Consider the following 57,451-nt stretch of genomic DNA (forward strand, 5'->3'; position numbering starts at 1 on the left):
AAAATAAATACTTTCAAATTAGGGTTCCTAAAATCGTGTCACGAAATAGCCATCGTGACGCGTTTTAACCAATATCGAATGAACCTCATCCTATGCTCCAAATCGTGACACGTTTTTAACAATCGTGACACGATTTTGCTTTCTTCAAAATCTTCTATTTTTCTTGCTTTCTTTGCTGTTTAGACTTGCTTGTGAACTCAACATATCATGAAAAAAAACTCTAAAAATAGTGAATGACTGACTGTCATCAGTAGCGATGTGATACCTGAATAAGTTACGTCTGGTTGTTACTTGGTGGTTAACTTGTAATGTTTTGTAACTGTCTGAAGATCAGATTGGCAAGTTATATATGTCATAGCTTGGTGCTTGAAAAAGCGTAATAGAAAATGAGAGAGCACAGGCTCAAAAACTATATGAAAGTCTTGAACCTATGTAATTCTTTGATCGTTGAATAGAAAGCTACATCAATTGCTCTGAAATCTGAACCTCAATAATCCATGTGTTCTTATCCTCTTCTCCTTCATCTTGTGAAGTCTATTTTTTTATCTGTTGCGAATTCGATGAGAAAACACACCAATAACAAACTTGATGTGTGGAGCAAGTGATAATTAGGCAACCAAAATCAAAGTGTATGGAACAATTATAAACATATGTCAAAAGTAGAAAACAACAGCGAGAGAAAAGGAAGAGAGAACACAAAAGAATTTGTTGACCCAGTTCGGTCCAAATTGACCTCGTCTGGGGGAGAGAGCAGCCATCCGTTTCACTATATGATGAGTAACGTTACAAAAGAGATATCAATAGGTAACAAGAATAAGTTTCCTGCCTAATTCTACCCAAAGCCCCAATTGTAACACCCCGTTTCCCAAAATCAATTTAATTATAATTATGAAATCAGAGTTCCACATTAAACGGCATGTCACACTACAAAATATAAACTCTTAAATAGATTAAAACTATTTAACAACATCCTTCATTAAACTGCAGCGGAAAATTCTTTAAATTAAACTCCACTATCCAAAATAATCTTGGCATTAAGCCTCAACATGAAAATTCAACATAAAACATGGACTACATTAATTTGTTCCAAAATTTGATACATAGGTAGAAACTTAAACTATAAATCCCAACCCACGCATCAGAGTCCTAGACACATTGAGCCACCACCAACTACTCAGGATCACCTGCAAGTTACCCATAGGAAGGGCAACATTTTCAAGCAGAAGGGGTGAGATTCACAACAAAATATAGATAAAGAATATATCAATTGAATCTAACACCCTATCATAAATCATCAACATTATTATTTACATAACATCATTTTCGCATATTATTAATAATATTAATTCATACACCTCTCAACAATATATGCAACTTATCACCACTCCACTAAGACTCCTCTAAACTCCCATGCATGTGGTACCATAAATCAGGGCCGTGACCCACACCGCTGTCGAATGGTTAAAGCATTCTCAACAGGACATAAGTCCTCACCACTACACCACTTTGAGTAACTAGTACTCCACCACTTTGAACGACTAAGCATTCCAGAGCCGAAGCTCTCCCACTGTTATGTTAATGCAACTAATCCCCATAGAGTATATCTACATACCAACCAACCTAGACATATACATATATATGATTCACTAACCAACTTACACCTTTAAGGGAATTTTAATTAAATACAACATTCATTCAGTCAGCATCCATTCATCAAAACCAACCAAAACATCCAGGGAAATATATATCAGCATACAAGCCATGCAATAATTCAACCAAATACACAATCCAAACAACAACAGAAATTAACCAACCAAATACTGGGCAGCTCGCCTCGCGAGCTCATCTACTCGCTATGGCGAGCTCAGAAAAACAGGTACTCGCCATGGCGAGTTGGAGGCGAACTCGAGGCGAACAGAAATATGGTGCTCTCGGGAAAAATGACATTTTTCTCACTCAAACCTCAATTCTAAGCTCCCTAATCATCTTTTACACTTAAAACTTGCTCTAGTCCTCTTAAGAATCATCTAGGTACACGAAACTACCCAAAATACGGCTTATAACAACTTTTTCAAAATCCAGATTTTCACAAGGTTACTCGCCATGGCGAGCTGTATCACTCGTGAGGCGAGCGATGAAGTTGTTCACTCGCTATGGCGAGCAATGGCTACTCGCGAGGCGAGCGATGAACTTCAGTACGGGCAGAATGCAGGTTTTCCCCAAAAATCCCATTTTTCCTCAATTCACTCCCCAAATTAGTTTACAGATATGCAATGAAAGGTTTTATGCACCCAGAACCCATTTCTACCCTCAATTCTATGATTTCTACACTCAAAACTCCTTAATCAACAAAAACCCAATTTCTCCCAAATCCTCACATAAACCTGTTAGAACACAATCAACATTCAGAATCTATATAATTGCGGTAAACCTCACCCTTACCTTAGAATTGCAGAAAAAATACAGCAGCAAATGATTCCTAAGCTTCTCTCCCTTGCACTAGCTTTTCTCCCAAAACCAGACTGTTTTCACGTAAAAACTGTTTTCTCTATTTTTCTTTCCTTTTCTCCACTCCCAAAATGTAACCTCCCACTCCCTAATTAGCAATTAACTCCCTACTAATTATGTTAATTATTTCATAACCCCCAAAATAATAATTAATCCTATTCTTATATTATTTTAATTATTTAATAAAATAATCATATAAAAATAAATATACACTACATAAATCACCAAAAATCACATAAATGACACCACACAATTAAAAATAATTAAATAAAAATTAGAGTGTTACAACTCTCCCCAAATTACTGAATTTCGTCCTCGAAATCTTATCTCAAACAAACAACTCAGGATAAGAGTCCCTCATCTTACTTTCCAGCTCCCAAGTCAAACTTTCACCAGTTGCTCCACCCCAAACGACTCTCACCAAGGGTATTTCCTTGCCCCTCAATGCCTTTACTTTCCGATCATCGATCCTCAACGGCAAAGTCTCAACTGTGAGATTGTCCCGAACCTGCACATCATCTCTCGGAATAACATGTGAAGGATCTGCTACATACTTCCGCAGTTGTGACACGTGAAACACATCATGCAAGTTCGATAGATGTGGTGGCAAGCCAACTCTATATGCCACCGTTCCGATTCTCTCTGAAATCTGATACGAACCAATGAACTTCGGAGTCAACTTTCTCGATTTCAAAGCACGTCCTACACCCGTCATCGGAGTCACTCTTAGAAATACATGATCACCCTCTTGAAACTCAAGGGCCTTTCTCCGCTTGTCATGGTAACTCTTCTGTCGACTCTGTGACGCTTTCATCTTCTCTCTGATCATCTTGACTTTTTCTGTAGTCTCCTGAACCAAATCCGGTCCCAACACAACACTTTCTCCTGACTCAAACCAACACAACGGAGTCCTGCACCTTTGACCATACAAAGCTTCAAATGGTGCCATTCCTATACTCGAATGATAACTGTTGTTGTAGGTGAACTCTATCAATGGTAGGTGACTATCCCAAGCTCCACCCTGTTCAAGCACACACACTCTCAACAAGTCCTCCAATGATTGGATCGTCCTCTCCGACTGACCATCTGTCTGAGGATGATAAGCCGAACTCAGCCTCAACTTCGACCCCAAAGCGTCCTGTAAACTCTTCCAGAACCTAGAAGTGAACCTCGGATCCCTATCCGACACAATACTCGAAGGAACTCCATGTAGCTTCACAACACTATGTATATAAATCTCAGCCAACTGAGCTACCGGATAACTAATGTTGATAGGAATAAAATGTGCCGACTTCGTCAACCTATCAACCACAACCCAAATCGAATCATGTCCCCTCGGAGTGTTTGGTAAACTCGTCACAAAATCCATAGAAATGCTATCCCATTTCCACTCCGGTACATCCAATGGTGTCAACAATCCTGCAGGTTTCTGGTGTTCAACCTTAGACTTCTGACAAGTTAAACATGCATACACAAAATGAGCAACATCTCGCTTCAACCCAGACCACCAAAACAGCTTTTTCAAATCATGATACATCTTCGTAGCTCCCGGATGAATGCTTAAGCTACTCTTATGACTTTCCTCTAGGATTAACTTTTTCATTTCTTCATTATCAGGAATACAAATTCTACCTCTGAATCTCAACACACCCTGTTCATCAACCTTGAAGTCACTATCTTCAACGCCATTACCAGCAACCATCAGATCAACTAACTTGACATCCACTTGCTGTGCCTCTCGGATACTACTCAGAAAATCACTGTTAATCTTTAGCATCCCCAACTGTACACTTTGAGGCGACAACTCACAAACCAAACTCATGTCTCTAAACTGTTCCAATAAATCAAATTCCTTCATCATCATAGCAGACATATGGAGTGTCTTCCTACTCAATGCATCAGCGACTACATTAGTTTTTCCCGGATGGTAATTCAACCCAAAATCATAATCTTTTAACAGCTCAAGCCATCTCCTCTGCCTCATATTCAATTCCTTCTGGTCAAACAAATATTTCAAGCTCTTGTGGTCACTGAACACTTCAAATCTGGAACCATACAAGTAGTGTCTCCAAATTTTCAAAACAAAAACCACCGCAGCTAACTCCAAATCATGAGTGGGATAATTCTTTTCGTGCACCCTCAGTTGCCTAGAAGCATATGCTACCACCTTGCCATCTTGCATCAAAACACCTCCTAAACCCAGCTTAGACGCATCACAGTAAACAACGAATGGCTCTTCCGGCTTAGGTAAGATCAAAATGGGAGCAGTTGTCAATCTTTTCTTTAATTCATTGAAACTACTCTCACACCGAGCATCCCACACAAAGGACTTACCCTTACAGGTTAACTGAGTCAACGGCAATGCTAACTTTGAAAATCCTTCTATAAATCTGCGGTAATAACCAGCCAAACCCAAGAAGCTTCTGATTTCAGTCACCGACTTCGGAGTCTCCCATTGTGATACTGCATCTACTTTTGATGGATCAACCGCTATACCATCACCAGAAATAATATGACCAAGGAAACTCACTTCACTTAGCCAAAACTCACATTTCGACAGTTTGGCATACAACTTCCTTTCTTTCAAAACTTGTAACACAATTCTCAGATGTTCTGCATGCTCTTCTTCAGACTTCGAATAAATCAGAATGTCATCAATAAATACCACCACGAATTTATCCAGAAAAGCATGAAAAATTCGATTCATATACTCCATGAACACACCGGGCGCGTTAGTAACACCGAAAGGCATCACTTTGTATTCGTAATGACCGTATCGTGTCCTAAAGGCCGTCTTCTGCATATCTTCATCTTTCACCTTAATTTGATGGTAACCTGACCTCAAGTCAATCTTACTGAACACCTTTGCACCCACTAGCTGGTCCATCAAGTCATCAATCCTCGGAAGCGGATATCTATTCTTAATTGTAACTTTGTTCAATTGACGATAGTCAATGCACAACCTCATACTACCATCCTTTTTCTTCACCAACAACACAGGTGCTCCCCACGGCGAAACACTGGGTCTTACAAACTTCTTATCAAGTAAATCTTCCAACTGTTTCTTCAATTCAGCTAACTCAGAAGCTGACATACGGTACGGTGCCATCGACACCGGCATTGTTCCAGGAACAAGGTCAATTGAAAACTCCACCTCCCTCTCTGGCGGCACATCAGGAATCTCATCAGGGAACACCTCCGGAAACTCATTCACCACTGCTAGCTTGTCAATCACAGCTTGATTTTCTAACGACAGATATGCCATTAGAGAAAACATCAGAATTCCATCACGTTCTAACTGCTTCATCTGCTTTGTAGATAAAATTTCAACTCCACTCTCTTCTTCAGCAGAAGAAAAATGCACAGTCTTGTTAAAGCAATTGATATGAACTCGGTTATACTCTAACCAATTCATCCCAAAAATAACATCCATCCCCGTCAACGGTAAACACACTAAGTCTACTTCAAAATCTCTACCAAACATAGAAATTGGACACCTCAAGCAAACCAGAGAAGTAGTCACTGAACCCTTAGCTGGAGTTTCAACAACCATTTCTCCTTTCATATCAGACACAATCAAACCCAACCTATATGCACTTTCTAAAGCAATGAAACAATGAGTAGCACCAGTGTCTATAATAGCAATTAAAGGAGTACTATTAAAGAAACAAGTACCTCTGATGAGACGGTCCTCATTAGCAGTCTGTGTACCAGTCAAAGCAAAAACTTTTCCACCAACTCTAACCTTCTTCGGCTGTGTGCACTGAGTACTGATGTGGCCCTCTTCATTACAATTATAGCATACAACATCACCGCGCTTGCAATCGGCTAGCATGTGACCCTTCTGTCCACATCTGAAACACTTCTTCTCATCCTTGGTACAAACGTTACTCTTGTGACCTTTCTCGCCACACTTAAAGCACACTATCTCAGCAGGAGCATCCCTCTTACTCGGCCTCCTCTCATCATTAAGTCTCTGCTTACCCTTATCAGTCGGGGCACTATACGGTTTAGGACGATTCTGATGTCCCTTACCTCTTCGCTCACTCATCACTTTATAATGAGCTTTGGTGTCCTCCTCGTAGATTCTACAGCGACTCACCAAATCAGAGAAAATTCTAATCTGCTGGTAACCTATGGCTCTCTTGATGTCAGCTCTCAAGCCATTCTCAAACTTTATGCACTTGGAGAATTCAGCTGTCTCCGGAGCATAATGGGGATAGAACTTTGCAAGCTCCATAAATTTTGCAGCATACCCAACAACAGACATATCACCCTGCTTCAATTCCAGGAACTCAATCTCCTTCCTACCTCGGACATCTTCCGGGAAGTATCTATTCAGAAATTCTCTTCTGAACACTGCCCAGGTCACCACAGCTCCATTCTGTTCCAACACTGGTAGCAAACTTACCCACCAGTCATCTGCCTCCTCAGCCAACATGTGCGTCCCGAACCGCACCTTTTGCACTTCAGAGCACTGCATGACTCTGAAAATCCTTTCCACTTCCTTCAACCATGACTGGGCACCATCTGGATCATACCTTCCTTTGAATGCTGGGGGATGATTTCTCAAAAAGGTCTCCAGCATCCTCACTTCTCCATTACCAGCTTGCGGTTGCTGTTGAACAGCTTGAGCTACGGCCTCAAGTGCAGCAGCAATAGCAGCGTCGTTTCTACCAGCCATCTTAAGATTCTACATAATGAACAACAGTTCAGAACAACAACAACAACAACACAACAATATTAGAGTTGACACTCTATCCTAGGTGGCTCAACACGACTCTACTACTTGGCCGGACGGACCAACCTGCTCTGATACCAATTGTAACACCCCGTTTCCCAAAATCAATTTAATTATAATTATGAAATCAGAGTTCCACATTAAACGGCATGTCACACTACAAAATATAAACTCTTAAATAGATTAAAACTATTTAACAACATCCTTCATTAAACTGCAGCGGAAAATTCTTTAAATTAAACTCCACTATCCAAAATAATCTTGGCATTAAGCCTCAACATGAAAATTCAACATAAAACATGGACTACATTAATTTGTTCCAAAATTTGATACATAGGTAGAAACTTAAACTATAAATCCCAACCCACGCATCAGAGTCCTAGACACATTGAGCCACCACCAACTACTCAGGATCACCTGCAAGTTACCCATAGGAAGGGCAACATTTTCAAGCAGAAGGGGTGAGATTCACAACAAAATATAGATAAAGAATATATCAATTGAATCTAACACCCTATCATAAATCATCAACATTATTATTTACATAACATCATTTTCGCATATTATTAATAATATTAATTCATACACCTCTCAACAATATATGCAACTTATCACCACTCCACTAAGACTCCTCTAAACTCCCATGCATGTGGTACCATAAATCAGGGCCGTGACCCACACCGCTGTCGAATGGTTAAAGCATTCTCAACAGGACATAAGTCCTCACCACTACACCACTTTGAGTAACTAGTACTCCACCACTTTGAACGACTAAGCATTCCAGAGCCGAAGCTCTCCCACTGTTATGTTAATGCAACTAATCCCCATAGAGTATATCTACATACCAACCAACCTAGACATATACATATATATGATTCACTAACCAACTTACACCTTTAAGGGAATTTTAATTAAATACAACATTCATTCAGTCAGCATCCATTCATCAAAACCAACCAAAACATCCAGGGAAATATATATCAGCATACAAGCCATGCAATAATTCAACCAAATACACAATCCAAACAACAACAGAAATTAACCAACCAAATACTGGGCAGCTCGCCTCGCGAGCTCATCTACTCGCTATGGCGAGCTCAGAAAAACAGGTACTCGCCATGGCGAGTTGGAGGCGAACTCGAGGCGAACAGAAATATGGTGCTCTCGGGAAAAATGACATTTTTCTCACTCAAACCTCAATTCTAAGCTCCCTAATCATCTTTTACACTTAAAACTTGCTCTAGTCCTCTTAAGAATCATCTAGGTACACGAAACTACCCAAAATACGGCTTATAACAACTTTTTCAAAATCCAGATTTTCACAAGGTTACTCGCCATGGCGAGCTGTATCACTCGTGAGGCGAGCGATGAAGTTGTTCACTCGCTATGGCGAGCAATGGCTACTCGCGAGGCGAGCGATGAACTTCAGTACGGGCAGAATGCAGGTTTTCCCCAAAAATCCCATTTTTCCTCAATTCACTCCCCAAATTAGTTTACAGATATGCAATGAAAGGTTTTATGCACCCAGAACCCATTTCTACCCTCAATTCTATGATTTCTACACTCAAAACTCCTTAATCAACAAAAACCCAATTTCTCCCAAATCCTCACATAAACCTGTTAGAACACAATCAACATTCAGAATCTATATAATTGCGGTAAACCTCACCCTTACCTTAGAATTGCAGAAAAAATACAGCAGCAAATGATTCCTAAGCTTCTCTCCCTTGCACTAGCTTTTCTCCCAAAACCAGACTGTTTTCACGTAAAAACTGTTTTCTCTATTTTTCTTTCCTTTTCTCCACTCCCAAAATGTAACCTCCCACTCCCTAATTAGCAATTAACTCCCTACTAATTATGTTAATTATTTCATAACCCCAAAATAATAATTAATCCTATTCTTATATTATTTTAATTATTTAATAAAATAATCATATAAAAATAAATATACACTACATAAATCACCAAAAATCACATAAATGACACCACACAATTAAAAATAATTAAATAAAAATTAGAGTGTTACACCAATCTCTTCCCGTAATCAAGAGACTCAATCCAAATAATGTTTCCAAAGATGAATCAACCCTCAAACCCTAGTGTTTGTTCCCAATAGACAAACTCTATACAAACCCTAGTTTTGTTGTTGCCTTTCTAAACCCTTGTTTCAGCCCCCTCTATCTCAAGGTTTATTCTGATACAAAACCTATATTTATAGTAAAAGAATCACTCATAAATTGGAACAAAATTAGGCCCAAAAATATGTTTTATTTTGCTGACTCTGCGCAAAATCGTACTCCGATTTTGCCAGATCGTGCTCCGATTTTGTACGAATGAAAGTGCCAATTCTGCTCCAATAAATCGTGCTCCGATTTCTCCAAATCGGGCTCCGATTTTGACAGCTTCAGCAAACTTTAATTTCTCCAATTTTGAACTTTCACAACAGTATCAAACCTCACTCTCATTAGTCTTATTCAAACCAACAAGCAAGCGTATAGCAGTCTACAATTGCTGATTTCTTCGCTTGACTGTCCTGTTTTACGTAGCCATGAGTTTGGTCTGAGCCGGCAACAACGAAAAGGCCAGGAAACAAACCTTTCAACATTAGTAAAATGTATGTACAAATTGTATGGATATACTTTCCAAGTACAAATTGTATTGGGATTTTGACCAACACAACTTACACAAGTCCACTCTTACCCATCCTAACAGAAAATAGTTGCAAGAATAACTCCCACTATAGATCATATAATTATAAAATCATTATCAATCAATGTATATTTTCATTCGAAGTCAAAATCTCTCACTCACCTCATTTACATATTGACTTCCGGTACACCTTCTTGCATTCCAATATACATAGATTAGTAGGGTAAATCGACCTAAAGGCTAATGCCGTAGCCGGAAACACGCGCTATGGAGTCTCAAGGGTTGTCTCATCTATTTTTTCGCTGTTCTACTAGCCCCATATTTCCCAACAACAGGTTTTCTAACATGAATATGGATCCAATTTTATGTAGTTTAAATGGCAGAAATAATTAAATTAAAAAACATACATATTTACTTATAATTTTTTACTGGATCAAAACGAACACAAACTTTTAAAGGAACATTGAAGGAGTTGTGAGAAAGAAGTCCCATATTCCATCCGGTAACTACTAACTTCACTATATAACAAAATAAATAACATTTGCCTATAAAAAAAGGAAATAAACAACCGCACTACTCGATAATCATATACTTTATCACAAGTTGTCAAAAAGAAAATCATATACAATATAAAGAAATATAAAATAAATCATATATTATAAATTAAAAGGAAAAAAGTAAAGGTCTCACTCATGGTGTTCCACTTTTTCATTTTTCTGCAACGCGTGGAGAAAAAGTGGTTAAAGGTAAATTATGGAGATCAAGAAAGGGGTCTACACGCCTTATGAAAATGTGCTTTTATGTATAAGGGTGCTCCCACATTCTAAGAACAATAACACATACATGTCTATGGCTTCTTCTTCTTCCTCTTCCTCTCAAGCTGCTACTGTACCTCGGGAAAAATATGATGTTTTCATCAGCTTTAGAGGCGACGACACTCGCGCTGGATTCACAAGCCATCTTTACGCTGCTTTGTGCCGAAACTATATCCATACCTACATAGACAAAAAGATCGAGAAAGGAGATGAAGTTTGGGCAGAACTTGTGAAAGCAATCAAACAATCCACTCTGTATCTTGTGGTGTTCTCGGAGAACTACGCGTCATCAACATGGTGTTTGAACGAACTCGTTCAAATAATGGAGTGTAATAACAAAAATGAAGATGACAATGTTGTTGTTATTCCTGTGTTCTACCATGTTGACCCTTCACAAGTGCGGAAACAGACCGGAAGTTATGGCACTGCTCTGGCTAAACACAAGGAGCAAGGCAACGACCATGAGATGCAAAAATGGAATACTGCTCTTTTTCAAGCTGCTAATTTGTCTGGTTTTCATTTAGCCAAAAACAGGTTTTTCTAATCTTTGCATTTATTAAAATTATATTTAAAAAAAAAACCATTTTAAGTGGTATTGACTTGAGACCTGGGAGTGTGTCACTCCTCAAAGTCTCAAGTTTAATTATCCCCAATCTCATTTTAGGTGGGTTTGGAGATCAAACTAGTGAGACATCCCGATCATGGTTCTCTAATTGAATTGAAAAATTAATTAATAATAGGTTAATAGTATTTTACCCGTATAATATAGGTCACTTTTAATTTTGCCCTTTGTAATTTTATTGTTTGTTTTTGGATTTGGTCCTTGTAAAAGTAAGATTTTTCATAAATGTCCCCTAGACTATATGACTCATCAGATTCCATAACGTGACACTGACATGAATTATTTTTTAATTTTCATTTTTTATTGTCACACGTGAACTTCATTTAACACGTCATATATAATTTTTAAAAATGATTGAACTTAATATATTTCGAGAAAAAAAAATCTGAATTTTTTCTAAATTTAAATCTGAAATTAAGATTTTGAAAACTAAAATAAAATTGATATTTTTTCTTCAGATAATATAATTTTTGAAATTTTATTTTCATATTTCAATTGAAGTTTAACAAAAATTATATACAGATTTTTAAAAAATATAATATTTTACAGAATTTTTTATTTCGAAAACAAATCTAAATTTTTTTTAATTTTTAATTTTTTAATTTTGAAAATTAAATTCCAGAATTTTATCTTTTTAATTTTGAAAAAAATCCAATTTTTTTTTCTTCTAATTTTTTAAGTTTTGAAAAAAATACCAATTTTTTTTTCTCGATTTTTTAAATTGTTTTCATCTTTTTTAAAATTAAATATGATGTGTTAAATTTATTTCACGCGTGGCAGTAAAAAAAATGAAAATTAAAAAATAATTCCTTGCCAGTGCCACGTCATGGAATCTTTTGAATCATATGGCTTGGGGGGGGCATTTATGAGAATCTTACTTTTACAAGGAATGAATACAATTTTTTTTTTACAGGGGCAAAATCAAAAGTGCTCCATATTACAGAGAGTAAAACACTATTAACCCATTAATAAATATAAGTATATTGGTTTAATTCAAGCTATATATACCAATGAAAAGACGAGCACTCACTTGCCCGTCTTTCCGCTATTTTTATTACGCTAACGTTTGAAAACTATGAATGATTTTTTCTTTTTATGAAATTTTGATTTTGATTAAAACTAAAAATATTAATGTTTGTTGCTTTCAAGTTATAACAAATCAAATTAACCATGAATGACAATTTCTATGACATCAACAATATATAAAAAAATATAATCTATTTTTTTTAATGACACCAACATCAATATTTATTGCAGAAAAAGATGTTTAAGGGTATAATTGGGATAATGAAAAAGTAAGTATAAATAATTAAATATACTTATTTAGTTTATTACAATTTTTAAATAATAAAGGAAAAAATTTAGACATACATACATACATACATATATATATATATATATATATATATATATATATATATATATTACCCTTTAGGAAAACATGTCACAAAACGTGAAAGAGAAAGATTCATCGAATATCTACATTAATACAACAACAATCTATTTCTTTCGGATAGCTTTGCCACATAATACAATCATATACAACTTTAGAGATTAATATCGACAATTGTGTGTAGATGATATTTCATATCAATTTTTTTAAGATAAATATAAAAAATAGAGGCGATAAACCCGATTTCATCATAATAGAGAAAAATAGTAATAATAGATGATATTTCATACCAAATCTCATTGAATCCTTGTAAGCTCCATCACAGTTCTTAGAAGATACTTCAAGCCAATGTAGATGGTCTCATGTTGCCCATGCCTTCCCATCGAAAGAGTCTGCCCACATCTATCCCTCTCTCGAGCCATCCTAAGAATCATCTGGAATGGATCATTGGGGCGTTAATAGCTAGCCCTCTTTGTGATTATGCCCACGTGTTTTACATTTTTAATAATTAATGTTGATATTTTAATATTGAGAATTATGTTGCTTATATTTTGGTGTGATAAAAAATGTTGATTTAAGACTTAGTGAACAAGCCCACTTCGATACATGTGTATTTTGAACATGCATACAAACATAAGTGATTTGTGAGAATATTTGAATATCTTGCTAGTTTTGCCTAAGATTTTAATTTTATGATTCAGATGAAGAACTGGTTTTTACCTCTTTAGTTGGCATTCACATGATATATATTAACAGTTATACAATTTTTTGCACATGTTAGGACTCAAACTGAATCCAACTTAATTGAAGACATTACCAGAGCTGTAATAAGAAAATTAAATCAACAAAGCACAATTGATCTTACTTGTAATTTCATACCTGATGAAAACTATTGGAGCGTTCAATCTTTAATAAAATTTGACTCAACAGAAGTTCAAATCATTGGACTTTGGGGTATGGGAGGCATAGGTAAGACAACCCTTGCCACTGCTATGTTTCAAAGGGTCTCTTTCAAATATGATGGCAGTTGCTTCTTTGAGAAGGTGACAGAAGTATCAAAAAGTCATGGAATCAATTACACATGCAACAAACTTCTTTGTAAGTTACTAAAAGAAGATCTTGATATTGACACTCCCAAACTAATATCATCCATGATCAGAAGAAGACTCAAAAGCATGAAATCTTTCATTGTACTAGATGATGTACATAATTCAGAACTTCTGCAAAACTTGATTGGAGTAGGACATGGTTGGCTAGGATCTGGTAGTACAGTCATTGTGACTACTAGGGATAAACATGTGCTGATAAGTGGAGGAATTAAGACAATATATGAAGTTAAGAAGATGAACTCCCGAAATTCCCTCAGAATTTTTAGCTTGAATGCTTTTGACAAAGTCTCACCTAAGGATGGATATGTGGAGCTCTCAAAAAGAGCAATTGATTATGCCAGAGGAAACCCTTTAGCTTTGAAAGTATTGGGATCATTACTTCGTTGTAAAAGTGAAAAAGAATGGGATTGTGCATTAGATAAACTGAAAAAAATGCCAAACAACGAAATTGATTCTATATTTAGAATGAGTTTTAATGAATTGGATAAAACAGAGCAAAATATATTTTTGGATATTGCATGCTTTTTCAAAGGACAGGAAAGGAATAGCATAACAAAAATATTGAATGAGTGTGGATTCTTCGCTGATATAGGGATAAGTCATCTTTTAGACAAGGCTCTTGTAAGGGTTGACTCTGAAAATTGCATACAAATGCATGGCTTGATACAGGAAATGGGAAAACAAATTGTTCGTGAAGAATCACTTAAGAATCCCGGACAACGCAGTAGATTATGTGATCCTGAGGAAGTTTATGATGTATTGAAAAATAATAGAGTAAGAGAATGATATCACTAGTTCCCTTCATAGACATATGTTTTTTATACAGTAAATTTAAACTTACTACAAAAATACTAACATTGAGATTTTTTTCCAGGGATCTGAGAAAGTTGAAGTCATATTTTTAGATGCTACTAAATACACACATTTAATTTTAAGATCCGATGCATTTGAAAAGATGGAAAATCTAAGGTTACTTGCTGTTCAAGACCACAAAGGAGTTAAATCTATAAGCCTTCCAGACGGTCTTGGTTTATTGCCAGAAAATCTGAGATATATTCTATGGGATGGCTATCCATTGAAAACTGTCCCTCTAACCTCCTCTCTTGAAATGCTTGTGGAGCTTTCCTTGAAACAAAGCCATGTGGAAAAACTTTGGAATGGAGTAGTGGTAAGTATGATCCATGTATTTATTTTTATTTATTTTAATTTTTTTATAAAAAAGCTTAATTGAACATTTGTTTTGGATTTTGTTTTTCTTTTAATGTTTAAATATGCAAATCATCTTTGCAAATAACAAGAGTTTTGATTTGAGACATGTAATTTTTTTTTAATCTCTGCAAATATAAGTTTGTTTGTTTTTGATTCATGTTGTATTGTTTTAGTCATTGCAAAATTGATTCATATTAAAGTTGATCAGTATAATATGTAAAATATTTAATTTTAGTCCCTTAAAATAAAGAGTAACATAAATACGACAATGACCAGTTTCAATATGAACAGGTTTTGCAGGGACTAAACCAAAATACAACAAATCAAAACAAAAAATTCTATATTTGGAAGGAGTAAATTTTATTTTTTTTACAAGGATTAAAATAAAAAACTATATATTTATGGAGATTAAAATAATATTTATACATTATTTTAATTAGGTTCTTTAACATTGTTTTTACTTTAATGTTTTTTAACATTTTTGAATTTTGATGTATATCATATTTTATTTTGTTGCGATTTTTTTAATATATACTCTGAAAAAAACTTTTAAAATGTGATATTGTCTAATGAATATGAGACATAATGTAATCTAATTTTTTGATTTGACTATTTCTCAAATTAAAAAAAAAATCCTTTTATAAAAAGTAATTAATTATCTTATTTAATAATGATTTTCACTATTCATGAAATAAAATTTATAAATGTATTTCAAGCTTTGATTTATTTCTCCTTCATGGTCACATCTAAGCACTAAATTTCACAAAAAATAAACCATTTTAACCGTCAATCAATTATCTCAATTGAAATTTACTAACTTGTTCGATGAATTGTATATTATTACAGAATTTGCCCAATTTAGAGATAATTGACCTCAGTGGCTCCAAAAAGATGATAGAGTGTCCAAACGTGTCTGGTTCTCCGAATCTAAAAGATGTAATACTTAAGAGATTGTGAAAGCATGCTTGAAGTTGATTCATCAATTTTCCATCTCCAAAAGCTTGAAAGATTAATCATGAATAGATGTAAGTCACTTAAGAGCCTTTCCAGTAACACTTGTTCACCAGCCCTCAATTTTTTGAATGTTATGGATTGCATCAATCTTAAAGAGTTCTCAATCCCATTTTCTTCCGTTGATTTGAGTTTGTATTTTACAGAGTGGGATGGGAATGAACTTCCATCATCTATATTGCATACACAAAATCTTAAAGGCTTTGGCTTTCCTATTAGTGATTGTCTTGTTGATCTTCCTGTAAACTTTTGCAATGATATTTGGCTTTCAAGTCCACTGAACAGTGAACATGACTCTTTCATAACCTTAGATAAAGTACTTTCTAGTCCTGCCTTCGTCAGTGTAAAAATCTTAACCTTTTGTAATATTAATATCTTGAGTGAAATCCCAAACAGTATCTCCTTACTATCATCATTAGAGACTTTAAGACTGATTAAGATGCCCATTATAAGCTTGCCTGAAACCATCAAGTATCTTCCCCGACTCATACGGGTTAATGTTTACTATTGTGAATTGCTTCAATCTATTCCGGCACTTCAACGCTTCATTCCAAAATTGCTTTTCTGGGATTGTGAATCTCTTGAGGAAGTGTTCAGTTCAACGAGTGAACCATATGACAAACCTACTCCTGTATCAACTGTGCTCCTTAACTGCGTAGAATTGGATCCACATTCATACCAAACAGTTTTGAAAGATTCTATGGGTGGGATTGAACTTGGAGCAAGAAAAAATTCAGAAAATGAAGATGCACACGATCATATTATTTTGATACCTGCTATGCCTGGCATGGAAAATTGGTTCCATTACCCTTCTACTGAAGTTTCTGTGACTCTTGAGCTTCCTTCTAATTTGTTGGGTTTTGCCTACTACGTTGTTCTTTCTCAAGGCCATATGGGTTTTGATGTAGGATTTGGATGTGAGTGCAACTTGGAAAATAGTTCAGGTGAAAGAATATGTATAACAAGTTTCAAAAGGCTCAACATCAAAAAATGTGACTGGACTGATACTTCAATCGACATGATGTCAGATCATTTGCTCGTATGGTATGATCCTAGAAGTTGCAAGCAGATAATGGATGCAGTTGAACAAACAAAAGCCATTAGTGATGGGAACAGCACGAGTTACACTCCAAAGCTTACATTTACATTCTTTATTGATGAAACTCTATATGATGAAGTAGAGATAAAAGAGTGTGGGTTTCGCTGGATATATCAAGAAGAAACAGTTTCTTCAACAATTTCTGAATCCAATGATGAAGAAGAAACCTTGTCTTCATCGGATTTTCAATCCAATGAGCAAGAAGAAATAGTTCCTGCAACAAGTTTTGAATCAGATGATCTCGAAGAAACAATTCCTCCAAGAAAGAAATTAAAGATAGACATCGTTGGAACTCCACCGTCAAACCCAGAATATTAGATGAAACACATGATTTGAGGTAGATATAGTCTTCCTATCGCTCATTATACTGATAACTTGGGGAATAAATTTAGTTTACGGGCTCTGTTCCATTATATTTTACTGCAAAATAATTATGTTTATGAGCAGGTATTCACTTGAAGAGCTCCTGCACCACATGAACACCACTTGGTTTGGTTCCACAGAAGATGAAAGCAACAACTGAAGAGGAGAGAAAAACTGTTGAATGAATCGACCAAATAAGATCTCAATATAGCATGTTTGAATTCTGAAATCACAGGAAACTAATTTTCAGACTAATAAGTTGTTTGTGTATTTGCTTTTACTTATAGCACCGTCATTCACAAATTAATTCTGTCACAATTTCTAAAGAACGAGTCTATTATAGGATATTACACACATTTATTATGGTTTTAGAACTTTTCTCATCTAAGTTCCTTCCAACATTGTTATTTACTAGATTCAAGATTATTCTTTAATTATATTTCATTACCGTTCTTATTAAATTATCATGAATATCTTGTTTTGGGGTATTACAGCAGAGTGAACAGAATATGTAGTTTATTCATTATCAAACTAACTTTATAATAGTAGGAGGTATCAAAATTACTATTAAATGAATGACCAAGACAACTTGCATCCATAAAACACAAAATGTTTTTTTTTTTTTTCTTCCAAAAGAATAACTAAACATGAATTAAAAATCACATTAATCATAGTGCAAAACTTTGAAATTGTGTTAATCAGTACTTGCAAAAGAATGAATAAACACGAATTACTATAAATTCAAGTTTGATCATTATTGAACTGTTCTTCTATGACAGAAGTCAAGATGTTTATCGGAAAGATGCATAAGACAGTTAGCGATGGGGAAAAAAACTTTCCAAGATCTCTCAAATTTGAAATTGATGATATAGCACTTTATTCAAACCTGAACCTCCGAAATTCAAACAGAAAAGAGTTGTGGAAGGATCATAAGAAGACTCAAAAGCATAAAAGCTTTCGTTGTATTAGATGATGTACGTACTTCAGAACTTATATAGACATGAGTTTTTTGTTAGGCTTGACTAAATGAGATCTTCATGAATATAATATACACTACTTTATTTGTTCTGCCAAAAAAGAAAACTTGTTTTATTTATTTTATGTCACATACACAGACAGCTTGCTTTATTTATTTTATTTTATATTATCAACTTGTTTGTTTGATTCATTATGGCTTCATCCCTTTTGTGCTCATATCTTTCTAAATTTAAACTGCAATATATTGCAAAAGAACCCGTTTACGATATTCAGCTAGAGCCAACATTGGAAAATTATCTCTATACATTGGATAATGCAACATGCAAGTTTTCAAGGATGCCCCTGTCAGTTCCTGTCAAAAAAAAAAAAACACGCAATTAGTATGTGTTTCGTGTCACATACATATAGACAGCTTGCTTTATTTTATTTTATCAGTTGGTTTGTTTGATTCTTTATGGCTTTATCCCTTTTGTGCTCATATCTTTCTAAATTTAAACTGCAATATATTGCAAAAGAACCCGTTTACGATATTCAGCTAGAGCCAACATTGGAAAATTATCTCTATACATTGGATAATGCAACATGCAAGTTTTCAAGGATGCCCCTGTCAGTTCCTGTCAAAAAAAAAAAAACACGCAATTAGTATGTGTTTCGTGTCACATACATATAGACAGCTTGCTTTATTTTATTTTATCAGTTGGTTTGTTTGATTCTTTATGGCTTTATCCCTTTTGTGCTCATATCTTTCTAAATTTAAACTGCAATATATTGCAAAAGAACCCGTTTACGATATTCAGCTAGAGCCAACATTGGAAAATTATCTCTATACATTGGATAATGCAACATGCAAGTTTTCAAGGATGCCCCTGTCAGTTCCTGCCAAAAAAAAAAAAACACGCAATTAGTATATGTGTTTTGTGTCACATACATATAGACAGCTTGCTTTATTTTATTTTATCAGTTGGTTTGTTTGATTCTTTATGGCTTTATCCCTTTTGTGCTCATATCTTTCTAAATTTAAACTGCAATATATTGCAAAAGAACCCGTTTACGATATTCAGCTAGAGCCAACATTGGAAAATTATCTCTATACATTGGATAATGCAACATGCAAGTTTTCAACTATGCCCTTGTCAGTTCCTGCCACAAAAAACACAATAAGTATATGTGTTTCTGTCGTTTTCATATAAATTAAAACATGGTAACTTTTATTTCAAGTTTTGATCACAACATGGTAACTGTAGAGTTATCAAATAGGGTCCACTAGTATTACACTTTCATATAATCAGGTAGAAGAAGCACTGAGAAAAAACTATGGAGACCATCATAAAGTATTCCATGAGGCAAGAAAACTAAATGACTTGGTGATAAGGTTGAAAATTCATTTACAAAACTAGTGATAAAGATGGTCCTTCAAGAAAGAAATAAGATCTCGTAGAAGTATATAAGGAGTGATATTCTTCACTTTATAAGTTCGTTTTGTAAAGATAAATTAAACTCAATATAAACTTATAATAGGCTAATTTCAACTTTAGCCTTTATATATGTTTGTATTTTGACAAAGCCTTTATATGTTTGTTGAGCATATAACAATCATATTATCAGTATCACATTATTGAGTATGAACCTGTTGGGGCCAGCCGCCATCTTCTAGTTGCGAATTGATAATTAAATTTGCAGCACGATGAAGAGGAGTAGGGTCTATCTTCGCCTGCACATAAGAAATTAGCATTTATTTTGAAATTACGTCGGCTTGTTACTTGGTGGTTGACTTAATGTTTTGTAACGGTCTGAGGATTAGATTGGCAAGTTATATATGTCATAGCTTGGTGCTTGAAAAAGCATAATTGAAAATGAGAGAGCATAGACTCAAAAACTATAAGAAAGTCTTGAACCTATGTAATTCTTTGATCGTTGAAAAGAAAGCTACATCAATTGCTCTGAAATCTGAACCTATGTGAACTCTGTTTTTTGTATCAAACTTCACTCTCGTTAGTCTTATTCAAACCAACAAGCAAGCATATCAGTCTACAATTGCTGATTTCATCACTTGACTGTCCTATTTTAAGTAGCCATGAGTTTGGTTTGAGCCGGCAACAACGAAAAGGCCAGGAAGCAAACCTTTCAACATTAGAAAAATGTATATACAAATGAGAAATGATATTTGAACAACCATTTTTTGACAACTTTTGTGACAATTTTTTCTCTCATACTCACATGATTATTCTACTTTCTCTCTTTATTGCTTTGATTTTTGTGTCACCATCTAAATTTCTTTGTAAAATTTGGTTGTCCAACAAGTTATCACGGTTATACAAATAACATTGCTCTATACAAATTGTATGGATATACTTTCCAAAGTTACAAACCTTACACGGAGTTCATCGTAATAATAACTCAACGTTCTTACACAAATAATAGATGCACGAATAACTCATTATAGATTATATAATTTTAAGATCATCACCAATCAATGTATATATTTTCGTTCAAAGTCTAAATCTCTCACTCACCTCATTTACATATTGACTTCTAGTACACCTTGCATTCTAATATACAAAGATTGGTAGGAATCAACCTAAAGGCTAATGCCGAAGCCGGAAACACACGTTATGGAGACTCAAGGGTTGTCTTCCTCGATTTTTTCATTGTTCTAGTTGCCGCATATTTCCTTAACAACAGGTTTTCTAACATGAATGTGGATATAATTTTATGTAGTTAAATGGCAGTATAATAAAGGGTTAATATATGTTTACCCTATAATATTAGCCGTTTCCGGTTTATCCTGTAAAAAAAATTGTTTAAATTTCAACCTTGTAATTTGAAGATTTTTTTATTTTAAATCTTCATGGCATCAAGTTACAAAATTGAAGGTACTTTCGCCCCTATAATTTTAGAGAATTTCGGATTCCCCCTGCTATATCATTGATAGTTCAGTTTACCCTCTGCCATATTATCGATTTTGTACAGTCAAAATTCATAAAGGTACAAAACTAAAAAATTTTAAATTATACGGTTGAAATCTAAATAATTTTTTTTTACAGGAGGGTAAACCAAAAATAGCTAATATTACAAGGGGAAAAACATATATTAACCCAATAATTAAATTAAAATACAAACATATTTACATAAATAATTATGTTACTGGATAAAAAATAAAAAAATAAAAAAAACGTAAACTTTTTAAAGGAATATTGAAGGAGTTCAAAGAAAGAAGTCACATATTCCATCCGGTAACTACTAACTTTACTATATAAAAAAAATAAGAGTTTTTCTACTTGCACCCTAGTTAATCATGGTTGCATTCCAAAATGACAAGATTACCCTTTCATAAAATTTAATCTAAAACTTAGTTGAAGTAGGTCATATAAACTGAGTTTAAGTGTATATACTTAATCTCAGTTTAAGTAGGTTCATGTAAACTGAGTTTAAGTAGGTCATGTAAACTTAATTTAAGTGTACATCTAAAAGTTCAATCTTATTCAATGATTATACGTCATCTCAGTTTAAGTATGCACATGTAAACTCAGTTTAAGTAGGTTCATGTAAACTTAATTTAAGTAGGTTCATGTAAACTCAGTTTATGTAAGTTAGGTCATGTACACTCAATTTAAATTTACGTAGGTCATCTAAACTCAGTTTAAGTAGGTTCATGTAAACTCAGTTTAAGTAGGTTCATGTAAACTTAGTTTACACGAACCTACTTAAACTGAGTTTAAGTTAACCTTTCCAATGTAAATTAAAACTGTAATCGTACAGTGCATCAGTGCAGTTGAAGGAAAAAAATTGAAACTAGCAAATAGAAGAAGAAATTCACTTATTTATATCCAATTGAGTATGGATGAAAAATATTTTGATTCACTATTTAATTTTCATGGAGATTGATATTGAACATCAAATTGTTTGATCGATCGCTTTGTGGGGTGAAAGAGGGTGAAACTCACTGACAATGAATAAAATTAGGGTTTTAAGAAAATTTATATAAAAGGATAATTTTGGTATTATAAAAAACTTTTAAGAAAATTTGAGTATAACCAGAAAAACATGGGGTGTAAATAGAAAAACTTAAAAAATAAATAACATTTGCTTATTAAAAAGAAGAAATAAATTGTAAATTTACTCAAACAACCGCACTACACAAGTTGTCAAAAAGAAAAGCATATACTATATCACCTCTCTAATCATATACTATATCAAGTTGTCAAAAAGAAAAGCATATACGACCTAAAGAAATATAAAATAAATCATATATTATGAATCAAAAGGAAGAAAGTAAAGGCCTCACTCATGGTGTTACACTTTTTCATTTTTCTACAACGCGTAGTGAAAAGGGAACTATTGGAGAGAAAGTCGTTAAAGGTTAATTACAGAGATCAAGAAAGAGAGGTCCACATGCCTTAAAAAGATGTGTTTTTATGTACGAGGAGGGTACTCCCACATTCTAAGAACGTAAAATAACACATACATAGCTATGGCTTCTTCTTCTTCTTCCTCTTCCTCTCATGCTGCTACCGTACCCCTGAAAAAATATGATGTTTTCATCAGCTTTAGAGGCGATGACACTCGCGCTGGTTTCACAAGCCATCTTTACACTGCTCTATGCCAATCCTATATCAATACCTACATAGATTATAGGATCGAGAAAGGAGATGAAGTTTGGTCAGAACTTGTTAAAGCAATCAAAGAATCCACTCTGTTTCTTGTTGTGTTCTCAGAGAACTATGCATCTTCAACATGGTGTTTGAACGAACTCGTTCAAATAATGGAGTGTGGTAACAAAAATGAGGATGACAACGTTGTTGTCATTCCTGTTTTTTACCATGTTGACCCTTCACACGTGCGGAAACAAACAGGGTATTACGGCGCTGCACTGGCAAAACACAGGGAGCAAGGCAACAATGATGATAAGATGATACAAAATTGGAAGAATGTTCTTTTTCAAGCAGCTAATTTGTCTGGTTTTCATTCAACCACATACAGGTTTTTTAATCTTTGCATTAATTAAAATTAGATTTTGTCAAGGTTTCGTAATTGAACTTTTTTTTTTTTTTTTAAGTAGTTTAATGGTTAAAATTTACATCTTTTAAAATAAATAAGTGGGGTGTCTGAGATTCGAACTCCAGCATCTGAATATCAATGCATGTCCTTGCCAACTGAGTTATGGTCACGAGGACATATGTATTTTGTAATTGAACTTCATAATTAATTAATAAATGTAAGTATATTGGTTTATTTATATATATTTTCTATGATATGATTAAAATATCGACTATAAGATCTTAGAGCTACACATATCCAATATATATATATATATAGGATGTATATGACAATGACTATTTTATATAAGAATGTTTATTAACCATTAGATGAAAAATGGATGATTAAGATTAAAAAAGACATTTAAAACAACACCTGTTCCACTCCTTATATGGCTTATTCTATCATTTTTCAAGAACCCATTCAACAACACACCTTCCATCCTGCATCTTCTTCCTCACACCCAGTGGCGGAGCCAGGAATTACATAGAGCTTGGGCGAAAAATTTATCGCAAATTCACATGTGACATAATATATATAAATTCCTTCCTTCAAAAAAAAAAAAAAAATATATATATATATATATATATATATATATAGATAAATAGTCATATATAAAAATAAAAAAGGATTGTCGTATTAAATTGTTTGAAGGATTTATCGACAGTGGTGGATCTTGAGTTATTTTCTCGGGGGTACCAAAATTCTATGAAATATATATTAAGCTGTTTGAAAGATATATCAAAAATGTTAACTGCTGTTGTGGTTTAATTTACATGAGTATGGCCCAAAGGTGTGTGTTCGATTCCCTCTATGGAACTTTATATAGAAACATTACGGTACCATGGGTTCTAAGGAAGATCCGCCACTGATTATCGATCGAGCCCTGCTCACACCCCATCTGTCGTATACTCGTATCCCTTCTCCCTCATAATTGGTTCAAAATCAATCTTATGAAAATCACTTACAGGATGAAAAATGATAAAATTGAATCTAGATCCAAATTAATACGAGAGATGAAAAACCAAATTAATTCAATTTTTTCCTCTTCATTCCCAATTTTCTAAAATGTTTTGGTTCCTTCATCGTCTTTGGGTGACGTGACTTTGTGGCCATCAGCGACCATCCCTGCAACCTTGTTGGAGTTTAATTTTCCGTCCATTAAGTCGTTGATCTAAATCTCGGTGAATCTAGATCCGGTTATCCTGGCCTCACCGGAAAAATAGTCGGTAAGCTCTCAACTCTCGCCGATCTAATTGTTTCACGTCAGTAAGTTTCTCGGCATCAGCTGGAATTTCATCTCCGACGAGATTCCGGCAGGGATTAGTCAGCTTTGCAATCTCAGAACAATCAATTTAAGTTACAGAAACCTTTCGGAAATTGTTCCTCCGTCAATCGGAAAATTGCCGGAGTTGTCGTGTCACCGGCGGTTGGCATAGATGAAAGCAATACTGGAATGGTGTTGTTTGGATTGAAGATGGGTTGAACATAGACACATGATACATTGTAGAAAGAGTATGTGTTGTTTAAAAGAGGGCTTTTAATCATAACTATTTATTTGTAATCTAACGATCCATATGCATTATCATTATTCTCACATAAGAAAGCTATTCTCGTTAGAAATGGCATATATATATATATATATATATATATATATATATGTATGTACAACTATTTGAGATAACTTTGATGACAACTTTTATTTTCTCTCTTCTTATTGGTCCAAAACAATGGAGAGACAAAAAGGAAGAGAAAGAATAAAAATATAATGTGAGTATGAGAGAGAAAGTTGTCAAAAAGTTTTAATAAAGTGGTTGTCCAAATATCATTTCTATATATATATATATATACGGGTTTGTTAGAACACACCCACTAGTTTTTATGTGGGAGTGTTCTAGCAAAGCTACACTTTAAGGTGTATTTAACCACTTTTTAATTATTCACTTGCTAAAATACTCCTACAAAAAAAGTGGGTGTATTCTAGCAAATGCCTATAGGATTTGCTACACCCACTTGTTATTTTAGAAGGTGTGTTATAGCAACATATACCTTAAGGTGTATTTATTAACTTTTTAGTTAGCGTTAATAGTGTTTTACCCCCATGTAATATAGGTCATTTTCGGTTTTACTCCCTGTAAAATATATTTTTTTGAATTTCGTCCTTGTAATTTGAATATTTTTGGTTTTGGACCTTCATGAATTTTGATTGTACAAAATCGAAGATATAGCAGGGGGTAAACCGAAATTTGCTCAAATTAACAGGGGGTAAATCGAAATTTGCTCAAATTACAAGGGGGTAAACCTAAATTTTCTCAAATTACAAGGGGTGAAATTTTTCATGAAGGTCCAAAACCAAAATATCTTCATATTACAAGGATGAAATTTGAAAAAATTATTTTACAGGGGGAAAACCAGAAATGACCTAAATTACAGGGGGTTAAAGCACTATTAACCCTTTTAGTTATAACTTGTTAAAACACTTCCACGTAAAAACTAGTGGGTGTATTCTATCAAATCCCATATATATATATATATATATATTACGGTGGTGTGAAGGATAAAAATTTAATTTCTATAGAGTTTTTTTTTCTTGACAACTCAAAATAAAATTTAATATAAATTCAAAGTGATTCACCCAGCATAAGATGTGCTGAAAGTGAAATAGTTAACAATTTATAATGTCATAATTGGTATTTTGCTGGAAAGCACTAAAAAAAACAAAGATAAAATTATATAGGTACACCCATACTAAGAAGCGGGTGCCAAAATATGGTTGATTTGTTTTCAACCACATAAACGAGTTCAACTTCACTTTATCAATGAGGATACCTGGATCAGAAACATCATTTTTGAAGATGCAGTTGTTTCTTTCTTTCTAAATTGGCTTAATAGCAATCTTGACCCCCCGAACAAAATAAAATACAAAACTGCCCCCTAATTATTGCCATTTTTGCAGTTTTGGCCCTAAACCAATTTTGACCAAGTCAATGCACCCGTGGACGGCGGCACGTGTGTAATAAAAAAAATTAAATTTTTTTCTAATTAAAAATAATATATAATTTTTTATTAATTAAAAAAATAAAAAATATTTTTTAATTAAAAAAATTATACACGTGACGTCCACGTCAGGTTTGACTTGGTCATAATTGGTTTGGGGGCCAAAATCGGAAAAAGGACAATACTTATGGGGCGATTTTGTATTTTATTTTGTTAGGGGGCCAAAATCACAACTTCTTGGCCAAAACTGCTATCAAGCCTTCCAAATTACCCAAACGAAAGCAAGCCAAATAACCTTGAAGAATGATAAGATGATCGCAACATACCCGCCAACTGAGTAAAATGTTCGCTAATCACACCTGAAGGAACAAAGTCAATGCCTAGCCAACACCACAAAAAGGGGGAGACGTGTGTAACAAAGTGATATCTTCAAGGAAGCGGGAGACGTTCTGTGGTTGAAGAGGGTTTGGTGTATAGAAAACAAGCATTCTTTTGATCTTCCTTTGTTGGTGTTTAGCTTATAAGATTGTCAACCATTGCTGGAATTTTGGTTATTGTTACTCTTGCTTGTTCTGCACGTTTCAGATTAATGTGAGCATTGCATTTAAAAGAAAATTTCGGATGATTGAATGATTTTGATGCGTCAATATTCTTCTTTGTATCTGCGTCAAATAGATCTGTGGTTCCGCCATTGAAATCCATTGAAGGAGGAGCTGTTGTCACAATTAAATTCTTCACCTGGACATATTCACCGGTGATAGGATGTCCTTCGACTAGATCTTTCATGTATTCTTCCATTGTGGCAACAAAACTATCAGCAACATTCACGTTAGGTAACTGACCCTTAGTTAAAATCATACCAAGCGACTTCTGATTAGCGACACTCAACTTAACTGACTTATCGCAAGCAATACCGACACCAGGTGGCTTATGACAGCAATATTAACATCAGGTGGCTTATTTTCATCGATTTTAACATTAAGATACCTTTGAATATACATTATCAAAACAAAATGTTTAGCAATATCTTTAACCGTCTTACGCGAGTTCCCTGCCATTCTGGAAGCATGTCTTAAAAGGTCGGTCAAGGAGTAATCTTTGTTGTAACAAAACGGACAACGATGTATCGAATCGGAGATTTTAAACTTGTAGTAATCATCCTTCAATTTTTTGTAATATCTACATTCATAGTACTCCAAATCAGATTTACAGGTATGTTTTAATTTTCTGTACGTATAAGTAGTATGGTTGTTATTACGAACCCTAATAACTAGAATTCACCTTTTTATTACTCGATACATAAGCATTTAATAACATATCATTTTGTCATATTTAGTTTTTTGAAAGTAGATTTACATTTTCTCGTGAGACCAAAATTGCAGTTTTATGAAAATAGAAGAACAAAGAATGCATTTAAACCTTTAATTTAAGAAAATGTACTAACTTTTTTTACCAATTGTATATTGTTGCAGAATTTGCCCAAATTAGCAACAATTGACCTCAGAGACTCCAAAAAGCTGATTGAGTGTCCAAATGTGTCTGGTTCCCCGAATCTTAAACATGTAACACTTAATCGTTGTGAAAGCTTGCCTGAAGTTGATTCATCAATTTTCCATCTCCAAAAGCTTGAAACATTATGTGTGGCTGGATGTACATTGCTTAAGAGCCTTTTCAGTAACACTTGTTCACCAGCCCTCCATGTATTGAATGCTATGAATTGCTTCAATCTCAAAGAGTTCTCAGTCCCATTTGCTTCAGTTGATGGTTTGCATTTGTATTTATCAAAGTGGAATGGGAATGAACTTCCATCATCAATATTGCATACACAAAATATTAAAAAGTTTGCCTTTCCTATTAGTGATTGTCTCGTGGACCTTCCTGAAAACTTTTGTGATAATATTTGGCTTGGTAGTCAACGGAATCCTGAACAGGACCCTTTCATCACCTTAGATAAATTACTTTCTAGTCCTGCCTTCATGAGTGTAAAAGTCTTAACCTTTTGTAAGATTCCTATCTTGTCTGAATTCCCAGACAGTATCTCCTTACTATCGTCATTAAAGTATTTAAATCTAATTCATATGGCCATTAAAAGCTTGCCCGAAACCATTAAGTATCTTCCCCGACTGGAATGTGTCCGTGTTTACGATTGTAGATTGCTTCAATCTATTCCGGCGCTTTATTGGTTCATTACAAATGAAGAATCCATTCCTTGTTTTCTTTTTCTCATTAACTACAATAAATTGGATCCACATTCATACCAGACAGTTTTGAAAGAGGCTATGGATGGGTTTGAACTTGAAGCAAGACATAGTTCAGAAAATGAAGATGCACACAATTATATTATTTTGAACTTCTTACCTGCTATGCCTGGAACGGAAAATTGGTTCCATTACTCTTCTACACAAGTTTCTGACACTCTTGAGCTTCCTTCTAATTTGTTGGGTTTTGCATACTACTTGGTTCTTTCTCCAGGCATCATGGATTTTGGTGTAGGTTTTGGATGTAAATGCTACTTGGACAATAGTTCAGGTGAAAGGATCTGTATAACAAGTTTCACAGAAGGCAACTCCATCGAATCTACCTGGAATTATACTTCATTCCGCATGAAGTCAAATCATTTGGTTTTATGGTACGATCCACAAATTTGCAAGCAGATAATGGATACAGTCCAACAAACAAAAGCCATTACTGACGCGAATAGCACCATTTACAATTCAAAGCTTACATTTACATTCTTTATGAATGAAACTCTATATGACGAAGTAGAGATAAAAGAGTGTGGGTTTCGCTGGATATATCAACAAGAAACAGTTTCTTCAACAATTTCTGAATCCCATGTTGAAGAAGAGACCATGTCTTCATCAGATTTTCAATCCAATGAGCAAGAAGAAATAGTTTCTCCAACAAATTTTGAATCAGATGATCTCGAAGAAACGTTTCCTCCAAGAAACAAATTAAAGCTAGACATCGTTGGAACTCCGCCATCAAACCTACAATTAGACGAAAGACATGATTTGAGGTACATAACCTTCCTATCACTCACTTTACTGATAATTTGGGGACTAAATTCAGTTTAGAGGCTCTGTTCCATTTTATGTTACTGCAAAATATTTCTGTTTATGAACAGGTATTCTCTTGAAGAGCTCATGCATATTGGATTTCGTGTAGACCACATGAACACTTTGTTTGGTTCCACAGAAGAAGAAGAAAGCAACAGCTGAAGAGGAGAGAAAAAAAAGTGGAATGAATAGGCACGAGTCTTTTATTAGGTATGCACGATCAAATATGATTTCAATATAGCATGTTTGAATTCTGAAATCACATGAAACTAATTTTTAAACTAGTAAGTTGTTTGTGTGTTTGCTTTTACTTATAGCACCATCATTCACAAACTAATGCTTGGTCACAATTTCTAAAGAACGAGTCTATTATAAGAAATTTCATTTTCACCCTCATTTAAACCTTCAAGTTTTATTACACACATTCATCATGGTTTTAGAACTTTTCTTCCAACATTGTTAATTTACTAGATTCAAGATTATTTTTTTAATATATTTCATTACCATTCTTATTAAATTATCATGAATATCTTGTTTTGGGGTATTACAGCAGAGTGACCAGAATATGTAGTTTATTCATTATCAAACTAACTTTATAATAGTAGGAGGTATCAAAATTACTATCAAATGAATGACAAAGACAACTTGCATCCATCAAACAAAAAATGTTTTATTTCTTTTCTTCTAAAAGAATGACTAAACATGAATTACTATAAATTCATTTCAACACACTTACTTCAAAAATCCTGCCTGCTGGCTCTGTGCTTATTGCTTGCATTGTATGATAAAATTCATTTTCAGATTATATATATTCGACAAACATAGGTTAGTTCATTTTCACATTCCCATTAACAGTCTTACCCCTGTTAAATACGGCACACCAATGACGATGGTTCAAAATCATTCTAGTTATTTAGGAGCATGAACATCATGTCAAAAACCAAATGAATATGAAATAAAAACAAGTAATCTTTAGAATATTCATTCTTCTTGACTGCCCTTGCAATATTTGACATTCCTGATTAAGAGAACAGTAAATATCATTTCAAGTTTGATCATTATTGAACTGGTCTATGGCAGAAGTCAAGATGTTTATCAGAAGATGCGTAAGACTGTTAGCGATGGGAAAAAACTTTCCAAGAACTCTCAAATTTGAAAGTGATGATAGCACTTTATTCAAACCTGAGCCTCCTAAATTCAAACTGAAAAAAGTTGTGGAAGGATCGTAAGAAGACTCAAAAGCATAAAAGCTTTCATTGTATTAGATGATGTACGTACTTCAGAACTTATATAGGCATGAGCTTTTTGTTAGGCTTGACCAAATGAGATCTTCATGAATATACAGGTATAATATATTGATACTAGGCATCTGATTTGTTCTTATCTTTTGTTTTTTACTTGTTAATGTTTTTCACTTGATATATTTTTTGTTCCTTTTACTTGTTTTTCTTTTCCTTGCGGTCCTGTTTCCCCTTTTGTTCTGTTATTTTTAAGGTAGAATGAATATTTTCTATTTTGTTTTTCTTTGTTTGCCCTTTCCTGTACTAATTTTGCTTTCAACTTTGTCCGCAAGATTATTACTATAAATGGATTATAAATTGTTCAACCTTCATGAAAAAATTATTCCTTTTATTAACTTATGTATGATATCGACAACTCAGCCTGCGTTTTTTTTTTTGAAAGAAACTCAGCCTGTGTTGTGTGTCAAAAAAAATAATATAATACAGTGAATAGTTTTAGTAGGGTTCAACTGAATGTATCGTAAGCTTAGGAGACTAAACGATGGCATGATTGAGGATATTTCTATTGCAAATATTAGTGCGGCAATAGATGTGCGTTGCTTAGTGCGAAAATGAATACATGATAAGAAGGAACAAAACTTAGATATAGAGATTTGATGTCTCCATAATGAAGGTTTATTACCATTTTTCTTCTTACCTTTACATGCTTTATTGGATGAATTAAACATGTAATAATTTTAGTATGTAATTGAAGTTGTGTTGCATAGTTCGTTTTATTTTTGAAATCAAATTTCAAACGTTTATATGAGAACATATTTACTTTTGAGTTGCAAAATTGAATGACGTTCGATCTTCTCATATTGGTTAATTCAAATATGAATGAAATCTAAGCAATGACAAATCGGGTAAATTAACAATTTTAGTCCAAACGATTTTGCGACACTTATTACAACTTCTCAAAAATGATGAATGTAATTTTTTTTTTTATTATTACCGTGATACAAAAAGTGTTACAATAATGTAACATTTTGTGACACTATTTGAATGTTATAGATAATACCATAAAATGCAACTAAAGCTTTTTTGTAACAAGGGTTTTACCTAACAATTGTTCAAATGTTGCTAAATTGAATTAGTAACATTTTTCTTGATTTAGTAATAGTTTTCAAGTGTTACTGAAACTCAATTATGTTGCAGTGGAAGGAAGGTGTTGAGAAAACATACGTGGATACATAAATCAACATTAACTGAATATAAGAATTAAGAATATCAAATACTTATGTATGAAATTTAATATATGATGTACTGAATTGTCTTCAAAACACAATACAATGTATTGAACAATTTGTTTTATTTATTCTGTCAAAAAAGGAAACTTGTTTTTATTTACTTTATGTCACATACATATAGACAGCTTGCTTTATTTTATTTTATCAGTTGGTTTGTTTGATTCTTTATGGCTTCATCCCTTTTGTGTTCACATCTTTCTAAACTTAAACTGCAATGGATTGAGAAAGAACCCGTTTACGATATTCAGCTAGAGCCAACATTGGAAAATTATCTCTATACATTGGATAATGCAACATGCAAGTTTTCAAGGATGCCCCTGTCAGTTCCTGCCAAAAAAAAAAAAAACCACGCAATTAGTATATGTGTTTTGTGTCGTTTTCAAGTTTTGTTTCAACATGTTAACTGTGGAGTATTACACTTTCATATATTCAGGTAAAAGAAGCACAAAAGAAAAACTAAATGGAGATCATCATAATGTATTCCATGAGGCTAGGAATTAAATGACTAATAGGTGAAAATTTATTTACAAAACTAGTGAATATATAAGACAAGATTGTAAGGTTAGATTTAATGAGAAACTACCACCGTCTATATATACATAGGTGCGTTATTATGGACTGGTCTAGAGATAAACCTTTACTATTTTTAATAAAAAATGAATTTTATAATGATAAAAATGAGGAGTGTGTAATATTTTTCATTAAAAATTACTAAAATAGTAATCCATCTTTCAAACAAGACCATATTACACACCCTAAAATAAATACAAACATGTAAACTTAGGAAAATTATTGAAAGCGATTTAAGCTCACGAGTTATCCAACAGCGTCTTGTTGGATCTCAACTTTGTTGCTTAAATAAGATTTGATATGAGTATATAAGGAGTGATATTTTCACTTTACAAGTCCATTTTGTAAAGATATAAACTTGTAATAGCCTGATTTCAACTTTAGGTTTTATATTTGTTAAGCATATAACAATCATATTATCAATATCAAATTATTGAGTATGAACCTGTTGGGGCCAGTCACCCTCTTCTAATTGGGAATTGATGATTAATTTTGCAGCACGATGAAGAGTAGTTGGGTCTATCTCCGCCTGCACATAAGAAATTAGCAATTATTTTGAAGATAACAAACATATGACTAACCGATTCTGGATCCTCTCCATACAAAGGACATCAAACATCCTCCGTCTGATCTCTCAAAATTCTACATCGTAGAAGATATTCCTTAAAGTATATAAAATCTGTCAATTTAAGAACTAATTTGACGGATTTCATATATATACTTTAGGGAGTATATGTGCGCGCGTGTGTGTATATATAATTTAGAGACTAAATAAAAGAAAGGTTGATAATTTAGAAAGTAAATTTATGATTTATTTTTAAATTCATACAAACCTGGCCAGCATGAATTAAACCCATAAGAGCCCATGCAGTTTGAACAATATTTGATCGACCTCCTTCGAGAGGTACATATGTCTGCATTATAATTTTTATTTTTAGTTAAGGAAACATCATTTTTTTTTAAATCAAAATAAATTAAGTTAAAGGATTGATGCAGTTTTGCCTTTAAACTATTTCATACATAATTCATAGTTAATAACGAACCTTTTGTGAGCAAAAAAGGTAGCTCTCCCCCCACCCACCATCTTCTCTTCGTATTTGGAACAGAAATTTTGTGGCTTTAGCAATGGCAGGACAATTTGTGTATGTCTTTCCAGGATCTTCTAGACCGCCAAGTGCGAAGAAAGAACCATAAATGAAGCAAATTCCCCAATTCCCATACCATGAACCATCGATTGTTTGTGAAGATTCAATGAATCGAACCGCATTTGCAATGAAATTATCTATCTCTTTTGTCTTGTATTCTGGATATAGCTTCTTAAACAAAACTAAGGCTTGAATTGCTGATCCAGTGCATTCAACATATTCATGCTCAACAACAATGTCCGAAAAGGATTCTGAAGGATTGAATAGCTGGAAATCAAGACAGATAATTAGCATTTTTTTTCTCAAGTGTATATTTTCTTTTAAATTTTTGTTGATGACAAAAGGAAGAAAATACTATTGTCATTTATGAATTCTGTAGAGAGAAAATAGATAGATTTAGAGAGTAAATAGGAAATAGACAATATTGGTAAGTATGTAGTAGGAATAGCAACCACATCACTCATCTACATTGATGCATCAATTCTTTGTCTATGTCTGCATATTTACATTCATATACTCTTCTCTACCTCCAATAATTCTCTTCAAATGAAAGCATCTCAAAATTTTATAAATGGATCACTGTTTCTAAGATATAATCTTGAAGATTATTTTAAAGAAGAATCTACAATATAGTCTATAAAAGTACTTGAATAGTAAACTTTATTCAAACAAATTATTGTACGATTACCAGGTGGCTGGTAATTAAGACTCCAACTATATTAGCAACAAAAATATCTTCAGCGTTATGAAAGGAACTTCACTTCAAAAATTGAAATAATTATCCAAACCCTACCCTATATTGTTTGGGATTTTCTCTTCCCAAATTTTTTTTTTTTGAGATTTTCTAGCCTAATTTTCATATTTAATTAATTAATTAATCAATACACATCATTATTCATAAATATAATACTTACTTCTAACCATTCTTGACCTCCTGCTGGCTCCCACGCTGATAATCCTCCTGTTTTACCCTGCAAGCAATAATAAGAAGTTGTGTTAATTATTAGAAAAACATGTAGCATGTGAAATTTGATATCAATTATCAATTTAAATTTACTTTCCTGAAGTGACAACACAAAATTGACTGAATCATATAGCCTTTCGGGTTCAACCATTTCCCCCACAATCTTTGGAGGCAACATTGACAAAAGTAGACAACACTGAAACATTGAAGAAAACAAAGGCAGGTTATCAACATATATTCAATGTAATTGACGAAAGCTCGCAAATAAATTAAGTTGGTCATAACTTGTGTAGTTTCCCCCCTAAAAAAAAATAGAAAAACTTGTGTAGTAAGTTACCTTTAAAGCTAGGTATGATGTTGATTATGTGCTTAGGATTATAATCCTACAGCAGGAACATTTCTTCCTTTTGGAATCGGCTCGCGACTCTGTCCAGGAGGTGACCTAGCTAGACTTGAAATGACCATATTTCTACACTATTTCATCCTTAATTACAAGTAAGTATTGTTTCGTTCTCACTTTCTTTTGTAAATCAACCTATATAGTGATCATTCACGTTTCTAATTTATTTTTCTTTTGCAGGAGTTTTCTTGAATCTATTAAAACTGTGTTTTTTTCTTCTTAATTTTATAGGTTTGAGCGAATAAATCCGAAATGTCCTCTTACTTACATACCAATTCCTAAACCAACAGACAACTGTCTCGGTAAGGTTATACAGCTCTCCGGTGATCTTAAATAGTAATTCGAGATGTTGCTAAAGCATATATTTGCTTATAATTTTATAAAACAGACTTTGTCTAACATGCATAAATAAAATGGTCCTACATTATCTACAAGTATTTTTCACTATTGGATCAATAAGTCATATCATATCTCATTTAATTTAATAGTGGAATTTATTTATCAAGTGGTGAAAATTTGTTTCTGTATGATACAAGACTTGTCTCATTTGTACAACATATAATTGGCTTATAAGTCAACCTAGCTTGTATTTATTAAAACTAATGTGTTCTTATTATTAATTACAGTAAAAATAATACTATTATTATTATTATTATTATTATTATTATTATTATTATTATTATTATTATTAGAGGAAAGATGGGAACTTTCACTACAATGTTTTGGCTCTACGGTAGTACCTAGTTTTTTTAAGGAAAAACAATTGGTAGAGTACCAAAGGCAACAATTTTATATTTGGCCTAAATGCACTTTGGTTCCCCCTATTTTCATTTTTCTGAAGTTTGGTACCCTTATTTAAAAATTCAGTTTTTTGGTCCCCTTATTTCAATTTTTCTAACTATTGATTCCCCAACCCCACTACAAAAGACTTGACTTTTAGTAACAGAAAATTTTTATAGGTAAAAGTCCTTATACTTGTCAGGCAAAACTTTAGGTTTGAGTTATGGATTTGATCCGTATGTAAAATGCTGAATCAGAACTTACAAAACTGTAGGTAAAAGTCTATTTACTGTAGGTATAACCCGAAGCACCTATACCTACGGATTCGTAAGTTCTGATTCAGCTCTATCACTACGGATCAAATCCGTAGGTAAAACCAAACTCGCTTTTTTCATTAAAAAAAAAAAATCTGAAACTCTCTAAATGTTTTCAAATCCTCAAACCATCCAAATAAACTCCTTCATACCCTTTGATGTATTCTCAATGCCTCCAATCCTCATTCTCGGCATTGAAACCCTCATCCAAAAATGTTATGTATCTTTGCTTTGAATTCAAACACTTTGAACCATTCTCGATGGCTATGAATCCTCATTCAATTTTTCTTTGGGATTTAAACCCTACGAACCCTCATTCTCGATAGTTTGTGTTCGATAATTTGCAGATAAATTGTTTTGTGTGTAGAAGTGATTGGGGTTTTCATGTTAAGCTTCGATTTTTTCATTGTGCCTTTTGGTTCGAAGGCTTTAATGTACGAATTGGTGATTTCAGAAATTTACTACCCTCAATTTCCTTCTATGTAAAAACACTTTATGTTTACTCCTTGATATATTTGCTACTGTTTTGTGCATTATTGTAATTAACCAAAAAACAAAATTGTTTCGAAATTTACATTACAATCCAAACCTTTTAAAATTTGTTCTTCTGCATTGGCTAGTGCCCTTTTGGTTTATAATGATCATGAGGCTCCATGTGGCAATTCCCTCAAATAATTGAAGAAGAATATGGGGATGGTAGGATGAAAACAATTTTCTTGTGTGTATTGGATATAGTTGAGGGCCAGGAAGATAAAACTCTTAGGGTGTGTTTGGATTAAGTGTTTAAGAGAGAAAGACTTACTTTTCATTTTTAAATTATAGACAATATGCAATATTTTTTTAAAAAAATAAACTTGATTGAAGTGTTATATGATCATTTATCATGTTCTTATTTCAAATTTTTAAAAACATTTTATATATAGTGTCCATAATTTAATTTTATTTTTAAAAAAAAAAAAGTAAACCATCTCCTCTCTTTCCCTCCAAACACACAATTGTAATAACTTAAAGCTCGAATTTGAATCTTTTGTCATTGTTACTGTTCGACCCATTTTAACATAAATATATTCAAACATAAATAAATTTATATTCAATTCACTTTTGATCAGAATCAATTTTACATAATAAATTCATTAAAATTTGATTTTTATCATTGTTGAACCCAAACAGACATTATATCATAATGATGTATTTTCCTTTTGTAGATAGTTTGATAGTAGGTTATCAGCCGGTTTTCCTGATTCTTTATTGATATGGCTTTTCCTTTTTGTGCTCAAGCTCACATTTTAAACTGTAGAGGAAAGCAATAGAATTCGTCTACGATATTCAGCTAGAGCCCACATTGGAAATATATCTCTATACATAGCGTAATGCAGCATGCAGTTTTTCATGAATACTCCCGTGAGTTCCTGCCAAACATAAATAAGAACTTAATTAAAGATACAAAAATAATAAATGGAAGTATATACAAGTTTATTTTTTCTCTGTAGACAAAGTGGTAAGAACCACATATAACTCACTGTCAAATTTTTTATCGTACAAGTTTTTTTCTATCCTTCAATTTTTATTTTACCTTTATCTTTTTGCAAGTAAGTTGATCTAGGTTATCAAAACCATTTTCATATTATTTATAACAAGATGGAAAACTGCCATGGTAAATTTGACATGCTCTGCTAACTTTTGAGGAACAAAAGTAGCAGCTAATAAAACACTTTTTGCTGCAAGGCATAACTATATTATCTGAACTTCGATTATGAATCACTAATTACTTTATTTTTAAGTTCTTGAAATCATTTTTAAATGAGTTTTTAACAAAATAAACATAGAAAACTGGACAATAAAATCCGCCTTTGTTATGACCCGGCAGATTGGGTTAAATTTTCTTCCTAAAAATGGTTCCTTTGGTAAAATGTCTGGAAGCACTACTCTTTTTATAAGTCGAAGGGGAAACTTGTATTGTAATGGAACTTATAGGGTTTCGTAGTGGTGGCGGTGTCGGGATGTCATTCTCTCAGGTGCTGGCCAGGATCCACTTGTACCTACCGCTCAATGGCGGTTTGTTCTGATTCCTTTCTTCTGGAGGGACTTGGTGTTCTTTGGTTCGGTGGGTGCTTTCTTGGCAGGTCTTTCCCGGCTTGTTGTGTTTTTCCCTAATTTTTTATTTTGTTGTTGTCTTTTTTTTAGTTGCTTAGTGTTGTCTCTGGACCTAAATACTCCTTTTTTTTTAAGGAGGACTTAAGTACTCCTTGTACTCGCTTTATGTTTCCTCCTTGTTTTATATAATACTTTATTTTCCAATATAAATAAAAAATCCATATTTTGTTAAATATGAAAATGTTGGTGAGCTAGGTTAATTTTCATTCACTTTATCACTAATTAAGCATGACAAAAATTTCCTTATTATGAAATCATACTTATCATACTTATATCTAATCATATCATACTTATATCTAATCTTTGTTAACGTTGCTAATGACTTTGCAAACCCTAAACCTAAATAGTTTTGGCTCCAAAACAAGGGAGGCCGTTGGATCTCATCATTTGGTTAAGCATGCATCTCATCCTTTGATCTAATCTGAGTCAAACTTTCAAATTTGATGTATATTTCCTATGCACTTATCCAAGTTTTGACTCATTAATTATCCTCCAATTCCCAAATTGACTCCACACTTATCGATGCCCACCTCTTTCTCCTTCATTTTTAAGTTCTCTTCTCTCCTCTCCCATTATTCCTTCTTTATGTGTTGGAATTCAGATTGCTTTTACTCAAAAAAATCTCTTCCCCCTTTGAGTTGTTCATCTTCCACCTCACTCTCAGACATTCAAACAAAATTCTTTGCCGTCGCCGCAGCTCTCTCCTGTCGTCGCCCTTCACCAATGCTCTTGATTCCAACATCACCTTCGCCGTTGTCGTCTGTGGCATCGTATCATCCAGACAAACAAAAAGAACAACACAACTTTTCCACCTAAAACCTGCCACTCCAGATAAAGAGAAAGAAGCCATCGTTGTTCAGATTTGCTAATTTTGCAAAGTTTCTCTCAAGGTAATAGCTTTTCCCTTTCTATGAATTGAATTGTGTTTTGAGTCTAATCACTCTCCACCTCTAAGATGATTTTGAGATAGATGGTGCTTGGTGCTACTTTGCTTTTGTAACCATATTGCCAACCACACTACAAAAAAACGCGTTAATTCTGGCGGTTTTAAACCGTCGGTCCATACTAACCGCCACTATAACCAGTGTATTGCGGCAGTTTTTATGGCCGCCGCTTTTTTCTGTACATTACGGCGGTTTCGACTGCCGGTATGAACAAAATATTATGGCACAATTAACCTTGTTTATTATGGCATTTTAGACCGCCAGTATTAACGTTTTTAATTTTTTCAACTCCACAGCATTTGGCGCACTAACTTCCCTCTTTTTTTTCCCTAAAATTTTAGAAAATCCCTCGTTTTTTATGTTATGAGGGGAAAATCCCTCCATCTTTTCTTTTCCTCTTTTTTTTTTTTTTTTCTTAACACATAAAGTAATGTATATGTGTTAACACCGTTTTTTTTTAACACATAAAATCCCTCCTCTTTTTTTTTATTAACACATAAAATCTCTTCAAGTTGTTCATCTTCTCCATCGAACCTTCAGTTCGTCTTCTCCCATCCAATCCTTCAGGTCCTTCACCGTCTCATTCCGGCGATCGAATCCTTCAGGTCCTGTCTCTCCGGCCACCGCTTTCGATTCCGTCACTCGCCGTCTCACTTCCTTCTCAGGTCCTCTCTCTCACTCGATCTATTCAAATTTTGAACCTAGTTCTTCACATTTAGTCTCAATGTCGCGATTCCTCCCAAATTTTTGTTGGTTTATTTAGGGTTTGATGATTCTAATTTGTTAAATTTGGCACCAATCTTTTGTTTACCTTTTGTCTGGATTTTTTTTACGGGTCCGTCAATTTGTGTCGATTGTGATTAATGGATTCATAATCATGTAAATTGAATTGAAAATAATGTTTATTATTGATGTATTTTCGATTATAAACCCAATCTGGAACCTGAAACCCATGGATTTCTCAATCTTTGACTCAAACCCATCTTTGTTTGCTGATTCTAAAATACCCAAACCCTCATCTTTGTATTATTCTTCTTTTTAGTTGATTAATAAGGTTCACTTTTGATAATAAAGTCCAGTTTTAATTATTTGATTGATGATTTCCTGGTTTTGGTTTTTGATTTTCTTGTTTTTGTTTTGAAATTAGTTTAATAAAGTAATTATTTGAAAGCTCTCAATATGTTATTTGTGCAAGTTCTTTTTTTTTTTTTATGTGTATTATTAAACAAAGATGACATGATTCTGCCAAATTGCTAGCACACAAAACATGATCCTTTATAACTGTGTTTGTTTTGCAGAAACTGGTTCGTTGTTTTTCGAAGTTGGGGTGGCTACGTTGTTATTTGAAGTTGCGGTTGCCTGTTATTATTTGAAGTTGCGGTGTTGCGGTTGCTGTTTACGCATCAGGTACAACAATCTTGGAATTTATCCTTTATAACTGTGACCGCAAGTTAAGGTTTGGGTGATTGGAAAATTAGTACAGACCTTCTACAAGGTACACGACTTTCATTCAATAATTAGTTGACAAAAATATTGCCGTGAACTTCTATTTGTTATATATTTGCTTTATGAAATAGAATATTCACGTTAGACTTATTTGGTGTTTCTTTAATTCTGTATGTGAAGCTGCAATTATTTGGTCTGGTTATAAACTCCTTTTATTTATATGCAAGTTTATATGTGATTGTGACATTGGCTTTCGTTATTGTACCTTCAATTTTCAAGCTTTTACTTTGCTTAGGTTTTTGAATTGGCAATAATATCTTGCTTAATATGAGTTAACAATTATAATATTTTTCGCAGGCATCAAACGTAGGAAGTGAATCTCCAACACCCAATGACATAACTAGATCATCAGATGAAAGCAACGCACGTGGAGCATGAGAGTCCTAATTTTAGTGACATAAGTTGTCTAGTCATTTTTATGTTTTGAAACTTGTTATTTTGAGAATAGCTAAAGATGGTGGCGATGGTTTGCGTAACTTTATGTTTGGAGACTTGTTTATATTTAAGACTGGTTTTGGATATTTGTATCAAACTCCACTTGAGTTGAATTATAAAAATATATCAATGACAATGTTCAAAATTTGTTTGTCCTTTAATTTTGTTCAAAAAATAGAAATGTACAATTATATATTCCTATGAAATAATAATATTATAAATAAAATAATTTCAATTTTTTGATCATTGTGTCATTTTATATGTCAATTGTGGCATCTCAATAATTAATTATCAGAAGTAAATTCTGGCGGTTAAAACTGCCGGTACTTTCTGCATGTTACGGCAGTCAACAATGCCAAAAACACCTATTGGCTTTGTAACAATTATGTAAATAATGGCGGTTAAAACTGCCGCTATATACAATTAAATAACCGCCACTATAAGCCAAGTATAAAATGGCGGACAACGTGGCGGCTACGTAAAAACTGCCGCTTTAAACATTGTGGCAGGCAAAATTTCGGCAGTTTTTAAAACGCCTAAATTGTACATAGTGGCGGCTAAAACCGCCGGAACATACATTTTTTAGCCGTCGGAAAACACGCGTTTTTTTGTAGTGCCAGTAGTGATTTGAACGAAAATTAGATCAAACAATGATTTGGAACTCTCCTTTTATGTGTGGAGTTATATTTTTTTTTCAAATTTTGTCAACTGTCATGTGATGTAAATTTTAATGGTGTATTTTTTTACTACTTCCAACTTTTGTGATGTTTGGTTGCAATAATCGGTCTATCCAAATTATTGAAAGTCAAGCATATTATGTTTTTTTGAAGCTATGCAATTGGATAAATATTTTGTGAGATGTTGCTCATATATGAATATGCTCATAGTTCCTAACTAAATATTTTTCATTTTGAGACAAATAATAACTGTTTGATAGTCAATTATTTTCACTAATTCTCTATTCTTTATCAGCAACATTATCTTCACCTTTCATTCATGATATATATATATATATATATATATATATAAACTTGGCAACTAACTAAATATTTCCCCTTTTTACTCATGCTACTACTACATGGAATAGACAAATCTACAGCGCAAGATAACACAAATTAATCTAATCATTGAAAGTGTTACTCATGTGTTTCTATCCTTTTTTGCTTGATAAAAATAGTATTATTTTTTTTGAGGAAAATCAAGTATTAATGAACATAAAGAACAAAATCAAGTATTATTTTTTTTTGAGGAAAAAATCAATTAAATTTTAAAAACAGAAGAAATAATATCAATCCAACGTTCCAGAACTGGAAAAAACAATATGATATCAAGACTAAGATGGAATAACAGTAGCACCTAAAATATTCACCAACTCAAATAGTAAGAAGATTTTTCTTTTTCTTTTTCTGATAGTTCTTAAATTTAATTATAATATGTTACTTCTTTTGAAATAATATATATGTTGGTTATCATTTTAAAAAATCACTTATTCAATATTGATTGATTTGAATCTACTAATGTACAGCAGTATAGTTAGCACACTAGATCCGTCTAAGTGATAAATGAATTGTTGAAGTTTTACTCCTTTCTTACCATGTAAGAAATTTCAGACAGTTTTTGGATTTTCAATAGGATGTGGTGAAAGTTTTCTATGCTTCTCTTTTTATATTTTCCCTCACAGTTTCTTTAGTTTATATTTGTTGTGATTGAGCGTATGTTGGTAGAAATCACTACTATGTGTCTTTTGACAATTCTACCTCATACCCGTTCATCTAAAATATTGACACTTTCCTTATCTATTTTTGCAGATTGAATGGTTTTGCAGCAGACAAATTCAACTCTATGAATCTTGAAAGAAGGTTGATTATGCAGCTTGATATAAAAATATACAATTAGAAGATATCTATATGAAGAATTATCTCATATTTTAAAGCCTTAGGGATCTTGGTGGTTAAGTTATGTAGATTATATAGACGGAATCCAATGTGTGTGCAAGGGATAGCAGTTTAATTGAAAAAATTTCTCAAGCAAATAACAGTCATAACACATGAACTGAAATAAAACACACAACGGATAAGAACCAAAATTCATATCAAGTCTGCGATTATCACAAACCATAACCTTAAGAAAAGCCCGGTAATTTCTCTTTATAATATATTAGCTTCTCCATTTTTAATGTCCTGGGCGTTAGCACGGGCAAAAGTCCTAGTCCTAATTAATATTGCTAATGACTTTGCAAACCCTAAACCTAGATTTTTTAGGCGCCAATCAAGGAGGTCCGTTAGATCTCATCATTTGGCTAGGCATTCATCTCATCCTTTGATTTAATCTGACTTCAAACTTTCATTTCCCCATGCCACAATTCAAATTCAAGTTTACCGTGCATTGTAAATGACAAACAATTAATGTTAACTGTTTCCAATACAGTGTTGCATATCCATCTCATTGCGAACCATGGCTCTGACCTAACCCTCCTCTCTCTCCATCTCTCTGTGATTCCCCATCTCCACCCCCTTTCTCTCGCACCCATTCTCCCCATCGCACACCGTCCACTCCCCCTTTCTCTGTAAATCGTGATTCTTCCACTTCTTCCTCTCGGGTTCTGCTTCTACATCTATATCCATTTCCAAATTTGCCCAAATACGCCCATATCCGTGTTCAATAAAACGGAAAAACACGGTTGAATGATTATTCTATACAAGTGCATCCAGGTAATTGTATTAGCAAGATTGAATTCATTGTTTATGGTGTATCTCGCTCCGACTTCGAAGCTTCTGTCACCGGTAAGACCATGGTCGCTTCTCACAAGAAGTTAAAGACACATTAGCTTCACATTCTCCTCCATTTCCTGTCAGTTTTGGTACTCACGAGCCAGTAGTTATGTTCTGCTGCCTTGGTTTATAACTTCTTCATCTTTCTGTTATTATACTACTGTTGTTATAATAGTTTTCTTCTGTGCTGATATTGCTAACATGTTACTATAATCTGCTTATGAGAATCATGTGTTTTTTTTTCTTCTGTGTTGACTTTGCTATTCTGTTATAATAATGATATTCTTCAAGTTGATGTTATAATTTTTTGGAATGCTATTCTGTTTCCATTGTCATGTTTGCTTCTTTAACTATGTCAAGTTGATTTGTTGCAGCTGAAGTGGATTGGTCTGCTATTACTACGGGTGGCGATGAAAGGACGTTGGAGTTTGCTAGACTTAAAATTTTTACGTTTGGCATTGAGTAGAATCAAAAACAGGTTTATTCTATTGTCCTTGATTTATTTCTAATGGTTTTTATGCTACTGTTGTTGTCATTTTTTATCAATGCAGTCAATTTTCAATAGAGCTGCTTCTGTATATTTTTAATTGTTTGTTTTTTCAAACTCTTCTTTTTCATTTCTTTTCTGCTTCAAAGTATTCTTCTTGCCTTATGAGACGACATCCATGAATATATTGTTTCTATTTCTTTACCTTATTTTTAATTCTATTCGTTTTTTTTTCCCTTCTCATATATATATATATATATATTACCTATTCAAACAAAATCTTCAATTAAATTAAATTGGATTTAATCCAATGAATTGAGAGAAGAGTGCTTAGCAAAATCAATTCAATTCAATTCGACACACCAATAGAAGGAAGGAACAGAGATGCATATGGGTATCATCGTAACTGGTGGGATGATGAAGACGAGGGTGAGAAAAAAGATTCAATTGTTAGAAGAGATTTGAAAAACACCACGTTAAAGAAATTCTTTGAAATACATATCTAATGAAAAGTGATCTCGAGGTAAATGGCTATGGGTGGACATACGTTCTTGTTTAGGGAAGATGAACAAATGAATGAGTTGAGAATTAATAGAATATGTTAAGACACATGTGAGACTTTTAAATCCGAACCATTTATTTTTCATCTAAAGGTTGATAAGTGTTCTCACCATTCTCATATAATTAACCCATTCTCACTAGATATGTCATCGTGTATCAAGTGAGAGGAGTTTTATTGTGAAAGATGAGAGGGTTGAATCCTAACCATTGGATTAATCTTAACGGTTGAGATAAATTTTGAAAACATGTAGTCTCTCCTCATTGTATCATTCGTCCCAGACTCACTGGCTTCCTCCTTTCCAGTTCTCCCCTTCCTCGTTTCCAGTTTTCCCCTACCTTGAGATCCAAAGATGGTTGTGTATCCATAAAAATTAAATTAGGAGATAATTATTTCATAGAAGATGGTTAATCTAGATTTAAGAAACCAATTTGATTATTCATCTAAAATCATTTCACTATGAGATCCAACTACCCTTCTTTCTCAAATCTTCATACTTCTCATAGCTCTCCAGTTGTTTGATGATTCACACTTAGAATCAACATTTTGATTTGATGAATCACATAATTGATTTAATATATAGTAAAAGATTAATTAACAGTATAATCCCAACCTCTCTTTTGTGTGATTCTTTTTTCTTTTTTTTTTGTGAAAAACTAGAATTTATGCAACAGTAAAGCCTCTTCCCATGATCTGAAAACGTGAGGTTCGAATTTACGGAAAAAAAATTGAACCGCTCACTACCATCAGAGAAGACCAGACGCGAGGGAAGAAGGAAGAGGATGAAAAGATTAGCTGTAATTTTTTAAATTAAATATCACTGTAAAGATTAATCCAATGGTTAGGATTCAACCCTCTCATCTCTCTTGATACAACCTATATATATATATATATATATTTTTTTTTTTTTTTTTTTGAATAATCTGCTTATGAAACGCAGATGATTTATATTCTTTTTTTGTGTTGTTTCAAATTTTCTGTTGCAGTACTACGTTTCTAATTTATTGTTGTTTCAATTTTTTTTTGTTCTAATATCATTTGTTTTATTTTTCTAAATTAATATCATGAAGTCGTCATCCACTCCGTGTTGATTGACGATTTTGGTCTTGAACTTAGACGAATTGTAGTATTTATCGGTGTTTTCTATAATGAACTTGAAGTGGTTGTTGAGAAGAAGACTGACTGGCCGTGTTTTACTCATGGATGGCGTGAAAGAAGACCATGTTGAGGTCTGTTGACGGTGTTGAGCCAACCACAATTGAAGATGAGGTTGCGCAAGGATCATCTAACAAACCTACCAAATTGAAGTCCGTTAAAGTGCAGAAGATTTAACCAGATTTATGTCATACATGATGTTGTGCTTTGTCGACGTAGCTTTGAAATGTTTTTATTCCTGACCGTGTGCCCTTGATATATATGTAATGCCTGTTGCAGTAATTTTGAACTTTTTTCCTTTTTTTTTTTGGGTGTTGTACTGTAATACTCTCTCCGTCCCAAATTATATGTCGCTTTGGAAAAAAAATTTGTCCCAAATTATATGTCGCTTTACAATACCGATGAAATATTAATGTTACTTTTACTATTATATCCTTAACTATTAATTACTCTCTCTTCTTTCAATTATTTCATTTATCTTTTCCATACCATTTATTAAGGATAATTTTGTAAAACAACTCATAATTTCTCTTCCCCACGCAATATTAAAGTTCTAGTATGCATAAATATATAAGAGTCATAATAACAAACAATTAATTGAGATGAACCTGTTGGGGCCAATCACCCTCCTTTAGTTGGAGATTGATGATTAATTTTACAGCACGATGAAGAGGAGTAGCGTCTCTCTCCGCCTGTATTTATAAGTAGTTTCTTTTACACAACATTCATTTGTAGTTAGATAGTAAAAAAGCATGAATTTTAATTTACAGTAAACGGCGAAGGTACCTGGCCGGCATGAATCAAAGCCATTAGAGCCCATGATGTCTGTACAATATTTGATTGGCTTCCTTCAAGAGGTGCATATATCTGCATATATTATTTTCATCAGTCATATCATTTTAAAAATATACCATGCAATTAATTTAGTTCATTATTAGTAAATAATAATAATTAATTATTTAACTACAAACCTTTTTTGAGCTTGAAAGATGGCTCTCTCCCCATCCACCATCCTCTCTTTGTATTGTAAGCAGAAATTTAACAGCTTTGCGAATTGCAGCACAATTCTCATAAGTCTTACCGGCGGCTGTTAGACCGCCAAGAGCAAACCAAGAACCATAAGTGAAGCAAATTCCCCAATTTCCATACCATGAACCATCACTTGTTTGTTTATCTTCAAGGAATTTAACTGCTTTTGCAATGAAATTCTCTACTTCTTCCTTTCTATGCTCGGGATATATTTTTTTAAACAAAACCATAGCTTGAATTGATGATGAAGTGCATTCAACATATTCACGCTCAACTACAATTTCCTCGAGAAATTCTATTGGATTGAGTAGCTGAAAATTAATAACAGATGTAATTAATTAATATGGCGTATATGCTATATTTTGAAATGAAAAGATGATATTTATTCACATATAGAACAATATTAATGTAAGATGTTTAACATGAATGATTTCTAAAAAAAATGTTTAACATGTATGCTAATTATTCGTTTATTAATATCACAAGACTTACTTCCAACCATTCTAAAGCTTCTGATGGCTCCCAAGCTGGTAAACCACCCTTATTACCCTGCAACAATGCCTCAAAAGTAAATCATGTAGCATAAGAAAATTGAACACCCATGATCTATTCTACAAGAAATAACTGGTTTTACTAGGAATTTATTCCTCGGAAAACATCCAAAATTCGTCGGAAAAATTGATTTCCGAGGAAATTATCGAGGAAATTATTCGGGTAGCACTTGGGTGACATAGAGTTGGATGACATTGGTGACATTGGTCAATCACAATGTCACAATGCTTGTATTTCTCTCTCTTTCACAAGCATTATGACATTGTAATTGGCCAATGTCACCAATGTCATCAAACTCTATGTCACCCAAGTATTTTCCAAATTATTCATAGGAAATTTTTGATCTATTCTACGAATTTCCGACGAATAGTACTCTATATATGTATGCAGCCGGTGACTTATAGTTGTATTTAAATTAAGCAAAAAGATCACTTTAGTGCAAAAAAATATTGTATAACATATTTTTGAATTAGTTGAAAATAACAACTTTATAATGTCCGTTGTCTTTAAAAGCAATTTAGAAAGCCTTTTATTGCATTTGTTGTAGTAAACATAATTGATGTGGAATGTCGAGATAATGAATAAATGAGACTTCCGAGCTAACTTATAGAAAGTAACTACTCTAAAAGCCCCAAACAAAAGAACAAAAAGAAAAGACTAAAAACCTCTCGGAAAGAGAGTACCAGCTCTATCGGCTAACAAAGCTAAAGAAATCTTCAACAGACAAAATTGGGATAGACTAAAGTTTAGCCAAAACATCCACCACTTGATTTCCCTCTTGGAGAGCATGAGAGAATTTAATCAAAGCCACCTGCGCTGCAAGTTTCTAATATCACCAACTAAACCCATAACAAGGAGTGTTCTCGGGCATCCTCTCTCAATAAGATTAATCTGTTTGAGAATCACTATCTATCAAAATTTACAAAAATCCTCTAGTCTTTGCTAATTGCAGACCTTGATAAATTAATGGCCCGAATTTCAGCAATAGTGATTGAACAAGTTCCTAGATTCCGAGAAAAACCCACAAAAAACTCGCCATTCGACGTCCTTAGAACACCACCATACGCAGCTTTAAGACCATACTCCACCATAGTGCCGTCACAATTAACTTTAAATCCAACTCTTGTTATGTGGGCACCAAGCAATGTCCAACCAAATTCACACTGCTACAATTACTCTAACTGGCTGGTTTACCAACTGATTTATAAACTACTCTCCAATTTCATATATAAGAAAAGTTTTTTTTTTTTAGGCTCATTAAATAATTGATGTATTCGTTTTACAATGTAGACTAGATACATTAATTATTTAATTTAATGAACTTAGAAAAAGAATTTTTTCTTACATATGAGACCGGGGGAGTATATTTTACATCGGTTGTATGTCTAATTGATTTGGAAAAAAAGTAAATCAAATGAAAAAAAGAATATTTCTTCTTATTAATTACCACATATTATTCCAAGACTAAAGTATGGATCAAACACTCTATGGTACAAAATAGTAGTAATTAAGTAGTTAAGAATATTTTTGACAAAGCAATAGTATGTTGTACTTGCCTGAAGAGAAAATAGGATATTGACCGCATCATATAACCTTTCAGGTTCCATCTTTTCCCCACAATCTCCGGAGGCAGCATCGATAAAAGCAGACAACACTAAAACAAAACAAAACAAAACAATAGTTAACAAATATTTGTATTTTGCATCTGATCAAAAAATAGATACCACTGACCTATAGTTAGTTGGTTAGTTACCTTTAAACCTTCTGCAGTGCAATCTGAAACTGACCATCCATGATCTTGATCAGAGAAGGTCCATGACCCTTTGGACATATGACGGTACATGCTCTCATAATCTCCTGAAGGGTTGTCCCTAACCTGTAAATTGAATAGTAGCAGCACACACATTTTCCAATTAATATGCAATAGTTTAATGAACACTAACTTTGCACTTTGTGATAAACGTGTCATATATTTTCTAAAGACTAAAAGTATGCAAATGATAAGGAACTTTAAATATTGATGGATGTGTATATATCTATAAATAAATAAGTAAATAGGGTTCAAACCCCGGCCACTACAAAAAAAAAATTATTAGAAAAAGAAATATATTATTCTTATTTGTGTTGCACTAAGTATGGTTTTTACCAGGTTCCATACTAAGAAAAAATTATGCTATTTGTTCATTTTAAATATCGATTCAGACCTTGACAGTCTTTTGTTCTTCAAGTTACGGCGCTTGTTCAATTTTTGTCTGGACTCTGGATGTTCTTGTCCTTATACCAGCAGCCTATCTTATTTGTTTCTTTTGCTGTATGTTCAGGCACTGTGTTGCCTTGAGATTTTGGTTCAGTTTAATTTGTTTGTTCTTTTTTCTGCTTAGTGTTACTCTGGATTTATTCAAACATGCGCGATCACTACTTCTGTATTCGATTGCACCATGTTACATCTTGTTCTCGGTGTAAGTGATTCTAATAAATTTCAGTTGCTCCGAAAGTGAAAATTTACGCTCATATTAATAAAGAGAGAGTACAAGAGTTAATAGATAATAGATGAGTATTTTTAAAATTTACGAATAGCAAACTTAATGTTCTTATCACTAAAATTAAGCATACCTGAGATTTCTTGATGAATTCATGTCCTTTTGCCAGTGTTGGACCAATATCCTCAGTTAGGTTAGTGGCAAGCAAAGCTTCAATGATCAAACTAGCATCCCATGTTTGGCTACCAAAACTCTGCATTATAGTGCATTTATATACGACGATGCAATAATATTCTAGTAATTAACTTGCATTTAGATATGGTAAGATTATATTTACATGCAGGGTCATTCCATCTTCAGAAACCCATAAATAGTTTGGGAGCCTTGCAAGATGCTTCTTGAATGCATCTCCATTTGGATCTTCCACCCAACAAGCAAGCATGCACAAAACCTAAAAAGAATTGTTTATTACACATTAATTGATGCATATGGCTAAAGTTTAATGTTTGATTATATCATGACCACTACCTTTTCCACACACCCAATGGTTATGTATCGACTATTCTTATCTTCATAGTGGATATGTTTCATTGCTACTTGGAGAGCTTTTTCTCTAACCAGCTTGTTTAATGGCCAATGAGTCAAAAGTGGCTCCATGAATATGTATAAACTATCCCATATTAGATCTTGTATCAAAGGATGTGGATAGTAAAGATCTTCCTGCATTTTTTTAACAGTAATAATATATTATAAAGAGGAAATCACTGCTAGAAAAAACAAAATCAACGAGGGAAATTAGTGACGGAAAAAATGGAATTCCTCACAAATTCCTTGGTCGCAAAATTTAGTGACGGAATTAGAGAGGGATTTTACGTTTTCCCTCACTAAATTTAGTTTTTTTAGTAGTGAAATGTGCACACACAAATTGTGGTTAATCAAAGATAATACCCCTCACCTTTGCACATAGATGGCGTACTTTTTGCCAATTAACTTTTTCATAATGTTCTGTAAGGAGTTCTTCTCTCAACTTTAAGATGAGTGGTGTTATTGGACCGACAAACCTCTTCCCATACAAGTAAGACATAGGCATGTATACCAATCGACAATAACACAACATTCTAGCTGTATTTTGTATATAAGGTAAAAATGAGATAGAATATATAAACACTAAATTTAATAATTTTTTTAAAATCATACATATAAAATTCAAAAGAGATATTGTTCCATAAAGAGAGTGACAGCATAAGCAAGATAATACAACCTGGATGCTTAAGAAGAAATGAGGGAAGCATCCAAAACTCAGGGGGCATTGGGTTGCTTGCACGCCAATCAAAGATACCAAGTATCTGTATAGTTTCAATATTCAATCAAATTGGCTATACATATATATAGGTATACTATTTCGTGCATATTTATACTTTTTTATAAAATGAAGTAAAACATTACCGAAAGCCAAATTTTTCCCCATGAAGGTACGTATGTCACACCACCATGATCATGAATCCATTTTCTTGCTTTAGCACAAGCATTTTCTTTACCTCCATTTGGACCTTCTCCAAGTATTCGCATACATATGTAGTTGAGTACAGTACAAAACATGATATTGTGACCCTCTACGTGTAGTCCCCATCCTCCATCTTCATTCTTCAAATGAAAATGCAACATGGCAATCATTAAACGATAGTTTTTTGCATGCATATCTTTCAACTAATTCTCTTGTTTTTTCCATCATACCTAATACTAATACGTTTTGAAATAGAAATAGAACAAGTATACCTCTTAGAATTTAGGTTAAGCTTAACTCAACCCTACAAAACTAACTTGTTTGGTGAGATGTCACCCACTTATATATAAATATATTTTCCAACCTTAATGCATTCAATTTGGGACTCTCGACACGCCTAATAATGGCCAATATCGGATATTCAATAGACTCTTCTATAATTTCAAGTTTATATTGGATTTAACTTGTTCTTAAAAACCACCTTGTAAGACCTAATCTCTTTTCCATGTGGGACTTGGATTTTCTCAATACACTCCCTTATACCTAGCACTATTTGGCTTGTGTGTGGATAAAGTTAGGGTTAGGCTTAACTCATACCTATAAAAAAATGACTTGTAAAGTGAGATACATATTATTCACTTTTAAACACATTTTCAGATCATATCTCGTCAAATGTGATGCTTTGAATGGTCCAGAAGTGAGTGGCTAAACAAATTGTTTATAAGTGTAATACCATCTTTAAATTTAACTCATATCTAATTTAATGCGACAAAATTTTCTACTTATCTGAATGTGGGACTCAACAATACCTGATGACAATATATGTAACGGAGAATCTCTTTCCGATACTCTTCGGGGAACATCAAATCAAGATGTCCTATAACGTACATACAAAAGACATGTAGTGTTTTGAGTAAGTGGATAAATCAATCTTGATTAGTGCATTAGCAAAGAATTTGTATATAAAGCAGGCGGTATGCATTTCTTTTTTGAGAGAGTATGCATTGTTTTTTTAGCAGAATATGCAATGTTTTAGTGCTTAATAAGAATATACATCTTATGTGATTTTAATTTCACACGTATTAAAAACAATTGAGAATTTCTTCTGAAAATAATTTTGAATTACTTGGTAGTCTTGTTTTTCAATTTCATAAACAATAACATAAAATTTTCAAACTTTGAATTTCTTTGTTCATTTCTATCATTGATGGCTGAATGTTTCATGAAATGTTGAACTGGTATAGCTTACTAAACATATAAGCATCATTTCATGAAATGGTGTATAGAAATGAACAATTGCGAATTATTTTACAAAAAAGTTATTTGTTTGTGGTATGGAAAACATAAATTAAAATAACTGAAAAAAGATAAAGCAATAAATAGTAAGGGACATAATATTTTTTTTTTTTTTGAAGGAAGTAAGGGACATAATAGAAAAGTAAGCATTAATTTTTTGAATAAGAAAGGTAAGCATTAAAATGTAATTAGAGACAAACAAATTTTGTTAGAATGTCTATAATTTATAAGCAATAAGTAGTACTCACTAAGGGAGGAAAATAGAAGAGAGGGCCGGCATTTAGAGAAGGCCAATGACCATCACTAGCCTGAAGTGCTGATATGTGATTTACTGCTCTTCTTAACGTAGTTGTCACTTTTTCTTCTGATATCTCTTCTCCATCTTCAATCTTTACACTTGCTATTGTTTGTTTAAAATTATTTTCTCTCAGAATCTACATATCTCACAAACAAACATGGAAAATATGCTATATTAATGTATATATGGATGAGAACTACAAATTTATACACATATAAATATACACCATTTGTACATTATTATAAGATAAGATTCTCTTACAAAATTTTGGGCTATTAAAAAATTTAGTTGAGACAATAAGTTTATAAAAAAAAAAAATGCATGTGTGTTACATTTTTCATTATTGCACGACTAATTAAGTAATTCAGACATGTTTCCGAGCGATCGATCACTTGGTGCCAAAATTTTCTTCATCTTTATGGCATGGTTCGAAACTCGACATCTTCAGAAAACTAAATTAAGTATTTCTTGAGTACTAAATTAAGGTCAATGCGAATTGAATTTGATCAACTTGTTAACATACGAATCCAAAATCAATCCAAGATTATATCATTTTTTCAGTATTTTTTTTTTTATAAATTTTCGGTAGTTATTGTTTTTTCCATTGAGTTATCGAAATTTGCATTGAATTGAACCGGTTGATGAACATCTTTAAGGATATGCATGTGATTGTATATTTTGTTTGCTACAGCGAAGAAATAATTACCTGAAAGCGCCAAAGAAGGTCACTGCAGGGCTTAACATAGAAACAGTTGTCATAGAAATTTTTATGAGCCGTTTCAACTTGAGCCCTCTCCTCAGGAGTACCAGCATCAAGATCAAACTCCCATGTCTGCCTCCCCACAAAGTTGTTAAGGCTGAAAATGTATGGGTCTTTTCCACCATCAGCTATCTTCAGCCTCCGCATCTTATATATTATATCTCTTTACTTTAAATATATTGCGAGTTTCGATGTATACAGTTTAGGTAAAGGAAAAACTCGACTATGAGATTTGTGTGTGTAAGGTAATCCCACAACATATATTAGTGTCATGACGTGAACGTGTAAAACTACTTTCGATGGATGTAATACATTGCAAGCAATTGCAATTGCTGGAGAGTGTGGAAAATGCAACCAATGCCATTCTTACTGTAAATGAAAGTGATTGTGGCAATGGCATTTTGCAACTATAAATAGCAAGCTAAAGCTTGTTGTACTAGTCTTATTATCCAAATTACGAAGTAACACGAACAAGTGTACGTACTTGTTGGGTGTGAAAGAAAAGATATTGAGAAGGAAAAGATATTACTATATATCAACGAGAAAGAATGGACCGGAGAGGAAAGTGAAAACAAAAAACGTAATTGAAGATAAGGAGTTGGAAGGGAGAGATGAATTAAAAATTGAAATTGGAATATTGTGATTGAGAAGTCGAAGATGGTGGTTGTTCAAGAACCCATCGAAAAAGGAATCTAAAAGAGGGAATGCATGAATGCTCGAAGAAGAGTAACATTCATAAGCACCGTTGCCGAGTGTGAATCTTGTGAACTATAAATTTCATTGTTTAGGGGTTTGCTACAATAGACCAACTAATTTTTATGAAAAGAAAAAAAATGTGATATGCTCCGGTAAAAGATAGGCTTGGTCGCTGGTGTTTACCCTAGTATGCAGTTGCCCAGGGCCAGAATTGCAAGGGGCCTAAAAAATGTTGTACTCAACAATTTTTATATTGCTGATATAACAAAAAAAATTATTAAACAACTTCAATCACTAAAAACAACGCAGACTTGTTTTATTAATTATCTTCTTCAAACCGTACAATTCACATCAAAAAATTCCCCCTTCTTCATTCCTCCTCTTCTTCACCTATTCACCTCTTTAAATTTAATATCATGGCAACGGTTAAAAAAATGAACAAGATAAATAGTATAACATTTCCATTCATCTATCAATATCATTGATTCTCAATCCTCAATCTCAAATTGAATCAATTCTCGATCCTCTTTCTGTTCTTTAAGACTTCAAGCGCAAGGATCCCGGGAATTTCTAATACTGCAAGACTACAACATCAATTTATGGACTCTCACGATCGATTCTACAATTGATTTTGATGTCCAATTTCAACTATTTAAGTTACACACATGCATATATTGATTCATCAATTGCTATTATATGTTCTTTTGTTTTATTTATTCTTAGAATAGAAGTTTATGAATGATTGAATCTTGTTCAAAATGTCGTGCTTCAGAGTTTGTTTTATCTAATCTAATTTATATTAAAAAGAAAATATTTAAAGATTTTATTTTTATTATTGGTACCTAATTGGAACTTTTATCGAGAAAATGAGTTAAATTGTCGATTCTCTGCAAAAAAAAAAAATTGTTAATTCTGCAAGAAAAACAAAAGAACATAGAAGAACAATTGATAATTCTTTTGTTTTGATGATTATGCATCCAATTTCAACTATTTTACACTAGTGAAAAGAATATACTATGCAGTGTCCGATATTTTTCCTCACGCTGGTATCACACTAGGAAAATGATTTATTATGGTACTTTATTTTTTGACAGATTATACAGTATAGTACTACTATATCTTAGTCAAAAAGTATGGTACTATATCACAATAGTTATATGGATACATTTATTATTATTATTATTATTATTATTGATGTGATATGACTATCATCTTCTTCTTTTTTTCTTTGACAAAATGCGATATGATTATCTTGTCTTCTCTCATTCTCCTCCACATGCAACTTACCGGGGCAAAAGTCCATTCCAAGTTTACTTTTGAGAGGGACAAACTTGTCAAGAAAATAAAAAATGGAAACATGTTTAACAACATGAAGGTGAGAAAGGAAGAGTTAAATTTAAGTTATAAGCAGTGATAAATACTAGTACGAACATAATTTTAACGAAAGGGAAGGAAGATTATGTGCCTTGTTTTCAAAAAGAAAAATTGGTTACTTCCATATTATGTAGTAAATCATGCTCTTCTTTTAATACGGAAAGAAAGTGACAACCACCAACGAAACTTAAATGTATTTAACGTAATAATGTTGATATTTGTCTGTTAAACTATGTGTTACGAACAAAGAATATGGACATATAGTTAATCGTAAACCCATTTAAGTTGGTGTGTTGTTTACTTTAGACCTTAGAACGTGTTTCTCTTAAAATTTTATGTTTGATTCTCTTCAATGTCTTGATGGATTAGGTTCAAACAATAGTTTTAGTCATAACTCTTAGAAATCGTAATTTGACCTAACACAACTCCACAAAATCAGCTTGTGAGGTGAGAATTGTCTCTACTTATAAACACATTGTCAGACCATCATCTATCCGATGTAGGACTCTTTACACACCTCCTCTCGACCAGCACTATTGGACTTGGTTCGTGGACATAAATGGTGGGTGACCCGATAGCGAAAACTTGATAGCAGGTGGCACACCTCCTCACGACCAGCAGTATTGGGCTTGGTTCGTAGACATAAATGGTGGGTGACCCAATATCGAAAACCTGATAGCAGGTGGCCTAGTGAATCTTGAAGAGACTCTGATATCATCTTAGAAATCGTGGTTGGACCTAACGCAGTCTCATAAAATCAGTTTTTGAGATAAGGATTGCCTCCATTTATAAATACATTGTCAGGTCATCACATATTTGATGTGGGACTCTTAACAATAGCAAATGGGCTAAGAAAAACTTTGAAAAGCATAACAAATTGGGTGTTATTAGTTACAATTTATAAGTTGAAAACTCTCAAAGGAGAACAATTACCCGACTATCTCTTAAAAAATACAATTACCGACTAAAAAAGGTGCATGTACACCGTAAAAAATGATAGTACATGGATACATAGAGAAAATAAAAAAGAACATGGTTATTTATAAAACGCCAGCTTCACAAGTTTTAAGAACTTAAGTTTATCTATAATTGACTCTATATTAAATAAATTATCATATTTTTTTTAATATTATATTTCTTTGAATCAACAAAATTGTT

At 33.2% G+C, this 57,451-nt stretch overlaps 4 protein-coding genes, 1 long non-coding RNA gene and 1 pseudogene across 8 annotated transcripts; 4 read left to right on the plus strand and 2 right to left on the minus strand.

Annotated features, from left to right (window-relative positions):
* The first annotated feature begins 10,651 nt into the window (after positions 1-10,651).
* Positions 10,652-17,907, plus strand: LOC25500473 (disease resistance protein RUN1). Of its 3 annotated transcripts, XR_003007765.2 has the most exons (6): positions 10,652-11,247; positions 13,510-14,611; positions 14,712-15,005; positions 15,893-16,071; positions 16,204-17,493; positions 17,604-17,907. XR_003007765.2 is itself a non-coding variant. In XM_024772488.2 (4 exons), the coding sequence occupies exons 1-4, from the start codon at positions 10,652-10,654 to the stop codon at positions 16,001-16,003; spliced, it is 2,103 nt and encodes a 700-aa protein (XP_024628256.1). In that variant the 3' UTR covers positions 16,004-17,907. The 3 variants fall into 3 exon arrangements, 1 of the variants encoding a protein (XP_024628256.1); XR_003007764.2 differs by having other exon boundaries at positions 15,893-17,493; XM_024772488.2 differs by having other exon boundaries at positions 15,893-17,907.
* A 4,853-nt stretch (positions 17,908-22,760) lies between these two features.
* On the plus strand, positions 22,761-23,502 carry LOC25500467 (disease resistance protein RUN1). Its single transcript, XM_013588889.3, has one exon. It carries the CDS (start codon positions 22,969-22,971, stop codon positions 23,500-23,502), a length of 534 nt encoding a protein of 177 aa, XP_013444343.1. The 5' UTR covers positions 22,761-22,968.
* Positions 23,341-31,002, plus strand: LOC25500476 (uncharacterized). Its single transcript, XM_024771783.2, has 4 exons — positions 23,341-23,477; positions 28,004-29,550; positions 29,659-29,800; positions 30,671-31,002. The coding sequence occupies exons 2-3, from the start codon at positions 28,244-28,246 to the stop codon at positions 29,750-29,752; spliced, it is 1,401 nt and encodes a 466-aa protein (XP_024627551.1). The 5' UTR covers positions 23,341-23,477; positions 28,004-28,243; the 3' UTR covers positions 29,753-29,800; positions 30,671-31,002.
* Positions 31,003-32,324: 1,322 nt separating this feature from the next.
* Positions 32,325-35,264, minus strand: LOC120575808 (beta-amyrin synthase). Its single transcript, XM_039828984.1, has 7 exons — positions 35,187-35,264; positions 34,921-34,995; positions 34,750-34,806; positions 33,734-34,102; positions 33,524-33,604; positions 33,136-33,219; positions 32,325-32,447 (listed from the first exon to the last, which is right to left on the minus strand). The coding sequence occupies exons 1-7, from the start codon at positions 35,262-35,264 to the stop codon at positions 32,325-32,327; spliced, it is 867 nt and encodes a 288-aa protein (XP_039684918.1).
* A 2,108-nt stretch (positions 35,265-37,372) lies between these two features.
* On the minus strand, positions 37,373-55,600 carry LOC11425519 (mixed-amyrin synthase-like; annotated as a pseudogene).
* LOC120577415 (uncharacterized) lies at positions 43,753-46,625 on the plus strand. Of its 2 annotated transcripts, XR_005643484.1 has the most exons (3): positions 43,753-44,115; positions 44,478-44,581; positions 46,310-46,625. It is a non-coding gene; the product is annotated as an uncharacterized lncRNA (long non-coding RNA). The 2 variants fall into 2 exon arrangements; XR_005643483.1 differs by lacking the exon at positions 46,310-46,625 and having other exon boundaries at positions 44,478-44,669.
* Positions 55,601-57,451: the final 1,851 nt, after the last annotated feature.

Source organism: Medicago truncatula, chromosome 8, assembly GCF_003473485.1.
Source record: "Medicago truncatula cultivar Jemalong A17 chromosome 8, MtrunA17r5.0-ANR, whole genome shotgun sequence".
Lineage (NCBI taxonomy): Eukaryota > Viridiplantae > Streptophyta > Magnoliopsida > Fabales > Fabaceae > Medicago > Medicago truncatula.

Coding starts and splice junctions, on each gene's coding strand:
- LOC25500467 (XM_013588889.3), top strand. CDS start 22,969: ATGGCTTCTTCTTCTTCTTCCTCTTCCTCTCATGCTGCTACCGTACCC.
- LOC25500473 (XM_024772488.2), top strand. CDS start 10,652: ATGGAGATCAAGAAAGGGGTCTACACGCCTTATGAAAATGTGCTTTTA. Junction 11,248..13,509: donor TTTCATTTAGCCAAAAACAG/GTTTTTCTAATC, acceptor TGCACATGTTAG/GACTCAAACTGAATCCAACT. Junction 15,006..15,892: donor AACTTTGGAATGGAGTAGTG/GTAAGTATGATC, acceptor ATATTATTACAG/AATTTGCCCAATTTAGAGAT.
- LOC120575808 (XM_039828984.1), bottom strand. CDS start 35,264: ATGGTCATTTCAAGTCTAGCTAGGTCACCTCCTGGACAGAGTCGCGAG. Junction 34,996..35,186: donor AAGGAAGAAATGTTCCTGCT/GTAGGATTATAA, acceptor TCAATGTTTCAG/TGTTGTCTACTTTTGTCAAT. Junction 34,807..34,920: donor CCGAAAGGCTATATGATTCA/GTCAATTTTGTG, acceptor TATTGCTTGCAG/GGTAAAACAGGAGGATTATC.
- LOC25500476 (XM_024771783.2), top strand. CDS start 28,244: ATGAATTGCTTCAATCTCAAAGAGTTCTCAGTCCCATTTGCTTCAGTT. Junction 29,551..29,658: donor GACGAAAGACATGATTTGAG/GTACATAACCTT, acceptor GTTTATGAACAG/GTATTCTCTTGAAGAGCTCA.